Raw genomic sequence first — 60,948 nt, forward strand, 5'->3', positions numbered from 1 at the left:
CCCTTACAAAAGGCTAGCTTTGCGAGGATTCTCCGTCGACGCACCTCGCCCTCTCCCTGTTCAACGACCACGTGAGACCGACGAGTATCTCTCTCAAACAAGCCGTGGCCCAGCCCGTTTCAACCGTCGGCGTCGCCCAACCCGCACCAATCTCCGAACCGCCGTAGCAAGGCTAACTTCGCCCGTGGAAGGTCCCCCAGCCCGAGCGGAGGAAAATAAAAGCAGCACATTCTGGAGGTGAAGTTGCTCTACGGCGAAAAACCAGAAAACCTCGAACGACGCAGCGACTTGCTGAACACCATGATTCATGACATGCCCCGACCCCGACGACACAATCTTACCGTGATGTGACTCCCGTCCACGATGACAGCAAAACGGCGCAACGCGTACCCGAAATAACCGAACCTGCCGATGAGAATACACCGAGGACCACGACGCACAGTGCCCGTCCGTCAACACGCAGAAGCCGAGATACGACGCCTCGACGCACTCGGAACTCGAACAAGGCAGCGTCCGACGTTCAGATCTCCATCGATGGCTTTGGGGTAGTCACCCTCATAGACACGGGAGCCGACTAATCAGTCTTGAGTGGACCTTTGCGTCTACGCTGAAGAAAGTTATGACCAGATGGGACGGTCCGCACATTCACACAGCAGGAGGCCACCTCGTGAAATCATGTGGAACGTGCACATCGCGCGTCACCATAGACGGAACAACGTAAGTTGTAGTGTTCATCATTTTGCCTAGCTGCTCCAGCGACGTAATTCGTGGAATGAATTTTTTGACAGACAACGGTGCAATAATTGATCGAGAGGCCAAGTCGATAACGTTTTCCTCCGATTACTCCATGCCACCACAACCAAACCCCCAACACCATGCTGCTTTAAGGGTCGCAAATGATCATGCCATCCTGCCACCCCACGCAGGATTGATTATCACCGTGTACTGTGAAGATGCTGTTCCTGATGTCGACGCTGTCGTAGAGAGTTACCAAAGGTTGCTCCTTGACCGCGGTGTCTTCCTCACAAGAGGCATTGCGCGCTTTGGGAAACGCTAACCCGAAGTTTTGCTCACTAATTTCAGCGAGCAATACCAGCATATAAACAGTGGGGCTAAAATCGCGTTCCTGAAAGAAACGCAAAAAGCAAGTGACGTGATCGTGGTGGCTGACTTTGAACGAGCACCCGAAGACACCTTCAAACTTCTGAATCACTGCGACATGAATCTGCGTTACCGGAACAAGAACGGAAGAAAATATTGGATTTACTTCATCGCTACAGAGAGTGTTTTTCGTCGAACTCAAAACTACGTCAAACACATCTAGCGAAGCACCGAGTAATAACCGATGATGGAGCATGACCTACCCGACAGCCAACATACGACGTCTCTTCACACGAGCGGGCAGCCATCCGGACTCAAGTCAACGGCATGCTCAGCGACGACATTATACAGCCATTGAAAAGGGCCTGGGCAGCGCCGGTCATACTCGTGAAGAAAAAAGACGGCACATTGTGGTTTGGCATTGACTACCGGCGACTAAACAAAATCACCAAAAAGGACGAGTACCTTCTGCCCTGAATCGACGAAGCCCTTGACCACCTCTTCCACGCCGAGTACATCTCATCGATGGATCTGCACACCGGCTACTGGCAAATTGAAGTGGACGACAGAGACCGAGAGAATACTGCATTTATAACCCCAGACGGCCTATACGAGTTCAATGTGATGCCGTTCGGGTTGGGCACGGCGCCAGCAACGTTTCAATGAGTCATGAACACGGTGCTAGCTGCCCTGAAGTGGCACACCTGCCGCGTATAGCCCGACGATGTTCTGGTATTCTCCCGGACTTTCGACAATCACCTTGCAAGGTTGCAGTCTGCACTCGAGGCCATCCGTACGTCCGGCTTAACGCTTAAGCCTGAAAAGTGCAGCTTCGCGTGCGAGAAACTCCAGTTTTTGGGCCACGTCGTCAACGCCGCGGGAGTCCGGCGTGATCCGGCGAAAATATCCGCCTTAGCGAACTTCCCAAGACCTAAAGTTAAGAAGGGCGTGCGGATATTTCTCGAACTAAGCGCATGCTACAGGCGCTCCGTCACAAACTTCGCCCGCATTGCAGAACTACTCACCCTCTTGATTAAAGATAGCAGCGCTTTCAGCTGGGAAAATGCCCAAGAAACGGCCTACTGCGACCTGCAACAATGCCTGCAAAGCCCGCCTTTGCTCGCGCATTTCCACGAAAACGCCGAAACGGAAATGCACACGGACGCTAGTGATATAGGCTTGGGTGCCGTCCTCATACAAAAGCAAAGCGGGTGCGAGAAAGTAATCGCCTATGCCAGCCGTGGTCTCTCCAACGAATAAAGAAACTACTCAGCCTCTGATAAAGAGAGCCTCGCGATTATGTGGGCCATTTAAAAATTTCTCCCGTACGTGGATAGAAGGTCTTTGCACGTTGTGACAGACCACCATGCGTTGTGTTGGCTCGCCATTTGGAAGGACCGCTTGGGTGTCTTGTTAGGTAGGGCTTGACCCTGCGAGAACTCGACGTCACTGCGACGTTATGGTAGTCTATAAATCCGGAAAAAAGTACTCCGACGTAGGCTGCCTGCCCCGTGCCCCATCGACTCACCACCGCAAGACTCCGATGAAGACAGCACGTTCTTCGGAGTCGTGACTGAGAGAGACCTAGCCGACCAGCAGCGCGCCGACCCCGATCTACGCATCATGATCGACACCTCCAAGGCTGCAACGTTGCCGTGCCCCGGGCCTGCAAACGCAACTTACCTGCATTCAGCCTGAAAAACTCCGTCCTCGTGAAGGACTTCAGCCCCGGAACGATAGCGAATTATCTTCTTGTCATCCCGGCAGATCTTCGTGACGACATTTTGGAAGCGTGCCACAAGGACTTGTCTTCCGGACATTTCGGCACAGCTGGCACAATTGAGAAAATCAAGATCAAGTACTACTAGCCCCACCATGCGTCAGACGTCATCCACTACGTACGGGGCTGCCGTGACTGCCAGCGGCAAAAAACGCCACCGACTAGATAAGCCGGACTTCTGCAGCCGATCGCCTTCCCATCTAGGCCCTTCAAACAGATTTGAATTGCCCTTCTGGGCCCGTTTCCTACATCCAGATCCAAAAACAAGTGGATTGTTGTAGCGAAAGACTACATGACGCGCTACGCAGAGACCGCCGCTCTTCCGACGGGGACTGCACAAGAAGTTGCAAAGTTCTTCATAGGAAACGTTGTGCGGCGACATGGAGCCCCGGACGTCCTAATCACGGACCGCGGAACGGTCTTTACTGCAGAGCTGATGCAAGGGATATTACGCTACAGCAACACGGATCACCGAAGAGCGACGGCGTACCACACCCAAACGAACGGACTAACGGAACGCCTGAACAAGACAACCGCGGATATGCTGTCAATGTGCGTCGACATTGAACATAAGACTTGGAACGAAATGCCCCCGTATGTCACCTTTGCGTACAACACGGCTATCCAGCAAACTACGCAGATGACACCGTTCGAGTTTGTCTGCGGAAGACGGCCGACTGCGATGCTCGACTCCATGCTTCCGCACGTAGAAGACGACTACATCAACACCGACGTCCAAGGATACCTTCAGCGTGCAGAGGAGGCCCGCCAGCTGGCTCGAGTTCATACAGTGGACCAGCAGCTGGTGGATTCCGGGCGCTACAACCTCCGACGCCGAGACGCCGAGTACCACCCTGGGGATCGTGTGTGGGTTTGGACTTCTATCCGTCCACGCGGACTAAGTGAGAAGCTTCTGTAACGGTATTTCGGACACTACCAGGGTCTACGACGTGTTGGCCACCTTACTTACGAGGTGATCCCCGATGGTAATTCAACAACATCACCACGACACAACGGCCCGAAGTCGTTCACGTTGTTCGCTTGAAACCTTACTATGCAAGATGATGGAATATTTTGTGGTTGTTGTTCATTCGGACTGTATTTTATTTTAGCATCAGGTCGATCCACTCTCAGAGGGGGGGTAATGCCGCGAACCAGGTATAGCTTTGTTTATTTATTGTTTGTTTTTACTGCCGGGCCACGCCCGGCTGTGTTATTTACGTTCCAAGCGAAGCGCGTCTTCCTGTCTTTACTTTTATGCCGCACGGGCTATCCCATTCAGATTAGCAGACTGTTTCTGCCTAACATCACTAGGCCAGAATAATCTTCTGTGATCTACAAAGTTCTGGATGTGAATCGACAGTTCCAGAAACACTTGCGCCGAAAAGTAAAAGCCTGCAGAGAAGACGCCGCGGCAATTCGATCTCCCACGCTCGCTTGCATACGTCACTTTGCTGACTGCTGCTTCGCCGCCCGTGTATTATTTGAGCTGTTAGGCGAGCACAAGTTCGCTCTGAAAAACTCTGTTTTTCTTGGAAACAACTGCGCCGTCTTTGGCAACAAGACAATAGATATACATATATATATATATATATGTATATATATATTTATGTACATATATAAATATAAGAATGGGAAATAACGGGCGTGTTGAATCAAGACAGTATTAAAGTTTGGCAGCCAAAACAACCGCAGAAACAAAGGGTAGATTTGGGTACGGCATAAAAACAGAGAAAGATTTTTGAAAGACGGAAACAAAGAGAAAAAATGCCCGCCTAGTGGGATCCGAACCCACGAGCTTCAGAATACGCGTCTGGTGCGATTACCACTATGCTCCCAGCGAGCTATTTTTCACTACACTATCTGGGGTATTTACATAAGAGTATTTTTGTTTCCTCGCTGCGGGGGGGGGGGGGGGGGAGGCAGGTAGAGTTGTAGCCAGCACCACTCAGACTACTCCAGGTGAAAGGGACCTGTTTTTAACTCGCGGGCTGTGAATCGACTGTTTCCGACATGTCAACAGTGGTCGACAAGCGTTGAACCCTCTTAAGTTCCCTATGGCGCCAGACTGCTGGTCCTGAGTTCGAATACCACCAGGCGGGCATTATTTTCCCATTCTGTATTTTCAAATTGCTGATCTGTTTCTATGACCTACCACATTCTCCCCTTTGCTTTCTGAGGTTTGCTTGACTGCCAATCTTTGTTTCTGTATTAATTCAATATTCCCCTCATTTCCTATTCTGAAATATTACATAGATAATGAGGGCATCTGTTTGGGCAGTCTTTGTGCCCGAGAGATCTTGTGAAGATTCAACCATCCAACGACGCAACGAATCGCGGAAGACGATTCGCAACATGCCCTCCGCCTCACGACCCGATCTAACCCGGACAGGACTCCTGAACACGACGACACCCACACGGTGCGACGTGTACCCGACATGACCGAACCTGCCGCTGAGAAGATGATGACAACGAGGTACAGTGCCAGACCGTCAACACGCAAAAGCCGAGATACGACGCTACGACTCACCCGGAACTCGGAGAAGACAGCGTCTGACGTTCAGCTATACATCGACGGCTTTGAAGTAGTCGCCCTCATAGACACGGGAGCCGACTACTCAGTTATGAGTGGACCATTTGCGTCTAAGCAGAATAAAGGTATATTCAGAAGGGACGGTCCGCACATTCGCCCAGCAGGAGGCCACCGCCTGACGCCAAGTGGCACGTGCACATCGCGCGTCACCATAGGCGGAACAACGTAAGCAGCGGTGTTCGCCATTTTGCTGAACTGCTCCAGCGGCGTAATTCGTAGAATAAATTTGTTGACGGGCAACGGCGCAATATTTGATCAACAGGCCAAGTCCATAACGTTTTCCTTCGAGTACTCCATGACGCCGGAACAGAACCCCGAACAATGTGCTGCTTTAAGGGTCGCCGAGGATCATGTCATCCTGCCACTCCACGCAGGCTTGATGATCACCGTCTACTGTGAAGATGCTATTGCTGATGTTGAGGCTATCGCAGAGAGTGATCGAAGCTTGCTTCTCGACCGCGGTGTCTCCGTCGCAAGAGGCATTGCGCACTTTAAGCAACGCCAATCTCACGTTTTGATCCCTAATTTCACCGAAGAGTACCAGCATATAAACAGGAGAGCTGCAATCGCGTTTCTCAAAGAAACGCAAGAAGCAAGTGACGTGATCGCGGTCGCCGACTTTGAACGCACACCCCATCACACCTTCAAGCTTCCGCAGCCCTTCGACGTTAATTCGGCGCTACCGCAAAAACAACGGAATAAATTATTGGCTGTGCTGCATCGCTACACTGAATGTTTTTTGTCGAGTTCAAAATTACGTCAGACACCCCTAGTAAAGCACCGTATTATAACTGAAGAAGGAGCCCGACCTACCCGACCGTCTCCATACCGCATCCCTTTCCATGAACGGGAAGCCATCCGGACTCAAGTCGACGACATGCTCAGCGACGACATTAAACAGCCATCGAAAAGCCCCTGGGCTGCGCTGGTCGTAGTCGTCAAGAAAAAAGACGGCACATTAACGTTCTGCGTTGACTACCACCGACTAAACAAAATCACCAAAAAGGACGTGTATTCCCTGCCATGAATCGACGACGCCCTTGACCACCTCTGTCATGTCAAGTACTTCTTATCGACGGATTTGAATACCGGCTACTGTCAAATTGAAGTGGAGGAGAGAACCCGAGAGAAGACTGTGTTTATAACCCCGGGTGGCCTATACAAGTTCAAGGTGATGCCTTTTGGGCTGTGCATGGCGCCAGCAACGTTTCAAAGAGTAATGGACACTGTGCTAGCTGGCCTTACGTGGCACACTTGCCTCGTATACCATGACGACGTTGTGGTATTCGCCCGGAATTTCAACGAACACCTTGCATGGTTGGAGTCTGTACTCGAGGCCATTCGTACATTGGGGTTAACGGTGAACCCTGAAAAGTGTCGTTTCGCGTATGAGGAGCTGAAGTTCTTGGGCCATGTCGTCAACGCCGCGGGACTGTTACCTAACCCGGCAAAAACTTCGGCCATTGCGAACTTCCCAAGGCCGAAAGACAAGAAGGGCGTGCGAGATTTTCGCGGACTGTGCGCATACTACCGGCGCTTTGTCGCAACCTTCGCCCGCTTTGCGGAGCCACTCAGGCTGTTGACGAAAGATATCACGTCTTTTAGCTGGGAAAACGACCAAGAAAAGGCAATCTGCGAGCTGCAAAAACACCTGGAAAGCCCTCCCGTGCTCGCTCATTTCTACAAAAACGCCGAAACAGAAATGCACACCGACGCCAGCGATATAGGTTTGGGTGCCGTTCTCGCCCAAAAGCACAGCGGCGCAAAAAAGTAATCGCCTTTACCAGCCGTGGTCTGTCGAAGGAGGAGAAAAATTACTCAGACTCTGAAAAAGAGTGCCTCGCAATAATATGGGCCATTTCAAAATTTCGCCCATACGTATATGGTAGACCATTCAAGGTTGTCACAGACCACCATGCACTGTGTTGGCTCGCCAATTTGAAGGACCCCTCTGGCCGTCTTGGCCGGTGGAGCTTGCGCCTGCAACATTTCGACGTTACAATCGTTTAAAAATCCGGCAGGAAACACTCCGACGCCGACTGCCTGTCCAGCACCCCCGTCGACCCGCCACCACTAGACTCCGATGAAGACAGCGCGTTCTTCGGAGTCGTTACGGAGAGCGACCTAGCCGCCCAGCAGCGTGCCGCCGTGACTTGCGCGTCATGGCCGCCTACCTCGAAGGACGAAATGTCGCCGTGCCTAGGGCGTTCAAGCAGAACTTCCCAGCATTCAGCTTCAAAAACTCCGTCCTCGTGAAGAAGAATTTCATCCTCGGAACGAGAACGCATTACCTACTTGTCATCCCTGCAGAACTCCCGGACGAAATTTTGGAAGCCTGTTACGACGACCCGTCTTCCGGACATCTCGGCACAGCTCGCACTAGTGCAAAAATCAAGGCGAAGTACTTCTGGCAACGCCTTACATCCGACGTTACCTTCTACGTTCGGAGTTGCCGTGACTGCAAACGACGAAAAGCGCCGCCGGCAAGACCCGCCGGCTTTCTGAAACCGATCGTCGTCCCGTCGAGGCCATTTCAACAGATTTGAATGGACCTTCAATGCCCGTTCCCAACGTCACAATCACAGAACTAGTGGATTGTCGTGGCGACAGACTACATGGCGTGCTACACAGAGACCACCGCTATTCCGAGGGGCACTGCACAGGAAGTCGCAAAGTTCTTTATAAGCCAAGTTAGCCTGCGACATGGAGCTCCGGAAGTACTAATCACGGACCGCGGAACAGCCTCTACTGTGGAGCTGATGCAAGGAATATTACGCTACAGCAACACGGATCGCAGAAGAGCGACGGAGTACCATCCCCAAACGAAAGGACTAACAGAACATCTGAACAAGGCAATCGCAGATATGCTGTCAATGTACGTTGGTGTTGAACATAAGACTTGGGACGAAGTGCTCCCGTATGTCACATTTGCGTACAACACGGCTATCCAGGAGACGACGCAGCTGACGCTGTTCGAGCTTGTCTACGGAAGACGGCCAACAACGATGCTAGATATTATGATTCCTCACGTAGAAGACGACGACCTGAACACCGACGTCCAAGGATACCTTCAGCGTGCGGAGGAGTCCCGCCAGCTGGCTCGAGTTCGTGCAACCTGCCAGCAGCTCGTGGATGCCAGGTGCTACAAACTCCGACGCCGAGACGCCGAGTACCACCCAGGCGACCCAGTTTTGGTTTGGACTCCCATCCGACGACGCGGACTCAGTGAGAAGCTTCTGCGACGATATTTCGGACGCTACCAAATTTTACGACGTGTCGGCAAACTTACCTACGAGGTGATCCCCGATGGTGATTCCGGAACATCACGACGACGCGCGTCCCGAAGTCGTGCACGTCGTTCGCTTGAAACCTTACTATGCAAGATGGCTGACTTTTTTGTTGTTGGTATTTGTTCACACTGTCTTTTATTTTAGCATCGGGTCGATGAACACTTAGAGGGGGGTAATGCCGCGAACCATGTGTGGGCTTGCTTATTTATTGTTTTTTTTTTACTGCCGGGCCACTACCGGCTGTGTTGTCTGCGTTCCAAGCAAAGCGCGTCTTCCATTCTTTATTTTTATGCCGCACGAGCTATCACATTCAGATAAGCAAACTGTTTCGCCCTAACGTCACTAGCCCAGAATATTCGTTTGTGATTTACAATGTTCTGGATGTGAATTGACGGTTCCAGAAACACTCGCGCCGAAAGATAAAAAGCCTGTTGAACAGACGCCTCGGCATTCGATGCTGCGACGCTCGCCGACGCAAGTCACTTTGTTTACCACTGCTTCGCCACCTCTGTATTCTTTTTAGTTGTTATGGGACCACAAGTTCGTTACAATAAACTTGTTCTTCCTTCAAGACAACTGCGTCGTCCTTGGCTTCGTGACAATATATATATATAAATCTTTCTGGGTGCTGGGTGTGTTTGTGCCCATGTATGCTGCAAATGTGTCGGCCGTTTATGGCACGGTCTCGTTACTTCTTGGCTAAGGTGTGCTTTTTCAACAGATTTTATAGTGGCAGTGGCAACGGTTTGTTCTGGGATACCAGAAACGACAAGTCTTGAGTGCACAGACTTCAGAAGAAAAGTGTAGCGAGGTGCCCGTCTTAGTGCAAATGAAGCTTTGTCACACCACTTTTAGCCCTTTTTGTGCAGAAATTCCTGAGCACCTTTTACAACACCCGTTTTAGTTGGCACAGATCATGGCACGGATAAAAACGTAAATCTCGGGAGGAAGCCAACTATCACAACTACACTGCTGGAAGGATGTCCAAGTGCACAACACAAGCACTCAGGCTCAAGAAAACTCTAAAGTAATGCATAATCTCGAACGGTTCCGCTTTCACCCTCATGTGGCCCCCCAATAAGAGCCCTTCCCTCTCCCACATGTCCGATTTGCACCTAATATTAGTCAAACCTGGACCCTCTTAGACCTTTCAGTTTGCTAGAGCGGACCTCTATTATCTTGTAACACGATCTAGTAACATGTACAGCCCTACATATAGGTCCGGTATGAACTCCATCTATCTCAAACACAAATTATTGAGATGGCTTCAGCTGTTAAAGCAATATCGGCATCATGCATTACACAAAAGATACGCAACACCTGTGCGCATTACTGCTCTATTAGCTGTAATAGAGATACGACATAAAAACTACCCTGTAGAGGTAAAAACTTCTCTTTGATACTCCCTTATAACGCCAGAGCAACGATTTGGTGGACCACGTTTTAGTATTTGAACCTAGAGGTCACCTGTTCCCATATAGTTCAAGAGGTTCCAGCGAAAGTTGTCCACAGGAAGCAAGATTAGCTATCAGAAATGTTGGTGATTATGGTGAAAAGTAACTAGTTTATTGCTATCAACAAGCTCAACCAATAAAATTGACGAAGTAACACAATCAATTCTCTTTGCGCCATCGGCTCCCTACATTTATTTGAGAGAGCGGAAGCTTTCCTTCAATTGTTTGGAGAGCAGGTTGCCACAAGGGAATTCTGAGTAGAGCAGGATATTCCTAAGAATCTTGTGTAATGACTGCTATGGTTCTACGGTACAGCACTTTTTAATACTATTACAATATTACAAATATTTGTGCAGGTAATACACCGTAATTATTTGAGAAAACAATCAGCACCTCAAAAAACTGTTTTCTAGATCTTGGATAAAACAGATTACCCGGAATTATAGAGACCTACATTTCCGCAATTCCTCTTAACAATTTTCGATTGTGTAGTAAGGGTCGCCGTAATACAGCCATCACATGACGTGCCTTTTGGTATAAAACCACACCTCTTCTTTAGCCTCTTATTTAAGGGAGCAGCTTGTAATATTGCATGCCCATTAAATGATAAGGATTTTTCCCTTGTTGGAATTAGCAATGGGTTCTTTGGCCACGTTTGTTGTACACACAATGGGGATGCAGCGATGGCGTAGAGGTAGAACACCCGCCTCGCGTGCAGAAGGACCGTGGTTCGAATCCCGGTGCCGGACAATTCCCACCGGATTTAAAAAAAAAAAAAAATCCGCGTATTGATGGAATTGCACAAAAGGGCTTGGGGTGCGGCCTGACCCCGGCGACCATTGCCGGTAATGCATTCCCTCACCAGAGCAGGATTGGCCACCCTGGTGTAGTACCGGCCACAACCTCCCATGAATACGCCAACTAACCCTCGGCCCTCAGTCCCCAGCGGCTGCGAAGCAACTGACCACGGCGGCGGTCAGACCTGTGACGCAGCAGAGGGTGCTAACAATCACTGGATCCGGACAGGCCGCCAATGGAATCTGAACCTGGCAACGTTTAACGTGCGAACCTTATCTAGCGAAGCAAGTCTCGAGGTGTTGTTCGAGGAATTAGAGGGCATTAAATGGGATGTAATAGGGCTTAGCGAGGTTAGGAGGGCAGGCGAAGCTTTCACGGTGCTGAAAAATGGACACGTCTTATGTTACCGTGGTCTAGAGGACAGAAGAGAACTGGGAGTGGGATTTCTAGTCAATAAAAGCATAGCTGGCAACATAGACGAATACTACAGCATTAACGAAAGGGTAGCTGCTCTTGTAATTAGGCTCAATAAGAGGTACAAGCTCAAGGTGGTGCAGGGCTACGCGCCTACATCCAGCCACGACGACCAAGTAGTGGAACGCTTCTATGAAGATGTGGAATCGGCAATGGGTAAAGTAAAAACGCAGTATACTGTAGTTATGGGGGACTTCAATGCTAAAGTAGGCAAGAATCAGGCTGGAGACAAGGCAGTTGGGAACTATGGTCTGGGCTGTAGAAATAGCAGGGGGGACCTACTAGTTGAGTTTGCAGAACGGAATAACCTACGCATAATGAATACCTTCTTCTGTAAACGGGAAAGTCGGAAGTAGACCTGGAGGAGCCCGAATGGGGAGCACAAAAATGAAATAGAGTTCATATTATGCGATAACCCTGGCGTCGTGCAGGATGTGGAAGTGCTCGGAAGGGTAAGGTGTAGTGACCACCGCATGGTAAGATCTCGAATTAGGCTAGAGTTGAGGAGGGACCGCAACAAGCTAGTACGAAAGAAGCCGATAAATGAGCAAACAGTAAGACGTAAAGTAGAAGAATTCAGGATCGCGCTGCAGAACTGATATTCCGCCCTTAACGAGGAAGCCGAGGTTACGAAAGAGGAAGCCAGCGACAACCTTACACGCATTCTCACGGAGTGTGCAGTAGAAGTCGGGGGCACTATGGCTAGACAGGATACTGGTAAACTTTCACAGGAGACGAAAGATCTAATCAGGAAACGGCAAACCATGAGAATCTCTACCGCAACAGACAGAATAGAACTAGCAGAGCTCTCGAAGTTAATCAATAAGCGAAAGACAGCTGACATACGGAAGTATAATATGGAGAGGATTGAATACGCTGTAAAGAACGGAGGTAGCCTGAAAGCAGTAAAGAGACGTCTTGGCGTGGGGAAAAATCAGATGTATGCACTTAAGGATAAGCAAGGCAATGTCATCACAAATAGGGATAAAATAGTCACAGTGGCCGAGGAGTTCTATAGGGATCTGTACAGTAGCCGGGACATACAGGATAATGCCGAACGAGACAGCAGTTCAGAGGAGATAGACATCCCACCAGTAACGACCGAAGAAGTAAGGAAGGCTTTGAAAGAAATGAAAGGGGGCAAAGCACCTGGTGAGGATCAGATAACAGCAGACCTCTTGAAAGATGGCGGAGAAATTCTACTTGAAAAACTGGCAAACCTGTATACGCAATGCCTAATGACCGCAATGGTACCGGAATCTTGGAAGAACGCGAACATCATCCTAATCCATAAGAAAGGCGACATGAAGGACTTGAAAAACTACAGGCTGATCAGCTTACTGTCAGTCGTCTACAAGGTATTTACCAAGGTAATCGCTAACCGAATCTCTGCAACCTTAGATTTCAGTCAACCTAAAGAACAAGCTGGGTTCCGTAAAGGTTATTCAACAATGGACCATATTCACACGATCAATCAGGTGATAGAGAAGTGCGCTGAGTATACTCAACCCCTATATATAGCCTTCATAGATTATGAGAAAGCATTTGACTCGGTCGAAACCCTAGCAGTCATTCAGGCATTACGGAACCAGGGGGTAGATGAGCATTATGTAAGAATACTAGAGGATATCTATAATGGGTATACAGCTACTATCATCCTCCACAAGGAGAGCAGTAAAATACCTATAAGGAAGGGTGTCAGAAAAGGAGACACAATCTCTCCAATGTTATTCACAGCATGCTTACAAGAAGTATTCAGAACGTTGGATTGGGAACAGGTGGGAGTAAGGGTTAATGGAGAATACCTCAGTAACCTCAGATTTGCTGATGACGTTGCCTTGCTAAGTAACTCGGGGGACGAATTGCAAATCATGCTTTCCGCACTGGGCGAACAGAGTAGAACCGTAGGCCTGAAAATTAATATGCAGAAAACTAATGTAATGTTCAATAACCTGGGGACAGCACAGCAGTTTGAGATAGGTGGCGAGGCAGCGGAAGTGGTAAGCGAATATGTCTACTTAGGGCAAGTTGTGACCCCAGATCCCAACCATGAGGCAGAGATAATTAGAAGGATCAGAATGAGGTGGGGTGCATATGGCAGACATTCTTAGATAATGAATAGCAGCCTACCTTTGTCGCTGAAGAAGAGAGGTTATGACAGCTGCATTTTGCCGGTACTCACCTACGGGGCAGAAACTTGGAGGCTCAATAAGAGGGTTCAACTTAAATTGAGAACGACTCAGCGGGCAATGGAGCGGAAAATGATAGGTGTAACATTAAGGGACAAGAAGAGAGCGGAGTGGGTCAGGGAGCAAACTGGTGTTAAAGACATATTAGTAGAAATTAAGAAGAAGAAATGGACTTGGGCAGGGCATGTAATGCGAAGGCAAGATAACCGCTGGTCATTAAGGGTAACAGACTGGATCCCTAGAGAAGGCAAGCGCTGCAGGGGGCGGCAGAAAGTTAGATGGGCAGATGAGATCAAGAAGTTTGCGGGGATAAATTGGTCACAGTTGGCACAGGACCGAGGTAATTGGAGAATAATGGGAGAGGCCTTTGCCCTGCAGTGGGCGTAGACAGGCTGGTGATGATGATGATGATGATGATGATGATGTACAAATATTTCGGAAAGACACCGTGTGTTGGCTTTTATGTATTGTATTGCAATAATTGTGAGCTTCCAAAAAAATAGGTTGTTGAAACTTACCAGAAGAAAAATGACCACAATTGCCTAACTGCTACCAATATAGATATACACTATTATTACCTGGCGGCAATACAGACGACATGAACGATGAGACAGTCGAGCGATGTATATACAGCTTATTTACATGGTGCCCAAGCTAGAGCCCGCACTTGAAGCGCGCACCCACAGATCTTCGTCGTCGTAGTCTGGGATGACAGAACCACATTGCCTTGCGCTCTTCACCGTGTTCTCGTGACATGGCGTCCCGGTTGAAAGCGACCATCCCGGTCCACGCTCCAGTAGAAGGCGATGTGGTGCGGAAGAAAGATAAGATGAATTTTACAATGAACTCCCTGCCAACACAAAAGATGATGATGGTGCTGGCGATGCCTGGTCCCGCGAAACGACCACGTCAAGGCACCGACGAAACGACGAAGGTATGCCGAACCACGTCAGACTACTGGGATCGGCACACGTCGTCGTCTTCTGGGCACGTCATCGTGTCATGGATGTTCTGAATCTGCTTGTCGAGGGCTGGGGATACGTGCAGCAAAACGTCGTCGAGTGGTGCTAGCGGCGGGGCTGGGGCCGCCGACGCGGGTCACGCCCCCTCAGTGTTTTTGATGAGGCCGATGAGGTACGAAGCTGGGGCCAGGGCGGGGAGGGATCCTCACAGTACACCAAAATGTGACGTGGCCGAAGAACAGACGACATGAACGATGAGACGTTCAATCGATGTATTTACAACTTATTTACATTGCTGCAAGGCCAGAGCCCGCGCTGGCAGCGCGCACCCAGAGATCGTCGTCGTAGGCTAGGGTGACAGGAGCCAAGCTGCTTCGCCCTCTTATTCATCTTCTTGTGGCAATATGAATGCATATATGTACAATAACATAAAAAAATCGTAAATTCAAAAACATTCCCCTAGAAGAAACTGCAAGCGGGAGGACTGTCACAATAATCACCGGCAATGTTTTTTAAAAGACCTTAAAAATTACAACTTTGCCCGGCAATTTTTTCTATAAATACAGGAAGTACTGGGTATAGAGAACTTACATTTTTTTGTGTTGCGTAAATTTATATCTTGTTGTGCTTCCCATTTTTCAAACAGGCGCAGAGCAAACTTATACATAAACTGTGTTCAACAGCGATATAAATATCGTATTGTTAAGACCGAACCTAAAGTATATTTCTTTATTTTTAAACATTTACCTGTTTATTGTTTTATTGTCTTTTTAACCAAATGTTTCCTCCGGTTAATAGAATATTTTAAAAATAAAATCCAATAGCAAAAGACAGACAATAATAAAAACAGGATAATCATCCCTAAAATGCCCTGAACAACAAAACGAGGAGGCTGTTTTGTGGAAACACGCACGAACCAGCGCGAGTATAATACAGCTTTTTTTTTGTACCGCACCCTTACATACAACCATTTTACAGAAGGTATATTAAAAACGCCAAAAATATATTCTCAGGCAGATTCCCCCAAGCGTAAAGCTTGAAGCCGGAATTTTTTGTTAAATATGGCAATAAAGACCATTGAATCTGGAGTTCTCAATACAGTTTTTCTAGAGGCAAAATTTTTGTACATCCAGAAACAGCATGCCGTCTGCAAGAATTTCGTTTTCTCGGGCTTTCAATGCAGGTTCACTTGAAGCTATTTTGCGGTGCAATAATGTTGGCCAGCTATATTGATTTTCGAAAAGGTGGGAAAAAACTATCCTTTAAAAACAAAAGTCATGCTGCCATTTTCACTTGCTCGTGCCCCTTTTTTTTCGAAAACACAATCTGTTTTCTGTGTACGATATTTGCTGTAATCGGTTTCACACCATCACAAACATTTGACATGCGCTTTGGCGCAGAAGCACTGAGCACGTAAATATTCGAATAGAGGCGAATAAAATATGACGCGCCAAAACTCGAAACCTCTCCACATTGGGTGATGGTAAATGTTAATAAATGTAGGCATATCTGAGGATCAACATTTTACAAGAGCAATTGTTCAGTCAGCGGTAATTTGGTATATATAAAAAATGGCAACTTTTTGTTGAATCCGCATTAGGGAAAACTCGGCGACATGACTCCAATGGCAGCAGCAGCACCCCTGATGTGTTTTGTTTTGATCTCTTTGTGCGGTGAGTCCCGACGAAAACAAGTTTCTTTTGCATTTTCACTTTTGCGCAGCGCACCATCTTGATGTCATGCCCTGACTACTATACCAAATATGTCATTAGCACCATACAGCCTACCCTGGTATTTGTTTTAACAAAAATGGGAAAATTTCTCTTTGATGATTACTTAATTTATTGTTTCACTAGGAAAATTTTTGAAAATTTTTACGAACATGTGAACTGGGAACCAACAAACCTCAATGAGTCACGAAAGCGTAGCATGAATACATTGTCACAATGAACAATTCAGCGTAAAGCGGGTTATTGTAGAGAGAACGCGTACGCATTTTAAGTGCGAATGCACTTTATAAGCGACCCCAAACCATCCACCTCCGGCGGCGGCGGCGGTGGCGTCGGCGTCCGCAGTGCTCCTCTATATTTAAAAAAGAAACAGCATCCGGTGCCAGGTTTCGATCCGAGGACTTTGCGGCCGCAGCGCGACGCTCTACCGACCAAGCCTCGGACGCGACGGTGATATCAGTGTCAGTAACGCGCCTTATATCTTTAACGCATTCAAACTACGTCGTCAGCGGCATGCGTTGGCGACTCAGCGGCGTTATAGCGGCTTGATAACTGCGTGGTGTACACGTGATACTACAAACCCGATGGAAGAGATGGAAGAGAAGGCGGCGAGGCGGTGGGCTGCGGATGCCGAGCGCAAGCGCGGCAAGCGGGCCGACAACCGTGCATTCGCACTTTCACATTCTCCCCCTCGGGGAAATGCGGGAGAATTTTTGCCTCATATTAACAGCTTCAGGACGCTCTTTTGGTAGCGGGAATTTAAATTATAGGTTTCGCTCATGAGTCGTACACATGTTCGGAAACAACGCTAAACGGCATAAATGTCTGAAAAACGTAATGCCTTGAAGCTTCTAGGAAAAGTGACCACAAAACTTGTGCCTCCCCAAACAGAATTGTCTATGGTATTGATAGTAAGCTTACTGGCACGGAAATACAAATAGTCTACGTAATACGAAATTATACAACGTAGGCTTCCGCATTATTATTGGTACACTTAGCCTGCATTTATGAATAACAATTATATCTTTCGTTTTATTGCAGCAATTGTTGCTACCCAAGACACGGAAGGTAATGTTTTTGCACATTTCTCCATAAAGCTCTTTGAACAGTAATTGGAGTTGTTAGCTCAAACAAATATGGCAGTAAGGCAGAACGATCGAACAGGGTTACATGAAAACTCCTGTAGTACTTAAATTATTCACAAAATAAATCACTTAAGGGCCAAAGAACCACCTCCGATTTTTTGTAACCACGCGGTGGGCACAACGTCAGACACATTAGAGACAGCACAAGTTATTTACCAGGCAAATTGTTTTCGACAGGCAGATGTGCCCCACACAAGTTTAGGTCCTTCTACCAGTAAAGACCTGTCCCATAAATCACACAGATCGCCTGCGAAAAAAAGGCAATACATAGTTTGCATTCATTGAAGAGCACGAACTCTGGTCTCTAGAGTTTACTTTAAAAACAGAAAGATTGGTTGGAGGCTGTCTCGGGTTATAGAAGCCTCTTTTCAATATTTTGTGTATACATTATTGCGGTAGCAAAGTATCTTAAAGTTAATAAAAAAATCGGCCGCGTATCTGCTCCTTTTGTTTTAAATGTCGTCAAAAGACGATAGTCTTTATCGAATTTTACCAAGTCAATGCGTCCCTTCGCTTTCCCGCTCAGCTCTCATGTTGTCCCTCTTGCGTCGCTCTCCTTTTAAGGTAAAGACGCCAAATGTTTGCTTAAATCATTTTTAATTTCCCGCGTTCCACTGCTCTAAACCGGGTGCCTCGATGCCAACGCTGCCATATGGCGAAGACGCGCGTGAATCGAAGCGCCCTACTTCGACGTTTATAGAGCCGCGTTTCCTTAGTCCACGTGCGTTCAAAGCAGAAAATGTAATCTATCTAGTGGAACCTTTCGTAACTCTTGCCACTTGATTTCTTCAAATGCCGCCAGAAGCTATATGGCGCGGGCGACAGCAGGCGACGGCGGAGTGATATTTTTTTCTTGAGTTGATGAAGTATTTATTCTCGCTAAAATCAAACATGTACTACATTTTATAAAGGAACATTGCAAATATCAATTCTGTATTAATTTGTTGTCTTATATATACGTAAAGTCTGGTTGTTCTTCAACAATATTGGCAAGTATGAACATTACACCGGACTTTGACGGGCACATTTTGCTTTCACTGTATAAGACTATTGCGCAGGCATTGTTTTACTTTGGCCGGGTGGCTGAATCGAGTCACAGACAGACAGAAGGACGGACAGACAGACCGACAGACAGACAGACAGACAGAGAGACAGACACACATACAGACCGACCAAAATTTCTGGGTTTAAGTAGCCCAAGAAAGGCTATCGTGTTTAAAAAAATTCCTATTGTAAGATGCTAAGAACTTCATCGTAGCGTTCTTATTTCGGAAAAGGGACGGACGTTAAAAGGGACGTTCGGAAAAGCAGTCCTTTCTAGCAGGAGGTCGTTGGGAAGAGTAGTCTTTTGAAGCGCAAAGCTGTTGTATGAAATGAGGAAACATGCTAGCACATAGGCGTACACGAGGTTGACTCGCCTGTACAGAGTGCTTTGGCCGTTCTAAGAGTATTGGGGCTGAGCAGTTTTGTTCTCTTGGGGGGTATTCACAGGCAACTAGACCGCGGCAGCCAGAGCATTGGTCGTTTAGCAAGGCTATAGGTGCCAAATAAACTAAAACGGCATTAAAAATTCTTGATCATTTACATTATGATGTTTGTGCAATAGTTGGTATGTTTTCTCGCGCATTACAATAAAATGTTTTTACGTTTTCGAAAACACAATCATAACAGCTTTTTAGAAAAGAACGTTTATTATATAACAGTTTTTATTGAATATGCACAAGTTTTTATGTGTCGAGAACTGGTTTATACCCAATCTTGCACGAATGCTGGAAGTTTAAAATTAGTAATTCATTCATTATTTTTTGTGTTTGTTTTCGTTTGAAGAGAACAATACTCTTTTCAAAACTTTTTTATGAACTACCAGATGAAAAGGTTACCAAAAACTGTGCAGGCAGAAGTGTCAAACAACTCAAGCCAAACACCCTGCTTCCCGAATATGTGCTTTGCTTATAAACTGCAGCTTGGGTTGGCACAACAAGATCGTTTTTTTAGCGGGATATACAAACTTACACGCATTTGGTTTATATTGCGCAGGTGGTATTCCAAGTAATACTACGAATATTTTAGCGTGAACGGCTTATCTGAGCAAGTGCACAGAGAAACAATCAAACAGTACTACCGATGTACAGATACCAGTGTTCACAAAGGAAACCATAAAATTGTACTTAATCAGCTCTCAACGTATCAATTTAAATAGGAAGTATTTGATTCTTTATCTAGTTTTCTCAAAATCCCCCAATAGTTCGTAGTATGCAATCTCAAATTTTACATGTCAAACTGTAATTACGCGGGGCCACAAGGCTAGGTCACAGGACCCATATTTTTTTTCGATGTAGGAGTTTGAATTTTTATCTATTTTACAACAATGTAAGGCAACTCAGTCCTGCTTCAATTTTTAGGAGATACAAGAAACAACCTAAGATTATATTTCTTCCACTTTTTTTTTCCAATATATCTAGACATGCTTGTCTTAGCTCATCAAAATTGCATAGTATTTACCTTTTATGATGGACGTGGCAGTAGCTTTCTACTTTTGCACCAAGTGATTTGTGGAAATATTGACACGGTCTCGATTGATAAAATGGGTAATTTAAATTTATGTAACCAAGGAATGGCCGCGCACACATATCGGTAAGCGGCCGGCATTTTCACCACTTCAACCTTCTTTTCCACTAATCCGCAGTCCTCTTGGCCAGTCCATTTCTTTTCTAACCCGAAAGGCAACATGTCTCAGTGGGTTTAGTGTCAGGGGTGGGCAAGACTTCACGCGGCCCACATGGACAAAGAACGAGGAATGGTGAAGTCGACGATTGAGTCTCCTGTGCGGAGACAAAACATGGCTACAAACTGATATCTGCTCATCCTGAAACACGAGTGCATCGTGGAGCATGGTCGGGATAGAAGCTAAGAAATTGTTCTAGTGTTCATCGTGAAATGCCTGCGCTTGTTGATGCATGTCAGACGAACATTCAGCGTCAGTGTGGCGGAACTAGCTGCTGTAGCCAAGAGAGAATTCAAATTCCTGAAGCTATGAGGACAAGCAGACCGAGCTGACTAGAGCGATAGCGTAATGCGACAAGGCCGCGCCATGAGTGATGATTCGTTACAATCGTTAAGTGACATCTGTAAATGCAGCGCCGGAACTTTTCATAGGCAAAAATAATTTCGAGGCATTCCAGTTTAGTCACAGTGTAGTTACGCACTGCCTTCTGGACGGTATCACACACATGTGTGAGAGCTCCTTGACGCCTGCATGCGGTTGGACCAGCACACAATAACATTTATTGCATTGTCGTGTTCAATTTCAATAGAGGCCTTGTGAACTCGAATGTGTTTGCTGGAGCGAGTAATGTGAACAGATCAAAGCAAATCTAAGCATTTGGTGTACTTTGGCCCTGCTTTAACACAGGCTTGGTTGCCGTCAGTCCCTCACAGGTAAAACACTAACATCATAAAAATACCACAATTCTCAATGAATATACCGAACTCGTCGAACAGTTTAATTCAGTGTACATTGCGCAACAAGATATCATGAATCTCCCGCCTTTGGCGGAATACTTAGAGAAATACATCTAAGAAATAGAGTTCAGAGCAGTACTGATAACTGTCCACCCGGATCTGTACCCAGGCAAGATATTGTACGCAATTAGTTCTTCCAAAACCTAGACTGGAACTTTACAGACTATTTTATTCTACTTTTCACAGCAGTATAGTTTTTGTTTACACATAATTTTATTCTTTGTCAAACCAAAAGGACGTTCCCCGCTTCATAAAAGCAGGCAAAATAACCCTAATACCTAAACTTGCAGAGCTATTCCATTTAGAATATATCTCCCATAGCTCTCACAGCATCCAAAGAAAACGGTTTTCAGCATATGGTCTATGTCCGCATGTTCAAAATCTCATCATAACCAATGCATTTCCCACAGCATGCCGGCCTCGGTAGGTTCTTTCAACACAGGAGCTCCTCCTTCCGATCCAGCACTACATAAATATCGCTCCGTACAAGGTTAAGTATTAAGCGGGTGCTTTTTCAACACTACATCTCAAAAAGCATTCAACAGAAGCTGAATCCGAGCTAGCACCCGCAATTGGGCAAAGATTGACAAAGTTAAACAGGTGTACATTTAAAATAAAGAAATTTCTACTTATTCTGCATCCGTGATCCGCGCCAGTCACAGTTTTACTCACTGTCTCCATGCCCGCATCTTTTAGCGATCAAATGCATTCAAATTTGTATCTACCTAATCTCTCTAAGCGCCTATACAAAATTTCACATGTAACGCATGCTATTTATGCTGATATTTCTCGATGGTGCGCCGGCAGGAGTGATACATTCATCGAGCAGGCGCTTTAGTAAGCACAGATAAATTTTTTGACTCGCCATACTTGTACGCAGCACTAGAAGGCCGAAGCTCTTGGCCCTTTGTTCTCCCTGTCTGCCATGCAGCACTCAAGATTAACAAGAAGAATCTAGAAAATGACTTACCCTGTGCCCACATACCTAACGTCTCAGCGTTTATTGTACACATCCTTTCTTTCTTAATAAAGTTTTCTTCCTTCCTTCCTTTATTGTACACAACAAGAAAGGCAGTACTCCATTTATTTCTTACATAACCTCACAAGCTTACAAAAGTATGGCTTTGTCCATCGGAAACAGGTCCCAGAGAAAAATAAAGGAATGTGATCGTGTCCGGCTGATTTAAACATTCGCGCTAGGCACCTCAGAAACAATCAGCGAAACTTATTATAATTCAGACGCAACAATCTAAGCGCAACTGCCTTTTACGAAAAGTATAAAAACCGCGCCTCCAATCCTTCAGAGCAACCACCCTATGAAAAATTGAATGCCTATGAATTTATGTGATGCAGCTGTACACTGTTTCCAAACTTAATCTACTTCTCAATTTCACCTCCTTACTACTGCCCTTGCTGGTTCCTTTATCCTAGAATCAGTCGTGTATTTGTCGCCGATTATTACGGTGCGCAAAGTTTGTATTGCTGAAGACACACACAGCCTCCACCTCGGCAAGCGAAATACCCGTTATATGCATTTACGGCAGAATTTTAAGCACAAGGAACATCAGACAAGCGTCCTAGCCAGCATTCACAGCACGGTCTGGCCCTGCTTGTCTGACCAGGGCCACACCAGCAAACGTGTGGGAAACAGTTTTATTTCTACCGGTACCCATGCATTCACCGTTGTCTTCGATCCTAAAGCAAGTACTTACCACCAATAAACTATCCAAACATGCTCTCTTCACACTGCAGAAGGGGCGGTTATTGTACTAAAGTTCACTCATTACATTCTCTTATCAGCGGTTGTGTTTACTAAAAATCCTCATTCACAATTTGGAGAGAAAATAATTCCCTTCACATTTACAAAATTTCTCTTTAAATTCTCTCACCTGAGTTGGCAGTGCAGTTGCGGCGGTTGTATACCACCTAATCTTCGTGCTGCTTATTGGCAGGCTGTCATCGGCGTGCCTTCATGTAGCGCCATGGATTTGTTGTCAGCATCCCTGCCTGGTCCGCCACGTGACTCATTCATCAGCATCACCTGCGGCAGCACGGACGGAACGTGTCCTCACCGGAGGAGACAAAAAGCGCATGAAGGCCCAGGATCGACAGTTGGCAGTGCAGTTGCAGCGGTTGAACACCACCTAATATGCGTACTGCATATGTGCAGGCTGTCATCGGTGTGCCTTTATCTAGTGCCGCGGATTTGTCGCCAGCATCTCTGCCTGGCCCGCCACGTGACCTATTCCTCAGCATCCCTTGCTGCTGCACGGACAGCACACGTGATGTCCCCGGAAGAGAGAAAAAGGCGCACAAAGGCCTAAGATCTACAGTTGGCAGCGCAGTTGCAGCGGTTTAACACCACCTAATCTTCGTGCTGCATATTTGCAGATTAGTTGTTCGGTACTGCATAGCCTACATTTTGGCCTTTCCCACGCCGCAAGTGCTGCCCCATCAGAATTTTTCTGTGAACCCTGAGCTGCAAAATGCCCGATAACGCTGAACTTGCTAAGAAAACTGAAGAGCTGAAAACTTTGGTTTGAGACCTACCTCGCTTCAAAATTTAAGAAAAAAAAACAAAAAACAAAGATGCAGATGTTGATTAAGTCGCTCACTTGCGGGAGAGTGTAAAATGTATGAGAAAACAGTTTGACGACATGGTGAAGGAACGGGATGACTTGGTGGCATCCAATAAGGCGGTCGTAGCGTCTAACAAGGAACTCGTGGATAAAAACGCAGCCCTGTAAAAGCGTATCGGTAACATGGAACAGTACTCTAGACTCAATAATGTCGAAATCAAGGGCATTCCAGTCACGAAAGGCGAAAACTGTGCAGCCATTTTGACAGCAGTTGGGGACGCTATCGCCTGTGCTCTTTCTTCAGCTGACTTTGATGTCATTCACCGTGTGCCCACAAAATTTGACGATGTGAACATAATTCCCGTTTTTGTTGTCGTGACAAGAAAAATGATTTTGTCCGGAAAGCACAAAAAGCCCGTTCTAGGACCAATCAGATTGGTTTTTCGGGCGAGGCACACGAGCGGCTTTATGTGAATGACCATCTGGCGCACGAAAACAAGATACTGAAGAAGGAGAAGTCTTGCCAGTTCTTCTGGACTAACAATTGCCTAATAAAAGCTAGAGAAAGATGCGATAGTAAAGTATATCGCGTCTCAGCCGAGGCTGACCTGCGTATTTTCAGGTAAAGTGTTGAATATTGCCATGTGCCAACAAATCGAGATATCTTTGGTGTCCGTGGGTGTCTGCAAGTCTTTACTCACCGACGATCACTGATCAGTCATTCATTTCCACGCATGAAGCCACCGGAGAAACATTGATAGTAGCACTAATTAAATTTTATCCCTAAATCACTTTTTTTCGTTTATTTTTACCTCGGACACGTGGCTCCCCGACTATGACGCTGGCTTGAATGGTTTCCCAAAATATGTTCCTAAATACTGTCACCGCGAATTGGGTAATCTTGGTGGTGCTGCCAATTTTGTTTCTTCTGGCATTGCGTACAGTCGCACGCATTACCTTGCCATTGACGCCAGTAACTGTGAATCAGTTTGGATTGAGACCGATCATTCATTCATTCCAGATAGTCACAAAAGAATAATTCTCAATTCCATTTACCGCTCACCATCATCTTCGGTCACGGAATTTCTTTTAGCTCTGGACCAAATTATTCATTATTGAAAAAATTTTCTTTCCGCAAAATGATATCTTACTTGTAGGCGATATAAACATAAATTTATTAAATGAAACTTCCAATATGTATGCAGCTTATACCGATTGCTTTACTGGATATGGCCTTGAGTCATTAATTACTTTTCACACAAGATGCAGCTTTCATGGGACAAACAGCCTATTAGATCATGCTCTATTAAATGTTACGCCACCTTCAATATATGGTGTAGTTGAAGTTGACATTGCCGATCATTTTCCCCTTTGTGTTGCTTTCCTTGGTGAGGCCTCTCCAACGAAGTCCTCGTATTTTACAACTGTCTTTAACAAGAATGAGTGTGTTGACGCCATAATTTTCACTGACTGGTGTAATGTTAATTCTTCCTCTGATCCTGTCGAAGCAGCAAATGAATTTTGTAGCCTTATCCTTGAAGGAGTTTTTGCTAGCTCGAGGAAAGTGAAGTGAAAGAAACAGTGTAACTTTTCTAGTATTCCTTGGAGTGCATTCTTGAGTAGTTTAGAAAGAAAGAAAGTTTGAATAAAAAATTAAGAAAGAACACTTCAACACAATGCTAGCGGAGGGATATAGAAAAATACTGTAACGTACTTAACAAGCTATTGAAAGTGACCGAGCTACGCTACTTTAGCAATGCATTCTTAAATACCAAATTCTAAAAATCATCCAAAAATTCAGCCGAAGCTTTTGAAGGAATTTTTGAAGCCATCCTTTGCTCCTAAGACCATACATAAAGTTCGATTTAACAACAGAACATACAGTCAGCCTGGCCCGATCGCCAACGCTTTTAGTGCCTACTTTTTTTGTTATCTCACGAACATAGACAAGGAACGTATGAAATAGACTTGCCTCGTCCCACGCGTTCATTTTTTTTCTTTTTATGATAACATGTCAAGAAGTGTAATGAACAATCCGTAACTTAAAAAACACGAGTCCCGAATTAGAATATATGTACGCACGTTATTTTATAATACTGGTGGACTTGGTCTGCGTACTTCTGAGCCATTTAATAATTTTAATTTTCAAAAACGGCATTTTGCCCCCACTGTAAAACGTGCAGAGCTCATTTCAGTGTATTAAAAAGGTGATAAAACGGCAATGTCTAACTATCGACTTATTTAAAATCTTTCTTCCTTCAGTAAGATTATTACGAAGTTTGTTAAGCGTTTATATAAATATTTAGATAAGTTCAACCCATTAAAACAATGTCAATTTGGGTTTTGTTCTCGACGTTCTACTAGTCTAGCATTACTTTCTTTAACTGATCACATTAAACGTTTAATTGACAATGGTTACCTAGTTGGCTCAGTATTTCTCGACTTCACCAAAGCTTTCGGTACCATCAATAGCATCTTATTAGACGCCGAGCATCTCTTGCTCTGGGGAATGTCACTCCTGCGTGCCCCGTCGGCAGTGCCTCTCCCTCTCTCCCACTCTCCCTCGCCAGCGATAAGCAGTTGCGCGCTGCACGCGCCATCTCCCTCTTCCGCTCCCTCGCCAGCGATAAAGCAGCTGCGCGCTGCACGCGCCCACTCTCAACCTATACCCCTCGCTAGCGAATAAAGCGGGTGCCCTCTGCGCGCGCCGTTCAGCCTTCTCGGAGAGATCGCCATGATGAGTTCCACCGTAACCAACATTCCCATTATCATGGGGGGTGACGCAAGTACAAGCAACACCATCACCCCAAACGCTCACGGCACCATTAGCCCTAACGTAAAAGAAGAAGAACACAAGGGTGCGAATAGGAGGGCGCGTGATGAAGCTGAACGTAATCGTCAGCGTCGAGCAGCGGATCCTGAACCCCGTGCTCGCGAAGCCGAAGCGCGCACGCGTTGTCAGAGAACTACACAGTCTGCAGCGAAGGTGCGCAAGTATGAACGACAACGTCTGCGCCGAACTGAAGGTCCCGAACTCCGTGCATGAGAAGCCACCTAGAAACGTCGGCGCCGAGCAGCGGATCCCGAAGCTGTGCGTCAAAGCGAAGCCGAATCGAAACGTCGGTGCCAAGCAGCGGATCCCAAACCAACACAATGAGAACCACACGGAACCCCCATAATGCTTCGCATCTCCGCAGGGTTCCCCACGGGGAGATGGTGTTATTTTTTACAAAGCCTGAAACCTTTGGAGTAACTGGCCCGACCTTAACTCTTCTAAAAATCTATCTGTTCCCCAGGGGTGTATACTTGGACACGTGCTGTTCATACTGTACATCAATGATCTTCCTAATAGCCTGAATTCGTGCCATTGCGTTTTAAAAGTTAGACACTGAAGTCGCGCACGTGGTAATTGCGTATATTAACCCTGAAAAACCAGATATATGATCTTTAAAACTAGTCAAAGGCAAATACCGTCCCTTCCTGTTTTAACACTTGATACCAATCTTCTCGCTGTTTGTAACACTGTATCGTTACTTCGTGTTTTACAGGGCTGTAACTAAACTTTATTTCTCATATGAATCTTATCAAGAAAAAACTGCATACGGTGTATGGGCTGTAATTAAAGGTCGTCCGTTTTTTTCACTCAATGCGCTTTTATCACTACTTTTCTTTCATTCATAGTCTGTAAAAGTATGGGATTGTAGCATGAGGCAACACCTATCATTGTCATATATCATCAGTCCAACATATTCAAAATCAATCTATTCGCATTATCGACAGGAGCCATCCTCGTTCCAATTCCCAGGATTTATAGCGCCATTTTAGGGTCTTACCAATCAACAAAATGTTTCAGTGTAAATAAAGCATAATATTTTTTATGTCTTCATGTTATCAACTGCATTTTATTTCATCTACCCGAAATTCTTACTAAACCAGAACAGCACAAGAGTTGCCTCAAACAAAACTTTTCTGCTACCACATGTTTGAACTATTTACGGCAAAATTACTTCAACTTTCAAAGCGATATCAATAAAAAATACCGTACCAGCTGCAGTTAAAACCACTAAATTGGTGTCTCCATTTAGAGCATCCCTGATAACGCATCTCTAGGCTAATTAATTATGTTTCTCTCGCTTATTCTTGTTCATGTGAGTCTTTCCTATGGTGTAATATATCTGACGGCCTTGTACAGCTACCTCGTACTTTTTCTGCTTCTATGGTTTACTCGAAATGCTGTAGTTCTTTTTATGTTGTAATTGTCCTACATTTCTCCTTAAATTGGTTTCTGTTATTTATTGCTTTTTAGGTATTTATTGCTTGTCGCAAGTTATTGTTCGCTGCCTGAAGTCTACTCAGTGACTACCCCTGTTGTTAGCTTACCGAGGGTGTCTGTACAGTCTTCGACTTTGCGACCCTTGTCTGAAAACTTTTGTACGGTTGTATTACTTGCCTACTGCATTTAAATAAACTTTCTTCTTCTTAAAAACTACATAGAGTTGGTTTGTTCTGCTGTCGGTTACATCCTAGAAGAAAATAAAGAAGCAAACCTTCCAGGTCGATAGCTAACAAACCTATCGGTGCGAATTCGCCTCCCTTGCCGTGGTCCTCATGTGGCCCGTATTAGCTCTGTTAGTTACCTAAAATTACCGGCTACTACCGGCTTACTCACCGGCTGACCCACCACATTCACTGGGAATGCGGGAACAATACTGGCAGCATTTAGAAATATGTACCATCCCTTCGAGCACCACAGTTCCCACAATGTATCTATCTATACTTCCCCGACCCCCACACTTCTACTGGCAGTCTCACAAAACAGTCGCCCATATTATTTCGAAAGCCCCTCACAAATCAGTCTCGCCCACATCTGCTCCAGAGCACTCAGAGGTGCCCGTAGCACCCGGGATGATCAGGTCCATAGAGGAGTAGCGGAGCGAGCACGCCAGTTCCCTCAAGCTTCAAGCACTGCTCAGCACTCTCGCTAACTCTAAGAAAGCTAATGCTCAATAGGTTTTTGTCCACTTATACGGTCGTAAAACTTGCGCTGAAATTGTTCACCTGACCTCATGTGGCAATATTTGAGGTAATATACGGGTCAGGTAACTCGAACGTTTTCCAGTGAAGCGATACGGTTATTTTTCAAATATACAATCTCGACCGTAATTGTTTTTCGGAATTCTTCCCATGCTGGCAAAGATGAGCCCCTTATCAGTTAGTACTCGGACAGTGAGTCGAGCGGGGTGGTCACGAGATGGGGCGTGTTCTTCAGCGGTTTTCCGCTTAACCTTGTATCACCATGTGCTGCAACATCAGTGCCCTAACCGTGCAGTACGAAGGCAGTTTGCCCAGTTGTACATAGCGCTTGGTTGTAGATCCACACCATTCCCGTGAGGGCTACAGATTTATTACCTTAGCTCAAACATGGTTGGCATGAACGGTTTGCAGAGAGCCTTCACGGTTTGTAGTGACAAGGCAAAAAAATACAAAAAGTAACTCAGTATTTTTAACAAGCTGGTGATTCAATCCAGCTATTTTGACAGTGAAACCTCCAGAGTAAAGTTACGATAACAAGGCTTCCTGGGGAAGTGATGTGTGTACATTATACTAACCTGGCAGTGGTTACCTAATACAAACTCCATACTACAACGCGTATTTTCGTTGCGAGTTCATATTTACCACTTTTGGCAAATACGAGCCGTCTTTTTGATACGATTTATCTCTTCAGTTTTACATTTCACTATAAAAGTTTGTCTTTTATTTCAGTCGACTTTGTAGCATTTCTCGCTGAAAGAGTTGCAAACATTGAGAATAAAAACACTACGATTAAATTTTGCAAAACAAAGAACACAGCTTCTTTGTTAACTTCCTCAAGCTTGCCCACTTGAAATCTGAACCTCGTTCCCACCAGCCTTCTTGCGTGATCTGCAAACTGAACTCCCGTCCTATCATGTGCTCTGCGCCCCCAACTTTCCGTTTGTTGTTGGTAATGTGACTCTCCCCTCTCTCTTGCGAAGAGGGGGCCATATTGCGGGCTCCTGATGTGCTACATTGGAAGAAAACTACGGCGGAAGAAATGACGACGGTACGCTTCAGCACAAAAGCCGTTCGCTTCCAGTTGTGTGAAATCAGTGTAAGCAAGACTATGCAAGTGATGGGCTGCCTCGTTCCTGTATAGCGGAGCACGCAATCAAAACTATCTTCGAAGGCATTGGCTAGATGCCTGTATTTTCGCGGCGCCACGTGGACTATGCGTAAAGAGTGCCAGAATATGAACCTCGGACGTCTCTTTGACTCTTGTATGCCACAGTTTGGACGTCGCAAAAAATAGCAACATAAAATTATACACAGGCAGACAAAACATTTTGTGTGTTAAGGTAAAAATTGTTTTGAACATAATTCTGGGGAGAGTAAACCACTACCTCACATGTGTTGTTAAAACTGTAATAGTCAGATGTTTATTATTTGTATTTGAAGCTCCCAACGTTTCTCTCAATAAACCTGCAAAAATTAGTTACAAACTTGCTATCATGCAGCGTGACAAATTGTCCTAAAGTATGCTCTTTTTCAGATTCAACCTACGATTATGGCGAAGGAACTTGCCCGTATAATGCGCTATTTACAAAATACTCAGATGTACGTACTCAAATTGAATTATTTCGTAACTACTTGCATTTAGAAGTCTCAAAATGCCGTTGCTCTTCTCACGCCAGGTGCAGAATCACAGTACAAGTGGGCTCTGTTTTTTTTTCACTGCATTTTAACGTTTTGTTTTCCGTCATATTTTGCCTTCGGTGCCGCGCACTATTGCCTAATGACTGGGCTAAATGCAAGCAAGTTGGTAAATGCAACAAAATACAACTCTGCACAAACATGCGACACATCAGAGAGGTTTAACGTGCGTATCGTCCCACGTCACTTTTGCAACTTAGAACACGAAATGAGCAGAAAATTTTGAATTGGTGAAACGCTTATTGTGGCACCACTTTTTCTCATCGTTATATAACTATGTAGTTCCTTTGCGAACTAAGCAGATGAGTCTCTATTAGGCTATTGTTATGGCTGGATGCACAAGAACCTGTCTGAATCTACGCATCAGCATCCCTAACTACCGGCTAAACAAATTTGTCCAACCTGATTCAGCTGTAATTTAAAATTCGATAACATGCCTGGGGACGTACCCGGGTGCGCAGTGAGCACACGTGCAGGAACTTTAAGCTGTGGAAAAAATCCGGTTTCCATTGGTGGTCCCTATCCTACATTGTCTTTGTTTGAAAGCTTACACCCGGCGCTTGGTAGCGCCGGACACAGATTTTTCCGCAGGCAAAGCTTTTGGGTCACCCTACGCTGTGCCTTCGCGACATAGGCAATCATTGTTGCCCACCTCAGTGCTTCTGTATGCAGTCGCCGAGTTTGAAACTGCGCACAACGGGCATGACATTGTGGCATAGGTTGAATTAGTTAGTTCTGGTGACCTCGTTACCCTGCTCACCATTGCTGTTTCGCGCAGCAGGCGAAAAAAGTGGGGCAATTTTAATTGACTTACCGTGTTTGTGGAAACCTGTGTACGTTCTAGGAGTGTGGTTCTTTATTATACTTTTGAGAAGAACTTGTGCATGCTGAGGCACAGGTAACACATAAATGAAGAGGGGCTATGGTATAGCTGTTGCTCTACCGCTTTGTAGCTTAGGAATGGCTTCCCCCTAACGCAATAAAACGGTACAAAACAATATTCAACACAAAAAAGCATACGTATATTTTTGCATGGATTTTCACACAGAACAAAACCGCACTGCATGGGCGTTCGACTTTCATATATACCTTATACCTCTTTCTGTGTTTAATCAAGCTTACATCGTTATTGCGCGAAATGTGGCCGAGTCTCAACGCAGCCAAAGATGTCGGTAGCAACAACTTCTTTGTCGTATGTATAATTTTCATTTTAAAAAATTCGGCCAGTTTCGCGATGGCTAGAGAATAAAAATTATTCCCCAGAAACTATTTCTTATTGTTTACATTTGCAAGAATTCTGCATAGCGCGCGTGCAGCATTTAATGACCATATACAGACTATTAAAAATTATGCAGATGCTTATAAAGTTTGTTTGGAAGGGTTAAAATATTCACAAAGAGCATTGAGTTCTTCAAGCTTCAGTTTTCTCTTATAAGAGTTTTGGCAACGTCGATACCCTCTCCGAATGCTGCATCGTTCCTATGGCACAAACGCATCATTTTTTGTCATTTTTTGAAGACTATCATTGTCACCTATGTGTGAAAAATACTTGTCAAATATTTGAGAGTACCAGGAGCGTGTGCGAGAAAAGATAACCTTTCTCAACCTAATATGAAGAAGAATCGAATGGAACACAAAAATCACCAACCCATTACTAGTAATTGTGAAAAGAAGCGTTTTCAATAACACCATATATTTTTATTCAAAAGATTAGGCCGAGAGGCGAAATATATCTTGACAGCCTCACACCGCGAGCACTACTCCTTCCGAAAGAATACTTGACATGGGTACTACCATTTCTTGAAAGGCTAACAGACCGGAGAATCGTTATGCGGTGAACGTATCTAATTACCCTAGTTCACAACATCATTTGCAAAATATTCGAAATTTTATATGAGATTACTCATAAACCATCGTCAAAAAAGACAGGACGAGAATACGAAAAGGCAAACCATCACTGATTTTCAAAGTATTCGTAGCAGCAGAGCTGTTTACCTTCAGCTTGGCCTCGTAGCCTTAAGAAAAACTGCCAAGCCAGAAAACTGCACCACATGTAAAGGGCGCACCTCAAGATATACAATATTTACTGTGAAGCCAACTGTAGCGCCTGCTCGACTACAAGCCTCAAGACCATTAGCGTATCTGCACCCTTTGCTATACCGTTTTATGGTGACATTCTTTGTTGGCCTGAGAAACCCAAAAAATGACGCAGTTTCCCGTGTAGTGCACGACTACACAAAACGCATAGCTGGGGTTGACTAAGCTTCATCCCCCCCTAAATCCGCTGTGTGAGGGGGACCGAGCAGAGCGACCTTGCTAAATGCAGCTAAACTTATATTCACCGCTAAACAATTAGCCTAGCTTAGAAAGATCAACGCAACCCTGAACATAACAAACTCTCAGCGATTCCCGGAAAACCATTAAAAACCAAAAAAACCGGTAAAAGTTTGCCTAGGTCGAACCCAAGCTCTACCATTTTTACAGCATTGCACCACTTGTGCAAGCTGCGCGCATTTTATTTTTAAATTTATTATGGGTGCATACACCTGGGCAAGGCAATCAACACACCCGACATGCGTCATAATTTGTGACAATGCCGAGTGCACACGTCCAACAAATGCAACAATATTTGATAGACAGAAAGCCGAAAAAAAAACCGACTGAGGTGACGGCATCTAAGATAGCTCTTCGATCAAGCCTCAACACGCATGGCTATACACAAGCACCGCATTCACACGTACTTCGCAATAAGTATGCACGTTTTGGCTAAGCAAACAAATAAATAACTCTGTAATGCATTCTCAATAAGCTTCTAAATTGTGGTGGGATACGGCAATTTCTCCTTTTTCCTCGTCTTTGTGCCGGGATAAATTGGCTGTGTGCTCGAAAAACGAAAGAAACCCGAATGACATCAGAGACCATAGCAGGGTGAATTGCTAAACCTCTACCGCCTAAGGGTTTTGTGGCGAACGTTGGTGATACCGAAACACCTCCAACAAACAAAAGGGGTACTGGTACCACCAGGAATCGAACCTGGAACGAATACAGAAACGGAGAAACAGCCCGTTGTCTTACCAATTTAGGCACGAGCCCACGCGTGAAAATGAGCGACCGACGCTGCACTCACCAAGCAAATCTGTGATTTTACCCCTCGCGTTCTCTCTTAATGCCACATGAGAGCTCGTGTAGCAGCCGTGTGCGAGCCTTCTTCACGCAATAGGAGTTAGAAAAATAAACGAAGCTCGCACAATCCATGGCATCTCACTTCTACTCCGTCTTTTAAAGAAAATGTAACATCCACCTCAACACAGCCATACGGCTACAAAGAAAATCTAAGCAGCCTCCTCAGAAACTTCACAGTTTTAGGAAAAGTGGTCCTGAACCAGGACGAACTTTCTTCCCTTAGGGCCAATGTTTGTAAAACAGTGAAGTTTCTGAGAAGCTGTATAGCTTTCATTTGTAGCCATTGGACTGCATTGAAGTTATTGTCAATTTTTTCACCACAGAAACTTACCCCATTGGGAATTTTCCCTAAATCTGGTCGCTTCTCCTCCTTCTCTGCCACTGATCTCGTCGGTTCCGTCGGTGGCGGCAGATACGAAGACGTGAGATCATCTAACACCGGCTTTGGGCTTCCTTCATTTTATTAAAAAGTTTTCACTTTTTCCGCCAGTTTTTTCAACACTTTTTCCAAAACTTTTTCCACCAGAAAAACTCAACCTATGACCCTTAAGGAATCAAACATTATTTAACGTTAGCAAAGAATCTCTTTTGAAGAAATAGAGGTGAATAAGTGCATTTTACTTTTTTCTTGTTTCACTCTAATAAAGCCACGTGTGTCAATTCAAGTGACGTCCCATGGGTAATCGTTGTGGGAGTGGTTCACACCATCGCTTTACAATCATCTTCATGGGGTATATGGGCTCGCATTTTTTGAGTGATCACGGTAACTTAGCCTGATGCTCAGACAACGCCAACTCTGGTCTCCGTAAACTGCGCCACAGCCAAGTGGTATTGGATAAACTGCCCCAACAACGCTGAAGTTGAACTTTTCTTGCCTAGCATCGTAGGTCTCCTGATCATTCTTAACCTTTCACTTCACTCTTAGAATAATTTTTCCAACTTTTCCAGAGCCAAAAATACCCTTCATACGTCATAAATTTCTGTGGCTTTTTTCTTCTCAAAAGTTTACTTCAAAGCAAGCACGCCAGAAAACGTATTAGGCTGCTTTGCCGTATTTTTTGATCAAATGGGCACATCGTCACTCTCCCTGCAAATATTTGTGATCCGGGTACCGAGATTCCTTTTCATCCCCAAATTCTCGAAAACTCTTTTAGCTGTCGAATACTCTCAGCATTTTGATATGACTGACTTCAAGCAGACAAGTGTAATTACCGCCATTAACAATTTTTGTGTGCCCGTTCAAAGTTTAAAATTTATTTGACGAAATTTCGACGGTACTACAACACACGTGCCCTTTTTCTATTACCCGCTGAATATTCAACAAGTTGTGAATGAGCCATTGTTGTGTCTCGCTGTGGTCTCGTCCTCTCAAGTTTGTGCGAAGTTTCTTTTGTGATTCATACTTTTCAACTAGCCAAACAAGAAATATTTTCCTTGTAATTTATATTTATTACTTTTTACGGGAATTCCTTGAGGCGTTTTGCGGGAAGCAATCTCCGGTTGCGTATTTTAAACTATTAAGATGCCGAGGTAAATTGTTAACCCAAAGCCGCAATCAAATATTTTAGGCCAACGGAACGTAAGAAAAGCGGCCCTATTTCCAAGGAACAAGCTCATTAGCTAACATCGCTAGTGTAGATATTAACGTGTAATTGGTAGTGTAGATATTACGTGTTATTCAGTTCAATGATGATGCGTGAACCCTGGTGTATCCTACGCATCTGTCACTTAGATGTCACTAAAATCGATGCTACAGAGGATGCGTGGTATATATTTGTTGCAATTTGGTTTGTACGGTGAAACACTAATTCAAAGTGAAAACAGAATTAGCCTTATGTACCTTACGCTCAAGAGATCTGTGACGACAATCTGATGCTACTGGGAGCTGTCACAGGGATTATAAACTGGAAAAAGTGTGCAAAAATCCCACTAGTGGATTGTGTGTTACGGTTGCTGAGTATATTGTATGTGTACCACTGCCGTGCACGAACTATTGTGATCTGCGCAGTGCACAAAAAATATCTGATCCGCGCAGCGATAAAACAGTCCTTTTTTTTAACGCCAAAATCTATGGTGTTTTGTTCGTCATTACCTTCGTTTTATTTCCAAGGGTTTCCTTTTCACTAATAGACTAAGTAAATTGTGCGTGAAAAAGTAAGTCAGACTTGTTGCCATACAGTGCCTCATCTTTCATTGCCCAGATGGTGTGTTTTTAGGAGCCTAGTCAAGTCAACAAACAAGGAAATAAGGATTGAAAACTCTAGGTTAATGAATAGTATTAGCATGGCTACTTTCTGAAACAAAATGTTCGGTCTGCCAATAAATGCTCCATCGATGGGAAGGCGTGTGAAACCGAGCTTTCAGTTGAGGCCGCTGTTTTCTGGAGTGGCGTCAAACATTTATGACTCCTCCTGCAGATGCCTCTCTGCCATGCCTACAAAAACAACGATCACCATGCTTAAAAGAAGCTATACCTAGCGTCCTAACTGACTTACACGGAGGTTAGTATAGCTGCAAATGGCAAAAAATACAACTGGAGAATAAAGTAAAATTGATCTCGCGAAGTGTAGTCAGTTTTTAGTAATCAAAGGTTATAGACGGCTTCATTGACGTCGCCTGTTCTGCGGCCTTTCAGCGGCCATATTATCTTAGAAAAAAAGGTTCGTACAACTTGTTGCAATACTAATTTTGTTTAACAATTGCCATTTTCTTATGCTTTAAATTGAACTATTGACTGGATGCATTTATTTTGCTAAGTTATCCCAATTTATCCTAAAGCAAAAATTACCGTAATTTGGACATTATCAACCTAGTTACAGGTGCCTAAAGCTCAAGCTATCTAGCTGTGCGAAATTATGGGTCAATAATCGCGTTCAGAAAACATTTGTCAGGTAGCACGACATTCACAGCATAGCTGGGCCGTAAACCAGACACTCCATATTGTTACAAGCGCCATTGAAGGCAAACTATTTCTCTCAACACGACACGAAACACCGAAAAACTGGGGCTGCGGCAGAGTCCGCATTAAAAGAGTCCCACAAAGCTATCGTTACAATGAAGTCGAGTGTTGTTATTGTATACGTATCTCTGGAGTAAAGTCCTGCAAACATAAATTTGTAATATATTGCATCTATTCACATTCCTGGAACTTACGCGAACAAAAAAATACCAAATTTTCGGCTACCTATAAACATTTATTGACGAATTTTATTTAAAGTACCAGTTGACCAGACTTTTCAACCGCGAATAGGCGGAATTTGCCTTAGCCTGGTTATTGTATTGAATGACAAAAACAAGCGCGTCAAACAGTTGTAGATGAGCGGATTGCTCGAGGTTCATACAACTATGGAATTTATTCCGGCCTGTTATGGCTGCTGCAAACCTCTTGTTGTGATTTTCCTCGTCCGTGCCAGAGGAACTGAGTCTCCTATTTATCGACGTCTTCGACAGGGCTTCGCTTTTGTCAACCTATGCATGCTATAAACCTCTTTCGTATTTGCTGTGCCGGGTGATGCTTAAACAGAACATTTTTTTGGGGTTAAGAAACATACCTTTCTATCAAATACTGCCGATGTCTTCAACAAATAGCGAGGTGCGGTTGAAAGTGAACATTTCTGGCGAGGTCTGTAGGATCCCGTATCCTTCACAAAGGCCGCCTAAGCTTTCAAAGTGCGTCCACGATCCCGCTGTACAAAATATACGGTAATTTGAGGGAAACTCTGGAATAACCGCATATCCTGCAATGAGTGCAAGCTCTTTTAGGACACCGTGTTTTCAAACCTCGCACACGGCCAGCCTATGTGGTGCACAAAGAGGAGAAACACACACCCCTGCCGTGAAATATAGAGAGCAACTAAGATCGCAGCTCACAAACCTGCCTTTTGGTGTGAACAGGTCTCTGGTGAACATAGTGGAGCTGTAACGAAGGCCATTTTAAGGCAGCTTTCTGGCGGTAACACACAACTAGCGAACCATGAGGGGTAGAAGTTTAATATCGAGTTACAGGTAAACATTCAAATGACAGTTGACTTCCAGCTGTCGCGAAATTTAGTCAGTAGACAATACAAGCGCAATCCTTGTAAACACAATACGCGTCTTGACGGGCAATATTTAAGAAGGCATCCAAAAAACCTTTGAATAGATGGAAATAAAATTGCGCTAAAAGAATTGGACGAGAGAAGACACACCATAAAGCGCACACTAATAAAGTTAATTTCCAGGCTCATATACACTACTATTAGGCAGACACGTGCGACCAAGGGAAGTTCAAAATACAAAACTAAAATCACAAAATAAAAACAAATAAAAATGTTTGAATACCCCACACTTTCACAATGACACACATGCCCTCTCCAAAATATTAGACTCATTCAAGAAACTCGATTCCTTTGCCAATAATGATAGTGAAGAAACACTACTGAAAACATCTCCCGACCGAACAATTTCATGCGCCTATATTGTCCCCGTTTCAGCGAGTCACGGCTCCCAGCGAGCACCTCAGCTTTTTTCAAAAAGTGGAGCACACAATCACGTCAAATAATGCCAAAATGCCAACTTATGGCGTTGATAACATTAATATTGTGCTCACGGAGTCTATCATAATTACATCTGGCAGTTTGGCCGATGTATACCTTTTTGCCAGGCAGCCGAATCAAGTAAACCACTCCCTCCTTGCTGGGAATTAACTCACGTTGGTGCTTTAAGTGGCACCCATTCTCTTCCTTTCAAGTGCAGTTGTCCTGGCGAGAAAGGTTTGCAAGCTTGTCGGGTGCCGAAAAATTGAGGTTGTTTCATCTTCCTTAGGAACCGATAGATCACGAAATTAAAATGTGCATTCACAGGAGCAGTTGAATGTTTACTGTGCGTGGATATGTCCTTGCACATCGCTAATTATATTTCATCGGTATGGCACCGATATAAGCACCAACGTGAAACACTGGATTGCACACGCCGGAGCATAGCGTAAATCTGACTCAAACTACAGGAGCTAGCAAACCATCCGTGCAACGAAACCAAAAGGGTTGGCAGCGAATCGTCTGGTGAACACATGGTCCGCGACTGCTAAAGGAGCAGGGGACCATGTCTCGAGCGTGAGATCCGCAAGTCCGGTTCTCCGCAGATACTCTGCGGGTCCCCCGTGCACGTTGGCGCTAGCATCGAGGCGCAAAATGTCGGTGTTCATTAGCGGCATGATGCACTACTTCGTTTTGCCTGTCCTAAATTACAGCACCATCTGAAAAGAACGATATAAGACCCGTTTTACGTCGAATTCACATGTCTCTTCATAGCTCAGTCGGTAGCGTGCTTTGTACCTCCCACTGCGGCGAAAAAATTCGTGGCTCCAATCCCGGCGCAGCCACGTATATCGAAGTTTTTCTGGCAATGTCATTTTCCTGGCGGATATGTTGTGCGACTTTTGTGGACCCCGGCATAAAACACCTGCGTGTTAGAAGCACATTCCTCCCTGCACGTCGAGCGATGCGTATTCGCTTGGTGTTGTGGATTGGTTGGTGGTTGTAAGAAATCACCGCTACTTTTTAGATGCGAAGGAATTTCATTCAGCCGCCTTGTCCCTCCATCCGGCGTCGCCGTCGTTGTTGTCGGCGTCCACCCCTCCGCCATTCTTCTCGCCGCGCCAGCTTCGCTCTCCGCCGCTCACCCCCTCTCCTCTCCGATAGCGAACACTCTCTCGCGAGGGGCATTGGATTGGATTCGATTGAATTGGATTGAATTGGATTGAATTGGTTTGGCTTGGCTTGGATTGGATTGAATTGGATTGGATTGGATGGTGTTGGATTGTGTTGCGTCATAGCCGCGGCACACGCGCTGGCGCCAGCGCGTCCCCTCACCGTTATGCGCGCTATAAAACGCGGTGCCTGCGCCTCTGCGCTCCATCGTTCCAGCGCCGTTTCTCCGCTGTCCTACGCTGCCTTCAATGGAAACGTGCCGTGAACCCCCTATGCGTCGCATCTACACAGGGGTTCCCGCGAGGGGAGGTGGGAGTTTTTTGTTGGACCTCCAGATTTCCCACACACTTGTTTTGTCAGTACCCAAAAATGAACTACAGAGGCTAATTTAACAGAGCGAGACACGACGAGGCCAGCTGGTTGAGCGAATCAAACCAGTACACACCCCACAGATCCCACGGCTGCCGCCGCAACGATTCTTTCACCAATGAACACACCCATGGCTGATAATGTGGGAAAAAAAACTAACGCCCTCACCGGTGGACAGGCGACTTCGCCAGGCCACACCCTTTTTGCATAAAGCCACTGCTCTGTACCACGGACAATTCTGGTCATATTCACATAAACAATAACTAAAAGATCTGTGTAATTTTCTTACCTTAATGATTGCGCAAATTTTGGAAGATATGTTTTGTAATAAAGAAAAAGTGCTAGTAAAATGAGAAAAAAGAGAAAACACTCACGGCCATCATTTGCGGCAGAACTGCACCGCGCGGCCCTCCATTTTAGTACAAACGGTTTATTTATTTCGATAATGGCGCGGCGTAATCTCTGTTTAGATTGCGTGGTGAAGTCAATGTCAGTATAAAACTATAAAAATATCAGCAGCTAAACTTGATTCTAGTATATCTGCTCTGTGTGTTAGGATGCGGGTGAAGATACACCGAAGTAACACCCTTGAATATTTCTGTGTAATATTGCAAATTTATTGCCATCAGGAGCTCTGTGTAGCCCCCTCTGTAAGTTCATTTTATACCCCAAAACAAACGCCGTAGGAAACTGCGTACATTAGGTTCCATAAAACACTGGCCCGCTATTTTTTGGAGGACCTCAAATATTGCTCGAACCGTAGTTGTGCCGCCCAATTTTTGATGCGACGCTGAGAGCATCTCTTTTCGACGGACCTGTCCTTCCTGCGTGCGTCCGTCGTCGTCGGCGTCCGCACTCTCCTCCGCTCACCCCTCTCCTCTCCGATAGCGAACACTCCCTCGCGAAGGGCATGGGATTGGATTCGATTGGATTGGATTGGCTTGGCATGGCTTGACTTAGCTTGGCTTGGATTGGATAGGATTAAAGTGGATTGTGTTGGATTGTGTTGCGTCATAGCCGCGGCAGACGTACTGGCGCCGGCAGGTGCCCAGGTGAGAGGGAACACTCTCTCAACATCTGCGGGTGTGCGGCCCAGCGCGCTCTCACTCCGCTGGTGGGCGCCGCTGCGCGCGGTGCTGAGCATGTGCAGTACTCTCTCTCTCCGCGGTCTCCTCTCCTTCGGGCGCGCTGCGCCTATAGCCGGTGGGCCTCTCTCCGGCGGCCTTTCGGTAGACGGTTGCTGTCCGCGTGCGCTTGCACCCCCCTCAGCGTCGCATCCCACCAGGTTTCCTGTGAGGGGATGTGGGAGTAATTTTTTATCGTGCCTAATTGAAACTCAGAAAGAATGTTAAGTCAGTCAGAAAGTGATTATTTTCAAAACATTAAACAATTCTCAACGGCCTATTTCTACTGGGTTTTATTTTTTATATCTCAGTTACCTTCGGTGTAATATGGTGGTTCGAAATATTCGCTAACATAATTTGTGAATTGTCAGTTCTAAATTTTCAAGTGGCTTAATCTGAATGAGAGTTTTAAATTTAACGTATATTTTCAACTCTTTATAGAATTAGCACTTATTTTTAATAAACATGTTGAAGAACTCGGGCAGCAAGCATGAAAAGTGGTGCTCGGCCTTCTTCTGATTAGGAAAAATGTGTCATGTTTGATCCCGCCACAATTTTGATGTCTCAGTCACTAAAGCAATAGCTATCACCAATAAAGTTTTGCAACCTAGGGGTATCTAACGTGTTTACGTGAACTAGAAGGATTGCAGGCTTCTCAACGACATGGACAATAACGAAATATTTTTTTTCGACAAAAGAGAAATATATTCTGAGTGAATGATGCAAAAATACAAGTGATGCAAAGACCAGTCTTGTTATGGGATTTCTGAAAAATGACCAACTGCGAAGTTTTCGAAGTAGCGCCTTACCTCTGGTTAGGCCGCTTTAGGTGCGCAGCTTTCCAAGAAGCTGATTGCCATCGTAGACTTCCCCGTGTTAAGAAGCCAAGGAAAGCACAGAATCACGGCTTCGCTCATCCAAACGGAGGCTTCTTAAGTAAAACGGCTTGCCCTGCTTTTGATAGAACTAATGTATCTTGTTTTTGCAGTGGTTGTCAATTCATTGTGCCCCAGATCCACACTTTCCCCTAGAGACGTGTTGGCCTGATCATGCGATCCACTGTTGCCACGGACGCTCCCGTTGCTATCCCGCCAATAAAAATACACTTTTGTATTCAAGATAAATAACCATAAATGAACGCAATAATTGCCCTAACTGAAACGCTGCAGTGGCTCAGTGGCTAAGGCGTTGCGCTGCGGAGCACGAGCTCACGTGTGCGATTCCCGGCAGAGGCGGTCGCTTTTCTGATGGGGGCAAAGACAAAAATACTCGTATGTACAAGATTTACGCGCAATTTAAAGAACCCCACGAGTTGATCCGGAGCCCTTCACTACGCGCGCCTCAATGTCTGCGTTGCGTCGGCGCCTTAAAACCGACAAACAATCAATCAAATATTTACCGTAACTTGTGAAAATTCAAACAATGTCTCTTTCTAGGTCTTTTCAGGGGCTAGGGCGCCATCTTGTTAACACTTGCGGTGTTAGCGCCAGATCGATACTGCAGCTAGTCAAGCGAGGCTTCCACAGCTCATTTTGTGGGGCGTGCATGTTCAGACAGCTTTCACGTCCACTGTAATTGCTTTATTGATGTTCCGCACATATTTTGGTTATTTCTTTAGTTTCACTGCGAGCAATTGCCCAGCAGCGTGATCATTTTTATTTATCTTGTGATGCGGTTTTTATTAGTTGTTCAGGCGAATATGTTTCCATGTGCAAATTTGCGAGGAATAGAAAGCCTTCGTTGTGCAGTACGTTATTCGCATACGTGTTTCTAGTGTTATAATAGTCATACTTTTAAAGAGATAACCCTGGCCACATATGCCGCTCTGTCAATAGGAGAATGAAGGATCAGTGGAATGGGTGCTAAATCATTAGCCTCTGGTTTCTCCAAGTAATGAAGCACGCTTACAGCGAATAGAGTGCACATGATGTGGCAGTTGTACGCGATTCGAGACTATCCCAGTATATACAGCACAGACACGAGAAAAATGCCTTATTCCTCTACCTTGTCCCATATTTCCTATCGCCACAACTTGTTTCCTTCTGTGTTAGGTTTATCTCACCCACGTCTATCGAATAATTTATGACTATTTTAACTTAGTGGTGTCAAGGTGGGGGCTCAGTGGCTATTAGTTTGGGCCAAGGGTGCGGGTGCGATTCGCGTCGACGGCAGCCGCTTTTCTGGTAGGGGCGAAAATCGAAAACGCCTGTGCCTTCGAGATTTCAGTGGACTTTAAAGATGCCCATTTAATGAAAATAATTCCTCAAGCCTGATTAAGGCGTGCCTCAACCCCCCTGTAGAGTGGTCGTGCTAAACCTTGTAGTCAATAAACCAATAAATCAAGCTGAGTGGTGTGAACAAAAAACGTACACGCCATATATTTTAAACAAACAACTCTTCCTTTGGCATCGTGCTCACAAAATCTTCGCGTGAAATGTCGTCTCCTTTTGCAACATCGCTTCCTTGAAACTCTCTTGGCAGTTAGAGAGGTTTAAAGGTGGACGGTTCGCCTCTGTCTCTTTGTAGCTCTTCTCATAAGATATGGGCGTAAATACCCTCGTTCTAATTGTAGGCATTCAACAGTGCGATGTCGTACTCTCATCCTCACCACCATGTTTTCTTCTTTCTTTGGTAGGCTTTAGCAAAGATATCTTCCCGTACTCTATGCTGTGGATGTCTGTTTCAAAATTTAAGCTTTAAAATTGTATTACCCTCGGTACATGTTTGTAGCAGACGTTATTATAGAAAGCTTTGCCTAAAACATTGGACAATTGTATGTGTGTAGTGCACACAATATATGCCCAACTTAGGGAACACAAAGGCGTGAAGCACCGCACGCAATATAAGGTTGACTGTTTGAGCCATAAAAAACCCCTTCTATGATTGCTCGAAACAGCGCTAAATCTCCCAAGAATCTCGTCGAAACAAACTAATTTAAAAAGATATTATAAATAAACAATAATAATACTATAAATATTACAGAGATAAAAAAATATAATTATAAGGAAATATGAATATTTTATTTCTATTCGTGAATTCAAATCAGGGGTTTCCGAACACTACGACGTTGAAAAACCACTGAAATGTTTATTTTTTCTTTGAATTCTCCCTAATCTCTTAAAATATGTCACTACAAAGGACAACCTAAGATGCTACAAAGCAACCATCGTAATTTCTCCCATACATTTTTATAAACAACCCTTTTATCTTACTAATGAGGTAATGCATGCCATCCTTGGAGCCTGGTAGAACTTGGCCCATTCAAGAAAAAATCACTAAGACTAATGAAAACATACTGCCTAGAATACTGAGCCTCCGTACCGCCATGAAACCGCCCCATACTCGAACACTGTGGACAGAGGAGCATAACCGGCTCCTACTGGACACCCTCATATGTTGGTTGGGGAACACTGATTCCAACCTATCTCCATACAAAATGCTGCAACAATGGTTGCTGTAGAGCGTTTGGAGGTTCACTCACCCTCAAATTAGAAGGACCTAGAAAGGTATTTTATTGTTTCCGATTTTTTGAAAATACTCCACAGTATAGAACCGGTTGTCTTGTATCCATGTTTTATCTGTGAGTGCCCAATGGATGGCCCCTCAAACATATAGCACCCCCTAAACTGGCAATCTGTTGACAACATTTGGCGCAGGTTTACACGCACAATACTGCAGTCATGTGTTTTATTGAAAAGGGGGTCGAAAAAATTACAACACAAAGCAGGTCATCTGAAACAATGGAAAGTTTTTTATTGCATTACCATTCTTAATTTCAGCACAGCTGTTGTGGCCTTAGACTTATACAGGTTTTCCCCACACGTTCAAAGTACTGTTCGAGAATTTTGATCATGGTAATTAAAAATTGGTCATTTCTAGAATAGCTCAGCTCCTAACCGATAACAAAGATTATGCAGGAATAAGAACGCCGACTAGCAATATACCCAAACCAGGAAAAGATACCGCATCGGAAGATTCTAACGATGTTAATAAGGGGCTGTCAAAAAATTAAAAAAGTATTTTCAAAAAATATTTCCTGAAAATAGAAAGTATTTCATGAGCACGCTCGGGAAAAATGTGTTTTTTTTAATTACAAAACTAACTTTTACCCATTTTGCTAACCAACCTAGCTACGGAGTGACTATATCGGTACCACGGAAAAGAAAAAAAAAACGAAGGAAATGTAAAACATTTCCGTCGTTTCTTTTTTCTTTTCCGAAGTACCGATAGAGTCACTCTGATAGCTCGTTTTTTATGGCATTATCGTTCATTCAAACAAAGTACACGTTTCGGTACGTATTGTTATTCCTTAAATATTACAAATCTCATGAGTTATAATACAATCATTCGACTTGTACAACGTTATGCCTTCAGAACAAGTAGTCGACTTGTTTATGTGGACCACGCTGTTCCTTTTATATCAACCATTCGTTGACACAAACACGGAAGCTTTTCTCTCTGAATCGGACTAGAAGCCCCTGTGCGTGTCTTTACCACTCCATACGTAATACATCCACTTCAACAAGCAAATATGACGATTGATAGCTTAGGTGATAAGGTAGAAATGATAATTTATTAGGTAAAAATTTTTTCGAAAGGAAAACTTGTGTTCAATAGATAACTCGTGTCTTCTCTGTCGTAAAAGTTCAATTATACCCGCAACACTTCAGCTACATTCACAATAGTGGCGAAAAGTACGCTGTTTACATAGCTTCCAATTACTGCAACAGGCGGCGTACTTTATGAAGAGGGAGGAAGGAGCGCTCGCCATAAGAGACTGGGCTCTCCCATTTTCGTCACCATAAGAATGTGTGGTCCCAAGTAGAAAGGTAGGTTACAAGTTAACGAGGGGGCACCGGGCGTTCCTGCGTACGCCAGATGGCACCATCGTCGAGATTTTGAGGCGAGAGGAAAGCCGGCAGTGTGTTGAAGGAGGCCTTGTGGAAACATTCATTTTTTGAGTGAAGTTGCGCAAGATAAGCAAACCACTCACTGAACCGTAGTAATTGAAGATAAGCCAGAGAGAGCACAGATCCGAAAACAAGACACATTTTATGCATTACCCTGCGAATTATTTTTTAACAACACAAATCAACATTTTTTTATTGAAGTCTACTTAGCACTTTTATTAGATTTAGCAGGAGCACTAACATTGCAAGGACTCAGTGTGCTGTATACAGTAGACTCTCGATAAACAGAACTTCAAGAGACCGAAAAAATTAGTTCCGTTTAACAGGAGTTCCGTTTCCTGAGATAGATGTGGGAAAGTGCAAATGTATGTGCACACACATTCTTGATACTATTCCAGGAAACTATAAGCACTAGAAGTTGAATGTAGCTCATAGGTTTTCAGAAAGAAAAAAAATTACAAGAGGTTGAGGCACAGCATTCACAAACTTGAGTTTTCAACAATGAAGCGCTGTTCACCACAAAATGCGTCAATTATTTTTGTTTGAGTCTTTGCAACTGCATCTTCAAGGAGGCTAGAGGACTCGACTTCGTGACTGCTTACGAGCCACCAAATTTGAAAGACGCCAACGCTGTAATGAAGCGCGAATGGAACGATAGCATGCACGAAGCGGCATGCAGTAGCTGACACCTGTAACATCGGGCGTCTTGAATTGAGACCGAACACTGAAACGGAAACTGCGATGTAGCATTCGTTGCGCTTACACGGCTCACCACGAACGAGCCGAGGCTTACGAAGCCAACGAGGCGAAAAAAAACATTGAGCAAGAAAACCAAAAACAAAAGGGCCGGATTCGTAAAAATCTGATTCTCATGCCAATGAGTTTCACAAAAGCTCCACTGCTGGTTCAGTTTACACGGTGACGCTAAAATTTTAGTTCCGGTTACCGAGAGTTTTTTTACGCTACCTGAATACAAAACCAACCAACTTACAGGCTTCTGTAACGTTTAGGCGGTAATTTCATTTGAGCGATTTCCGTTTATCGAGACTCTACTGTATAAAATGATTTTGTAGAAGGTCGAGTGTTGTAATCGACTTTTACGTTTTCTACATTTCTTTCGTAACATTCGTCACAATTTCCTTAAAATAGTAGAGTACCACGATAGAAACTGCGTCATCGCTACGAAATACTGTTGTGAAGACAGAAATGATCGCTCAGAGACTAGGCTTATGATTTAAAGAACTCAATAACGCGCACACAGACTGCCACAGGTTGCACCCATGACGGAATATTGGCTAATGAATGCACAGAATACACAGACTGGAATGCTGGCTTGGGAGTCCTCCACTCCTAGTAATGCCATCAAGCAGCAAAGCATCAGTGTTATGCTTGATTCTTCCGAATATTGGGAACGGTACAGCATATTTCTTGTTTTAGAGTGTAATATAGATTACTTGATACCTTTTCGTTTTATTTGTCTTGAACATCTCACATGCTAACAGCCTGTCACTGAAACCACAAGTTGATGCGTTCTTGGCGCAAGAGATCAATAAATAATCTCGTAATACTGTTTTTGAGAGCGAGTGTATGTTTTTTGAAAAGCTACTATTGCTGGCTTGTTGCGTTCTTAAGAATACAAAATAATAATGTCTGTATTTAAACGATGAATATATATTAGATAAAAAGGAACAGCGGGAAAAATATTTTAGACTAAAACTTTATATAACGAAGTCACCGACAACCAAAATTATTTCGTTATCTCGAAGACTTCGTAAAATCCGGATGGACATTTCACAAGCAGTTGATTTTATAAATTTGATGTCTACAGGGAGACATCGTAATTAAGGCGGCCTCGGCACGCGCGTACTGATAATTTACAAATGGGAATAATGTAAGCGGTGGAAATTATAAACCAGCCGGGAATGGCCCTAAAGAAGTCACACCGTAGTAGACGCTTGAAACACCGGGGTTTTTGTTGTACCCCTTCCCCGATGAGCAGAACATTCCTGGCTCTTGTATACTTGAACTACCTAAGCAGGCCTTCCTCCAACTTTTCGTTCGGGGTGGCCCTGAGGATGTGTTTCTTGTACCTTATTCTAGGTTAGTGTCATGGGTGATGCCATCTTTTCCCGTCCATATTGTGTTAATTGTGCTGGCCGCGAAGGCGGGCCAAGATGTAGAACAATACCATTCGCGTCGTTCAGGCGTCACACATTCGAAATTGCTCAGTTATAAACGTTTCTGTTTCAAAAATGCTTCGTTAAATTGGGAATGGCCATTAAAATATTTCGTTAGCTCCAGTTCATAACGCATTGAGCTGCATAGGCACCTGTGGGAAATCGTATTTCGTGCGTTAGATTGGGAAGTTCGTAACATCGAATTTCGTTAAATCGAGTTTTGATTGTATATTTAATTATTATATCACCGTTCTGCACAGTATACGCGGTTTAAATTCTGTGCCAAAAAGGTGGTTTAAAAAATTAGGTAGCATAGACTTTACAAGGGACAGTGTATTTCAAACAGAACCTAAAGAGCAAAATCAGCGCAATAACGTTAGTGTAGAGATGCTCAGTGCATGTGGCCACACTTCTTAATAATAACACCTGCAAGGGGAAATTACAAAGTTTATGCCAAATGTCGATTTAAAAAACTAATTTTACAAAATATCCTCTTGAACAAGAAAACCCATCGTAGAGCGAAATTGTATTTCTCCCAAATCACATTTAAATTTAGGAAGTATCAATATCACCAGAAATTGAATGCGTATCTGCTCACTTTGTTCCGGATGTCAAGAGACCATAGGCTTCTGCCACCTCTGCCATTGATAAGCCCTTCTTCTCTTTTCGGCTCACATCTCTCCCTCTTCCGCGTCCTTTCGCTACTGTCATGAAAAACGCTGAAGGAGGTTGCAAACTCGATTTCATTTTCTCGCGTTCCCGTGCTCTCGCCATAGACTTCAACGTTTTGGTACTGTTGGGCATCGTAAAATATGTCGAAGAAGGCTTGTCTGGCGCGCGAGCGCTGTTTGTAATTTTTGGAAGCGTTTTTAAGGCGTAAGATTAATTGATATCACAACGATTATGCGGTCATATATATATCTGCAGATGAAAACTGAAAATGTTGTTTAAGAATTTATTTCTCGCTGCAAATTGACTGATCTATTTTCGCCTAGCAATGTCTGCAAGTACGTACATTGCCACAATGTAGTAGTTTGCAAATATGTTTCGTGCATAAAAACAAATAGTGTGGTAAATGTTGCACAACTACAACATGCAAACTGTCTTTTAGAATATATGGCAGCGCTCATATTGGCAAGCACTTATGTGCAAAGCTGAAAAGTTAAATTTTCAGACCTTTTACCGAACATCGAAAAAGGTAATCACTATACACCACACATCGGGAGTACTTGTAACAAAAAATATTTGCATGTACAGGTCATTCCCGCCCTTAGACCATTTCGGGCTACGTGAAAACTTGGCAAGTTCACTCAGCAAATTTTCTGATGGCGATTGGTAAAATAGATTGGAAAGTGCATTTTCCTAACATCCTAAAGCGCTTGGATTATGAGGCAATGCTATGCGAACAATATGACAAGAGGGTCTAAAATGGCCTCAACAGAAAGAAGAAAAGAAGGCATTTGTTTTAAATGCAACATTGTGGGCGTTAGTGCCAGCTTGCCATTCGGCTCGGTATTGTGCATACAATGCTTGCTCAAATGTATTTTTTCTCATTCTAGCATCCCGTTGGATGTGTTGACCGATGCAACCTGAAATTGCCTAACAATACCCCTTGTTTTGTAAGTTTTTTGTAACGTATCCTACATTGTTGTGCCTAAATTGGTTCATGAAACGTTTTTCTGGAAACCTCGAAGTTGAAAATTTTTTGCGAGTTCCACGAAGTATACAATTGTAATAAGAAAAAGTGTTCACATCCACGACAAATCTACTCCTTGATTACGAGATTTTTTCAATCCGGACATCATATTATGCACTTTAAAAATACACCGTGAAACGTAAAACTTAACATTCCCTTTATGCCAAAAAGCGGCGTCCAAGGTTTCTGATAGAAACATGGCTAATTCGGAGGCATCCAAATATTCAAGACAATAATATTACAGACTCATTGTACAGCGTGCGCCTTATGGAAGTTGCCAGCGTCATGTTGACCTTAGTAATAACATATCAAAAATAAGGGTACTCACGGGACGGAGAGGGGTTGAGCCGGCGTGAGATAAACTAAGCGAGCTTTGCCCTGCGGTCAATAGACTTAAGTACGGGGGTGGAAAGTTTAAAAATTTTGGATCATCATGTAGCCCGGTTTTGTTGTTGTAGAAGGGAAGCTGTTAGAACGGAGGCAATATGCTTTTTTTATTTAATTATATGTCCAAATGCTTGTTTCCTGATATTTTGTGGAGCAGGTGGAAAACGCCCCGTGGGAATAAAAAGACGACAAAAGCTTGAACGAGGAGCTCATTGTTGATTGTGCTGAGCTCAATACAAAGCTAGGTAATGCGCTTGACGAGTCCCAACAACTCGATATTTACGCGTTGAAGTTACAGCACGAAACCCAACCCCGTGCCTGCTCGTGGTATTATAAGGGGGCTACGTGAGGTGGGGTAACAAAGCTATACAAACCGGGCGGACGTTGTATGGCCAACCGTCGCTTAAGCAAACAGCGCCGGCCGTGGTGAAGCGCTCGTCAGTGGAATGCCAATGTAGGAGAGCACGGCCTAATTGTTCATGTCTAGCTGTTATTCCGCTGAGGTGCGGCCTGCTAAGCAGAGACAACCAGAAAGACATTTTTAGAACGGTTAGTTCTACAAATAGATGCCAGCATTACCAGGCCTGTCATGAGTAGATATAAGCTCATACTCGGTAATTGAAAATCGCCAATGAAGCTCAATGCGAAAAGCTGGAAGTCGAGCTGGTAAAGCAAGACCACTCATTGGTGCGCAGTTTACATGCGCTGTTGTTGCCTTTGCGCCCTTTTGGCATTCAGGAATTAAGTGTTGCTAAATGTTCCAGCAAAGCCAATCCAAGTATTTTACGGCACTCACCTTTGGCAGGTCATGAAGAAACGGCGTCGACAACGAGGGGAACACACGGTTGGGGGGAGGGCAAATTTTTAGATTTTCCTCAAAACAATAACGCTGAGAGACGGCGTTACCTTACGTCTTTACTACCATTAGTAATCTGCTTAATTTTACAGAAATAAATATAAAACAGCCATCGCCAATTGTTTCCTGAATGAAACCCTAATGATAGTACAAATTTATTGTTTTGTGCGGAAAAGCATTGCTTTATGTTTGCAATACGAACCGGTCGCTGGGTATTTGGTAATCATTTAAAAAACAAGTTTTGTCTGTCTGAAGGGCGAGAGGCAAGAGGGTGACAAAATCGTAGCCTCAGTTTTACATCTGAACACTGTGGTCGCGTTTTACGACAAGCTGCCGCCTACGCTTAAATAAATTGAAACAGCGGCGCGTGCAGTGCATTTTAACCACTTTCACATGTTGTAGGACCAAACAAAGAACACTCAGTAAAAAGTAGGAAATTTAAGAATTGGTTATTATTGCGTAACCTTTCTTAGGCGGTTTTGTTCTTTCACCAACCCCTAGTTTCTCGGAGGCAGTAAATGTTTAAATCCAGTCAGCTGATCACGTCCGACGCGGTAGCAGAATACGCATTGACTTCATTCAGTTCGTCCGCAGTTCTCATTTTTATTGCTAGGCAGCCATGAAGGAGCACGGTTACGGAGATCTGTGATTTATTAAATAATTGTAAAGAAACTTTTATTTTCGTGTGTTTCTTTCAACGAACGTTAGTTGCCAGATTTGGCAGATTTCAACTTCCCTATTCAACTTGGGGTCTTTTGTTCTACGCCTAAACCTGGATGTAACGAATCTCTATATAGTGTAGTTCTAGAATATTCAAAATTTTTTCATTCCCCATTGCCACCCTCATTGGTGCCCATGTGTTGGCGACCTCTATGTGACGAGACGTTGCTGCAGGTAACCTTAATATAAGGAAGCCTTCAGGGTGACCAGTCATAATTTCGGCACTTTTGCTCAAAATCAGGCTGGAGAAAGGAAAAAATTTAGCGAATACTGGATCTGGTGCATGAAGCAAGCAGCAACGAAGATGTCTGGAGTCACCTAAAAACGAGAATTCGGGGATGAGTAGGAAGATAAATGAAGCGGATAGCGCCTTCCTGTGACTAACGTAGCATCGATTAATGATTTTGCTTGGGTAGCGTGACATCACATAAGGTAGCAAGTGTAAATACACGCCTGCGGCACAACCTACAGTGCATTTTTATGTGTGAGTGCCCGTTTAGTTTTACAATTAGATATATGATTTAGAGATTTAAGTCACAAAACATGTCACGGCAAAAATTTACTCTGAGGCGCTTGAGGAATATTCTTCTTTCACAGAATTATTGCTAACGTTACAAATAGCTTATTGTGCTGTTTTGGCGTTAGTGAAGTGGGTGTCCATTATGTTTGAGTATTTTAGTACATGATTTGCATTTCTTGGCCAAACCAAGGGGAGCTGAGACAAAACGCGAACGTGGCCTGACAGAGACCTCAGCCTCCCGATTTACAACGCAGGGCTCGGTACATGCTTGTTCAGTCGTCGCGAAAAGCAAACGGGTGTGTAGAAGCGGTTGCTTTTTTATACGGCTTTGGGTGTATGGGCGCCCACTCTCTAGCTGGAGCGTCTCTTGAGATGGCACAACCGCTTACCCTCAGATCTACCGATTTATATGTTTTACAAGGTGGTGGCCAGCTCAACTTCTTCCTCCTGCTAAATACACTTCGATGAAAGCAATGATTTAAATTTAGCACTTCCGCTTCCACGACTTTTTTAGGTACAAAAATACACTACTGCTCTTTGAATAAATGAAGTATATGGGTGAAGATGAAACTCAAGCAAAATAATTTTTCTCCTTCACAAAAACATGCATATCCTATGACAAAGTGCCATATTAAAATTTTTTAAGACAGCTGATAAAATCCCACCTAAAAAATATAGAATGTAAAATATTAGAGCTATTTTTTTAACTTCTTGACAGAAAATGACAAAATAGGTTCCTATTATAAGGCAGTAATTATTACCTTTTTCAACCACCACCAATTTGGAATTTTTATTGATGACGATAAAACATTCTTTTTTAGGCAATAGAGTATACCGTGTTCAATAGAATGGTGAAAGGTAGATGGTACGACTGTTGGTTTGGACAATGCAAAGATGGAACTTGTGTGCACATAAATGAGACCAAGTGTATGAAGAAAACCGGCAGTTCCTACGTTCCATTGCAAAAAATAAAATAACGGCTTTGATGTTTTTGTAAATCACTTGTTTTGTGCCCAACAGCCTGCTGGTATACATGTTTTGGTCTACCAGTTCTGCCTTTCAGTGGTATCATTTTCAATTTTTCTGTTAGTAAGCCTTTAATTTCGGTGTTTTATCTAGTGCTGCGTTATCACAAGTATTCAGTGATACCTACATACGGCATATAATTCAACCAGGGCGTATTTTATTGTACATAAAAAGCAGATTTACATTTTTTACTTTTTTAAACCTTCTCCGTAATTACAGTTATCTCTTGCTAACTCGAAGTCGGATATCTAGAAATATGGGTTAAGTAGAAACTTTTTTCGCTGCGTTCCCCTAGGTGCCTTGTATTACCACCGCTGTTACTGAAAACACCGATTATCTCAAACATGTTCAGCGAATTTTAGGGGTTTGAGATAACGAGAGCGTACTGCTTTTACAAAACATTATGTTTTTTTGATAAACCAGCGTGGCGCCGACCCAGGACTTGCAGCTACACAAACACCATCTTGAGATTCTTTTTAAAATTGCAAAGGACACATTCATGCTAAATGAAAAGTACTTTTAAATACATTTTGAACTGCTTAGGATGAACATTACTTCCGTGGACAAAGTGTACACAAAGCAGTTACTCTTAGGAGAATAAATAATTCTAATTTCTAATTAGTTATCTCCCGTGTCATAAGGTAAGGAACTCTGAAAGGTAGCTGCTGTAATAGTTACATAATTACGAGTGATAGACCCGCTTTGCGAGGGGTGCCAACATTCCAACTGTTGCACTGTTTGTGGCCATTAGTCTCTAAACTGTAATTTTTATGCTGCTTTTCAGTGTACTTCAGTAGTATTGAAAGTATACTATTTTGTCTGGCCACACAAAAAGCATAAAACGTAAAACAACGCTAACTATAACAACTCAAAAGACCCCCAACATGCTGCAAAATGCAGAAATATTTGCTATCTTGAGTTTGTTATTCATGACAGTTATAAGCCTATTCCGATCGTCGCAAGCAGTAGATATTTTTAGCCCTGAAGCTCATAACACGAAATCAGAAAAGGCCACTAAAAATTTACGCTCCTAAAGTCGCTCTGTTGCTCGTACCGAAATATTTTCATTCCCACAAGACCTATCAGATTGCCTGAAAAAACCTTAGTCTAGGCTGAAATTCGCGACTCACTCTACGAGTCTTTTTCTAAAGAATCGTGCACTAGTGCACTCAGCGCCGTACCACCTGCAAGAATACGTTGAGCATAACATTGAACAAGACGTAGCGACATTCTGTTTTTTGTCGTAACTGTCTCTAGCGCACCTGTCAAGACATGTCACAAATCATTCCACTTCGCCTTGAATGCAACATGATCGTGGATTTCAATACTCAATCGACTCCTTTTTACGACAATAAAAACCGACACTTCCACTCCAGCATTCAAACAACGTACAATGTTATCAGTATGCGCAACACCTTGTGCAGTTTTAGTAGCACAAAGAAACACATAGTGGCAGCCGACGTCAGACATTTCCAAACAAAGATGGCCACACTTGTTTTACAACAAGGCTGTATACCCATACCCCCAACGGTCACATCATCATGGGCAAAAATGGCCACCTTTGGTCAAAAACGCCAAGGCACCAAGGCCTAAGGCTTCGTTCGCATGTGTCAGGCTAATCAGGCATACACATAGAGCTCAGAATTTATTGAAACCTCAAAGTGGGCATCGAAACCGCAATATGAATTATAAGGCCCCTGCTAATACTGGGACCCCCAACCCCCACAAGTGTTCCTGAAAAAAAAATTATCCTTACAGATTATCTTTAAAATCTATGCAGCAATATTATCACTCAGTGGAGCGGTTCTTCGCTAAGTCGCCGAGCGCATGCCTCAGGTTTCGCAGGCCCCAGAATACTGAAACAAGAGAAACCGAGCGTGGTGGAAGTAGACAATGTAGTGGAATACCGCCACTGAAGAACGAAAGTAAGAAACCGTGGCCATGTTATCGCTAACAGTACTGCGAAATTGCCGCATCTACGACCTCAAAATAACTGCCACCGTGTCGTGTGTTAACTACACTGCCGAAGATGCAGTAAGACATTATCTGTCGACTCATTTCGGCGGCTAAAATGCTGTTACGCACTTTACCTTTTTTCTCATCAATGAATAAACCAGTCGCGCGTATGCACTTGAAAGGGGGGCAGGCTAAGCCTACCACGGTAGAGGGACAAAACAGCATAAACAGCACAATGTGGCGTCTAGCAGCCGTCGCAGCGTAAATAAAACTCGCGTAATACGAACTGCCAATGTTTATGGCTGCCGCACTGAATATGGGAACGTAGAGCACATACTCTGTACCCTGATTTAATGACCCTGGGCGACGGGAACCGGCAGGCACACCGAGACGTCGAGAAACATTTAATACCCACGTCCATCATAATTAGTAGGGGTTTACAACAGCTTTGCTGGACATCCACTTTCGCAGGGAAGGATGGCGACCATTGTTTTATATAATGTAAATGGGTAGGTGGGATTGCATACGGTATCCCCGATAACTGCGCACGTACAAGCTTCTGTGACTATGTTTGGGCATTACACAGCACCATTTGAAAAACTTGCGTGCCCTACAACCCACGGTGAATACAGGTTATTTCTACGCAGTACACAGCACGGTTTATAAGAATGGACATTACTGGAAAATATAGGCATTTTGCCTCCTCCACAATTCTGTTTCACTATTGTGCCAATAGACTTAACACGCAACTTTAGAAATTCAATTTGTTTTTGTATGTTTTTGCCCCGTCAGCCCGCTCATCAGGACCTGATCCCGTGCCAAAATAGTAGATTTAGGTTTATTTTACCGCTTACATTTGCCCACGCTACACAATTTGTTAAGGAAAGGGAATCAGCTATATAAGCTGTTCTTGTTTGGTGGATGAATTCACACACCTCCAGTTGTGTTTTTTTAGTGATTAAGCTTTAACATGACATCTTAAACTAAATGCCCCGACGTTGAATTCACCAGCGTAGATAGTCTATGCACGTTCATTTGCAGCATTGTGCCACGTAGTTGAGATCGTTTCCTGCGATTTTATTATTAGAAAAACGACGTGATTATTACAAGTAAAATATTTTTTCGTCGCTGCGCGACAAGGCAATATATTTCTTGTATATTGTTTATTTGCATCACTACTTCACCTATTTGTCATTATAGTAGGGAGGAGAAATAATCGATATAAAATACAACATTGCACATTCTTTGAAAGGTTGAAGAAAAAAATCAATCGTGAGAAAACATACAGGGTTAAGTTAGTAAGCCACAAACTGTAGTCGTTAGTACGCTACTAATCACACATGTGCTACATTCTGAGGGAGCGCATGAGACAGCACTAAAACAAGTTTTGACCAGGTAACAAGATACATTCATTCACACGCATTTAGGGCACGATGAATAGGTCATGCGCCAATCCCTCAAAATAAAACTCCAAAATAATAAAACCTTTGTGCGACGGCAATAAACCTACAGTCTCCGCCATCAAAAATAATCTGCAAGAGGCGTGTGAGTTGACGCCAGCTACTGTTATTATGACAGGTCATCACCATTCTCATGTGAATAATGCGAATCTAGAAGATCAGTTTATTTATGCGTGTACTTAGGCATGTGAAAACAGGTATAATAGGTACAGACTTGTATGCTATCAGCGAGCCTCATCATAAATATTTGTCAAGGAGCATTGCTCATCTGTCCTTTTCGTGCAGTTGTTTTGATATTTTATTCTTCTCCTCGTGCAAAACTTTATTTCAAACCGCATGGGTAAGTTACACTTTATGAAAGCGGTAAAAGGACCGCTCGGTGCACAGAACACCAGTTATCTTTCGTATAGTTGGGAATAAATTAAAAAAATTGCGGAAAAGTGAGAGTTAACCAGAACGTCATAACCCCAGAGGGCGGCGGAAAGACGCCTAAGTTTCTCATAATATGTAGCCTATGCTTTCCTATATTGATAAATTGTTTGTCAATAAACTACAGAAAATAATCAAATTTTTTCTGCGTTGATACTGATTTTCAGACCTTTATTACTTTGCAATGAACAGGTTCAGGGGCAGCATTTGTAGGATTTGTATATGTAGAGCTCTCCGCATAGGTATGCGCCATTTTTCGGGCCGCCGCCACCGCCATAGCGTTGTACTGCGGCCAGACCAAAAACAAAAGGAGCCAAAGCTCTCCGTGGCACCCCATCTTTGAAGGAACCGAAACTGAGAGCCTTACTACTGGCTACGGAAGAAGCGCTCAGAATTGCCGCCTGAAGCAACACTGAGGCCTCAATCTCTTTCCTCCTATATCCGGACGCCAAGGAAGCAGTTGGAGAAAGCGGGAAAAATGACATGCACAATCAGACGGTCGAAAAAATTTGTGCAGTCGCAAGAGATCTCCGTCAAGTCTGCCGCAAAGTTTCAATTCGCTGGGTCCCTGGCCATAATTGAGTATCGGGCAACGAGGAGGCACACACAAGGCAGCACGGGAGATGCTCCCCAACCCTGATAATTGCCACAAACCTCCATCGCGACCGACGAACGTCTTCCCCGCTCTCCAAGCGTCGACACCGCCATCTTTGGACCTGCTGGACGACGAGTTGGAGAAGGAGTGGAATAATCAAGAGTACGACTACGAGGAAGCTATTGCCAAAGCGCGTGCTCAGCGATGTGCCGCGCTTTGAATTCGTCTACCTGAAGTGGATGCCCTTCCTATCCGCTTATAAACGGTGGGCAACGGTGACACTCTGGCCTATTCAAACACTGCCCTAACGACGCACGTTATGGCACGAATTCTTCCACACCCCGTCGACGGTACGTGCAAACCGTGTGGATCACCTGACAGCCAACCAGTCGCTCACCTTGACCATATGTTATGGAGCGGCCCTGCCTTGAAGGACCAGAGAAACCACGCACACGCTCTCATTCCTCTGCAAGTCAGACCACAAACGCTGCGGGAGTGGACTCATCTCGAAGGGTCTACAGAACACAGGAAGATTGTCCTCGACTGTCTTCTCGTATATGTTCGAGAAGCGGTCATACACGACCACATTCAGTCGCGCCACTCACTGCCCCCCCTTCCTCCAACTCTCTTACCACATCCCTCTCTCCGGGGATGACAAAGGTCACGGCATGCGGTGTAATTAGGAAAAATACATACATAACACAGCAACAACAACAATGGCTAGATGCCCCGGATTCTTTGAACGTGGCGCTCGTATTTCGCCAGGAGCATTCATCGGGATTTTAATTCTTTCCCTCAAACAGCTGTCGTCATGTCTGTTGAGAATTCCACCGAAAGCTTTTCGCCACGAGAACATCGTGTCCGGCATCTATACGATCTTTGCAGATAGTAGCACACCAACTTTCAGCTTCTAAGTCACCAAATTGTTTTCCACGGGACCTCGAACCTTTCTAGCCTTGACTGCACGTTGGCCTCCTGCTCGTTGGTGGCGTCTTAAAAATTGATGACGGGTATTTTGTAGTTGACAATTCCTTGATAATGCATGGGTGCGAGTATGATCCCGTTTTCGTATCTTGTTGCCAGCCAATAGCATAGCGGAGAACAAGCGCCATAGTCGTCATAAATTGAGAAGAAGAAGAAGAAGAAGAAGAAGAAGAAGAAAAAGAAAAAGAAGAAAAAGGAAAAGAAGAAGAAGAAGAAGAACAAGAAGAACAAGAAGAATTAGAAAAATAAAGAGAGGAGAAAAGAACAAGCAGAATAATAATAATAAGAAGAAAACTATGAATAAGAAGAGAAAAGAACAGGCAGAATAATATTAATAACAAAAATATGAAAAACAAGAAGATATTTTACTGAAGTGCAGAAGCAAAATACAGAAACACCACTGGCAAGGTGCGCAAGTGCGGGACTGTACAGGGACCCTTGATGAGTTTATAGAGGTGTACTAATTGCAAAAAAAGTCTTCACAACAGCGAAACTATATAAACTTCTCTAAAAAATAAAAAGGGAAATTGATTTCAAGCAAACAATCAAACACAAAAAGGTCACCCCCGACAGAACAAGGCATAAGAAGTTCGGCATATCTAATGTCCTGTTGGAATAAACGAGCAATAAGGTGACCAAAGCTTCAGTTCGGTGGTGTGCGCGTTGCAAACCTGTTCACAGTGTTCAAACATTTCCCAGAGGTGATCCGTCTCCCGGTAGTGGTGGGTTTGTAAATGGCCGTGATGCTGCTTTTAAAAGTAACAATAACTCGTTCGTCAGGCGCTGTTACTTCCACAATCTGAATACCTGATGGTTACATTCAGGAAACGGTCTTCACTGAAAATTATTCTAGCTATCATGGTTCGATATGATGAAAAAACTGCGAGGTTTTAGGAGAACACGGTAAAAACAACCAGACAGGACGAGCGCTCTCGTCAAACGGCACTTTTGCTTCGTCATGTCGAAATGTTAACTCGCCCAACTCCATCCTGCTGCGATCAGATATTTGAAATGATGAATATTTTCGGTAACTTTCGCATGAGGACCGACGACACCCAGAAAAAGCTACCTGCAGCTTGTCTCTTCAAAAACCTCGCCTTCCGCCGAAGTGTGACTTACGCCTCCCCCTAGATCCTAATTTTAAACCCTCCTATTTATATCTTATGGCGATCCGCACCCGAAAACTGGGCATCGGCCACTAGACGGACCAATGTAGGCTCTATGCCGTCTTTAGCACGTCGCGTAAGCGGCGTAAGTGCGGCGGCCGCAACTGTGTCAATGGTGAGAAGATGTTCGACAGCTCCGGTTCCAGAACATATTTACGCAAAAGGTTTCTTTGTGGACATTTAGGTGCACCGACATTTAGGGGAATGGTCATTTGGGGTCACGGATATTAGGATGCCTGAACATTTAAATTATACAAAACTTCAGGTAAACGCAATTGAGTGTCAATAGTGTGCACGAGCAATGGTGTACCCCACCATTCAAATGCACGAAAATAAAGATGCCCTATGACAAAGTCCATTGAAATTTCGACGCACGTTAAGTGGGTAGAACAGAACGTGGTATGCACAGCAGTTATTGTCAAAGTATAATCGGGTGCAGGGAAGTTCCCAGATGCGGACATGCAGGTGCCTGGCCGTTTCGTTTGGGGAATATTTTGGCGCACAGACTTCGTTGAACAAATCTAAGCCTGGTGTTGTTCCAGACTAATAATTTTTATGTGTCTGATTGTCGCTGATTGCAGGGAGCTGCGAAATTTCTGCAGCACTCAATAGATTTTGCCCTAGGACTAATTAAAAACATTTATTTTGGAATTCCTGCATGTTTTATGGTTTTGCTAGGTACCTCTTGTGGGCCATCTCTATTATCGCTTAAATAGGCACGTGATTCTCCTCTTGTTCGTACTTTTATCAAGCAGTTTATACATTTTACACGTCGTGGAATGTGTACTTCTGTTCATAAAACACTAAATAGAGCAGCGTTGTTTGATCGTTGTGTTCGGTACCGTTATTGGCAGGGAAGGGTTATATTTGGACAAGAGAAGGTGGATGATTCTAAGTGGTGCTTCGGTAGAAAGGCTGGCTTTTTTCAGAATTCGGCAGGGTCCACAGAGGAAAGGAATTAGAAACTACAGTGCACGCACCATGGTAAAGAGTGTGACGATGACTAGGAATTTTATGAACACAACATTGGCCCCGTATGTGCCTCTTTACCGCAAATGTAATAAAAACGAAATATTCGCCTGATGACTGTTCCACGTAACCCGTCAAACCACGTCAGGGCCACTGGAAGCGTCAATCCACTGTCCGTAATTAGTCTTTTTATGCTCACTATACGGAAGGCACACAGAAAACGTATGGTGCCGTATTTCGTATTTTGTTAAAACAAACACAAAACGTTATCAACGCTTCTATTTTGAGAGACAATCGGATTCTTTGTTCTTAGGAAGACCACCTTTATTCCTTATAGCTGAGGGCGTGATACTCTGTATGAGGTCCGTATTCGTATTAATCCGTATAT

The 60,948-nt window shown here is 44.1% G+C and overlaps 1 long non-coding RNA gene across 1 annotated transcript; it reads left to right on the forward strand.

Moving 5' to 3' along the window:
• The first annotated feature begins 17,404 nt into the window (after positions 1-17,404).
• On the forward strand, positions 17,405-52,950 carry LOC144141279 (uncharacterized). Its single transcript, XR_013316508.1, has 4 exons — positions 17,405-17,439; positions 30,186-30,250; positions 49,356-49,415; positions 52,797-52,950. It is a non-coding gene; the product is annotated as an uncharacterized LOC144141279 (long non-coding RNA).
• The last annotated feature ends 7,998 nt before the right edge of the window (positions 52,951-60,948 follow it).

This window comes from Haemaphysalis longicornis, unplaced genomic scaffold (assembly GCF_048455015.1).
Source record: "Haemaphysalis longicornis isolate Haplotype H1 unplaced genomic scaffold, Haemaphysalis longicornis Haplotype H1 scaffold_6, whole genome shotgun sequence".
Taxonomy (NCBI): Eukaryota; Metazoa; Arthropoda; class Arachnida; order Ixodida; family Ixodidae; genus Haemaphysalis; species Haemaphysalis longicornis.